Below are 69,628 nucleotides of genomic sequence, written 5' to 3' on the forward strand. Positions count from 1 at the left end.
TACTATCAGGTGTGCTGACACATGCCTGTATCTCAGCACTAGGGAGACAGAGGCAGGCAGATCAGATCTCCATGAGTTCAAGGCCAGCCTGGTCTACATAACAAGTTCTAGGCCATCCAGGGCTGCATAGAGAGACCCTGTCTCAAGAGAGAGACAGAGTGACAGAGAGAGATGGACACAGAGAATGACAGACACAAACATTTACACACAGAGAGATGGAGAAAGGGAGGAGAAGAAGAAGAAGAAGAAGAAGAAGAAGAAGAAGAAGAAGAAGAAGAAGAAGAAGAAGAAGAAGAAGAAGAAGAAGAAGAAGAAGAAGAAGAAGAAGAAGAGAGAGCATGGGACCCAGGACAGAATACATGGCCCCCTTTCTACAACCCGTCCTCCATATATTCCTGGCTCCTATAGATTCCCTGACCTGAATTAGCTTCCTGAGGTGTCAGGGGAAGGATGAAGCACATCAGGCTGACTACCCTGCTAGGCCTATCCAGGCGGAATCTGTCTTCTGTCATGTCCAGCCTCCTGATGAGGTATAATGGCTATACCTGGTTGTCAACTTGACTACATCTGGAATCAATCACAATCCAGAATTGGAGAGAACACCTGTGATCCAGATCTTGCGGCTAGAAGACACAAGGTTCTGACCTGGATATTGGCATGGAGATCTTGAGGCATAGTGGCCGTGAAAAGCTTAGGCTCAGGCAAGGTAGTGCATGCCTTTAACTCCAGGAGACTAAGGCAAAGAGATCTCTGAGTTCAAGGTCAGCCTGAGACAAAGGAAGTTTTAGATCCAGACTTGGTGGTACCTTTAATCTAGGCCATACCTGTGCTGGAGGCCTACATAAGGACACTGGAAGAAGGAAGACTCACTCTTTGCCTGCTTGCACTTACTCGCCAGCACATCTGTTGGAACCTCCTTCTACAGAAGACCAGGAACCTCCTTCTATAGAAGACCAGGAACCCACTTCTATAGAAGACTGCCTGACAACTAGCCCTGTGGGCCTGGGCAACTACAGATTCCTGTTGTGTTTTATAAAATGAGAGAACCAGGATGTGTTTCATAGTGGCGCAGTGGGCCTATGCTGAGGCATCCCTTCCCCTGAGGTACCAGCCACGCAATGGTATCGTATAGAATAGAGTTTATTTTGGTCATAGGGAGGGAAGTTGAGGGGGTAGAAGCAGAGAAAGGCAGAGAGAGAAAGGCGGGGTGGGGGAAGAGGCTGGCCAGGAACATGTGAAGAGAGAGAGGGGAGGGGAATGGGGAGAGAAGGGACAGGGAAGGTAAGAGTAGGAGAGTAGGAGGGTAGGAGAGTGAGGAGGGGATAGGCAGCATACCTAGCTGCTACCAGGTAACTGTGGGATGGAGCTGAGAAGGAACGTTAACATTCCTCCATTTTGGTTTAGTTAAAAAAGGAAGAACTAGGTAGGGGCGACGGTGAAGCAGGAATAGGTCCTTCATGGTCTTTAGCTACTTCCTGCTGAGCTTGAGGTGACGTGTCTCTGGGAAACCTGAGAAAATGGGGATGGGGATTTGGTCCAGTCTTAGGAGAGTTGGCTGTTTCCTTGCTGTCCAGGGTCTGCGGAACCATCTGTGGGTAAGAAGGAGCAGGTCCAGTAGAAGGGTCTGTGTCTGTGAGGGTAGATTGGAGCTTCTGTGGGTGGCTTCTCTGGAGCTGTCCTGGATGTAGATTTTGAGTAAATGCCTGGACCTGACAAGATGCTGAAACACACACACACACACACACATACACACACACACACACACACATTAGAGGTAGAGAATAAAGTTAAGTATGTTTGGGAGAAATTTTTTTTTCTTAGATGTACATTTGAAAGTACATTTGAAACCCTCAGGTCTTGGTGGTTGGGGTTGAGGGGAGTCCCAATCCCAGGGCACAGGAGAGGAATCCCACCCTCTGGATAAGTAGCAAGTGGGATCTTAGGCTATTGATTGGCAGGTCCACCAGAGGTAGATCTGAGTGGGTTTTCTGTAGCTTATAGGTTCACAAAGGAGATAAATTTGTCAACAGCCTGATAAGTTTTAAGGTGAGCTTAGGCATACCTGGCTGTTACAGGTAACTGTGGGCGGAGCCTAGAAGATATGGTAACTTCCCATCCACAGCTGCACACTGTGGGGTTAGTTGGACTGCAGGCTGTAACTGATCACGAGAAGTTCCCTTAATATAGAGAGACATTCCATAAGTTCTGTGACCCTAGAGAACCCTGGGGTGAGCTTCATTGAACATGTGTGAGACAGCTGATCTTGAAAAAATTCTTTCAGGAACAGGTTACTGATAGTCTAGGAATGATTTCTTCCTGGTCCCAGGCCTTTCCGGGCCTAAGCACATTAGTGCCTCTGTTCCCAGAGAACCTCTCAGCAAAAGCATTACAAAGAGAGCTCAGCTAGGCTCATGAGGGCACTGACTGTCTGTGGACCCAGCCTGAAGGTGGACAACCATAAGAGCCTCTTTTCTCTTCTCTCTGACTGCCTTCCCTTGCTTCCAGGATTCAGGAAGTATGGCAGGGGCCAAGAGATTGAGGGACCAAGAAAAGAAAGGCCCTGAGGGAACATAGGTCCTCAGCTAGGAGAGGAGGGCACATAGGACAGAGGCAGCCCTGGGCTAGGCAGTATGAGAAGATTGGGATCTCCCTAGAGATGGGTGCTGTCCCTGTCCCCAAGCCAACTGACTTTCTTGAATGCATTAATCTACTGTTCATTTAAATCATTTCCCCACAGACAACCTTTCATGGTTTCCAAAATGCCTTCCCGGATGGTGAGGCTCGGTGAATTTCCACAGCATGTGCTGAGGAGGCCCTGCTTTGGTCCCTTCCTCAGTGAGGCTATGAGGACATGACTCATCAGAGGGGTGGCCCGGCTTTGGCTGGGAAGGGAAGGTTCCTTGTTGTTGGTACGTGAACAGTTTCTATTTCTCTCATTTGACGGGCTGTTGGGTCTCTTTGCTGGGATCAGTTACCCACACTGGACTCAATGAGAAGCTACCCCTGCCCTTCAGGGTTGGGTGTGGTGAGATGTCTGGCTTTACATCAGGGCTTCCAGGCCTCTGGATACCATTTTGCTGGGTGATCCCAGGATCAACCTCTTGTATCCTTTTCTACAGTTGGAGGGGCCCATTAACCAGTAAACCCCTCCTTCCTGTACCACCTCCCACTTCTCAGGCCTCCAGGGTACTGGATGAGGAGACAGGCATTACTAAAACCAAGCCTGGTCACCCCTGTCATAATTCCTTCCATCCCACAGGAACCAAGGCCTTCTCTATTCCCTCATTCTAAGAGCTGTTGGGTCTTTTCCCTGCTAGGATCTGTTACTGGCCCTAGACTCAATATTGAGCGACTACCATTGCCCTGCAGGGTTGGCTTTTCCACAGCTCAGATGCTGATTGACTCTTGGGAGAAGGAAGGACCAGCCAAGGCCTGCAGAGAGTGTGTGTGTGGTGGGGTGGGGTGAGGGGATGCAGCTTGAGTCAGTCAGAGTGATGGGGAAAGGGGCAGCCTAAATCAATCTGCCATGGACAGCCCTTTGCTTAGGCCTCAGTAGACCATGACTCATTTCCCTCTCTGGGTCTCAGATTTCTCCCATGAAGGAGGCCTGCAGACAGTCCCTGGGGTGAGGATGGAGGAAGTTGCTGGGGAGAGGGGAGGGTGGGTAGGGACAGCAGTATGTACCCTTGCCTCAGGGGATCAAGCCTCTGAACCCCTCACAGTGCTGGGTGCTAAGCATTCAAGAGGTTGTCACTGGCAAACCAGGAGGCTTCCTGGAGAGATGGCATTGGTGCTGCACTGCAGCAAGGGAGCTTGGAGCATTCTGCCTGTATCTGGGCTCCTTGATGAAAGGATGCTGTGAGTAAAAGGGGTCTGGGGACCCAGGGAGCTGCACGGTAGTGGGAACTGTTTGGCTTTACCAGAAATCAGAAGAGAGGACAGCCCTGATTGTCTGCTGAGGGGTTTGGGTTTCCTTCAGATGTCCTTAGACAAATATTTTGACAGTAGTGTGGAAGCTTGCTGGAGCTGGGAGGCAGGAGCCCAATGCTTGGGGAGGAGGGCCATTATCATAGTCAAGTTAGGGGTGAGAGCAGTGGTGTTTGTCTGTGATTCCAGGACTTGGGAGGCTGAGACAGGGCAATGGAGAATATTGAGGCCAGTCTGGGTTATAGGATGAGAAGCTGTTGTTTGTTTTTCAATATAGTTAGGAGATGACAGGGCCTGCTTAGTTCTGAAAGGGACTGGTTGGTTTGGGAAACCTCTTTGCCATAACCTCACATTGGCCTCAGAACAGTTTGTTCTGTCACAACATGCGTGGGTGGCCAGTCTTAGATCCTTTCACACCACAGTGTTAAGTATTCTGCTGCTTTCCTGTTAATCAGCACAGGCTGGGGACGTAGCTCAGCGGGTCAAAGGCTCTGCTCTTAGCTCACGCAAAGCCCTGAGTGAAAACAGACACGCAATGTGGTTCCAGCTCTTAGGAGGCAAAGCCAAGAGGAGCAGAAGTTCATGGTCACCTGTGCTGTGCTTGGAGTTAGAGGCCAGCTCACAGCCTTGGATATGTGCACCAAACCAAACCCCCAAACCAAACCAACAATACTCGGATCCTGCATCAACAAAACAAACAAACAAACAAACAAACAAAACCAAAACAAAAAACATTACCATCAAACACACCCCACATACACACAAAGCCCCTTTCTTTGCCCTCCTTCCTATGTCCTCATTCGAAATAAGCTCTGAAGGGTCATAGACGGGGAGATGGGGAGAAGACTCAGCAGGTAAAGCTCTGCTCTCACAAGCTTAGAAGGTGGAGGAGACAAACAATTCCATGAAGTTATACCCTGATTTCCACACGCATGCTGGGGCATGACATACCCTGCTATCCCCCCCACTTTTTTGTTTAAAGAGTAAAGACAGGTTTATGGGGGTGAGAGTCCCAGAAGGTGGGATCTCGTGGCCACATGGGAAGTCACGTGTCCCAGGTCTTGGATAGACATCTGTCTCTAGTCTGCTCCCACTCGGTGGGGTGTGAGCAGGGCTGATTGCATCCCAGTTCAGAAGCTGCTGGACACAGAAGGAAGAGCTAGCAAGGCCGCACCCGTCCTTGGGAGTCCTGATCTCTTCATCTGTAGTGGGGCTGGTCTCTCAGAGGGACCGGAAGCTGAAAGCTGTCTTGTGGTAGTCTCAAAGTACTTGGGAATGTGAAAGTGTGGCCGAGTCATTCTTTTCCATATTTTCAGCTAAAGAAGATGGCACCATTGGCTTTGGGGCTGGTAGAGTAGTGCTAAAAAAACCCTCAGTGCCTGGAGCCTGGGCCATTGCAAGCAGGCTTAGTTTCTTGTCAGCGATAGTCTGGTTCCAGGATCTAGAGAGCATGATGTAGGTGGGTGGTGTATGTATGGGGAATCTTCCAGTTGGGCCCATTAGCAGTTAGTCTAGGATCCGACTCCTACAAGCATTCTGGCCTGGCAGGTGAAGGGTGGACAACGGTGCACAAAGAAGTTGCCAAAACGCTTGCTGTACTCGCCTAGAAGGAACAGTGGAGGTCTTGTTGTCTTGTTGGCCATTCCCTGCCTCAAGGAGACCTCAGTTCCCAGAGGAAAGACTCTGAAGGGTGTGTCTGTGTGTGTGTGTGTGTGTGTGTGTGTGTGTGTGTGTGTGTGTGTGTGTGTGTGTGTCTTGTGGGACAAATAACCCATGGTGAAGTTAGAGCTTGGTCTGTTCAGCCAGGATGCCCATGTCCTCCCTCAGACCCACTGATGCCAACTCTGGTTTCAAAGAGAGAGAGAGAAGAGGTGCAGAGAGAGAATCTGCTGGGTCCAGCTAGGATGGTGGAAAGTTCCATCTTCTAGTTCTTGTCTTCTTCCTGTCCCATTGCAAGGGACAGAATTTGGGGTTCAGAGAGAATGAAGTTGTGTGTGGAAGATATTTGTTTTGGTTTTTGTCTTTGATTTTTTGTTTTGTTTTGTCTTTTTTTTTTTTTTTTTGTTATTTTTTTTATTAACTTGTATTTCTTATGTACATTTGGCAAACATCCTTCCCTCCCCCCTTCCTTATGGTGTTCCCTCCCACCCTCCCCATTGCCGCCCCTCCCCGACAGTCTAGTTCACTGGGGGTTCCTCAGGACCCAGGGCTTCTCCTTCCACCTTACTAGGATATTCATTGCTACCTATGAGGTCAGAGTCCAGGGTCAGTCCTCTGGTCTTTAGGTGGTGGCTTAGTCCCTGAAGCTCCTGGTTGCCATTGTTGGGTGCCTTCCAGTTCATTCTCTGATTCTGGAGGGGTCCCGTTCTCAGTTCAGTGGTTTGCTGGCATTCGCCTCTGTATTTTGCAGATTCTGGCTGTGTCTCTCAGGTTCGATCTACATCCGGCTCCTGTCGGTCTGCACTTCTTTGCTTCATCCATCTTGTCTAATTGGGTGGCTCTATATGTATGGGCCACATGTGGGGCAGGCTCTGAATGGGTGTTCCTTCAGTCTCTGTTTTAATCTTTGCCTCTCTCTTCCCTGCCAAGGGTATTCTTGTTCCCCTTTTAAAGAAGGAGTGAAGCCTTCACATTTTGATCATCCGTCTTGAGTTTCATTTGTTTTAGGCCACTAGGGTAATTCAAGCATTTGGGCTAATAGCCACTTTTAGAGTGCATACCATGTATGTCTTTCTGTGATTAGGTTAGCTCCTCAGAATGATATTTTCCAGTAGTTGAATTTGTCGTTGTTTTTGATTAATATTCCATTTGTGATGTTTGTATCCATTCCTCTGTTGAAGGGCATCTGGGTTCTTTCCAGCTTCTGGCTATTATAAATAAGGCTGTGATGAACATAGTGGAGCATGTGTCTTTTTTATATGTTGGGGCATTTTTTGGGTATATGCCCAAGAGAGGTATAGCTGGATCCTCAGGCACTTCAATGTCCAATTTTCTGAGGAACCTCCAGACTGATTTCCAGAATGGTTGTACCAGTCTGCAATCCCACCAACAATGGAGGAGTGTTCCCCTTTCTCCACATCCTCGCCAGCATTTGCTGTCACCTGAGTTTTTGATCTTAGCCATTCTCACTGGTGTGAGGTGAAATCTCAGGGGTTGTTTTGATTTGCATTTCCTGATGACTAAGATGTTGAACATTTCTTTAGGTGTTTCTCAGGCATTCCTCAGCTGGAATTCTTTGTTTAGCTCTGAACCCCATTTTTAATAGGGTTATTTGTCTCCCCTTGGTCTAACTTTTTGAGTTCTTTGTATATTTTGGATATAAGGCCTCTATCTGTTGTAGGATTGGTAAAGATCTTTTTCCCAATCTGTTGGGCTTTTGTCTGACCACAGTGTCCTTTGCCTTACAGAAGCTTTGTAGTTTTATGAGATCCCTCCATTCTTGATCTTGGCATAAGCTCATTGGTGTTTTGTTGGGAAATTTTTCCAGTGCCCATGATGTTCCAGATGCTTCCCTAGTTTTTTTTCTTCTATTAGTTTGAGGTGTCTGGTTTGATGTGGAGGTCCTTGATCCACTTGGACTTAAGCTTTGTACAGGGTGATAAGCATGGGATCTGCATTCTTCTACATGTTGACCTCCAGTTGAACCAGCACCATTTGCTGAAAATGCTATCTTTTTTCCATTGGATGGATTTGGCTCCTTTGTCAAAAATCAAGTGACCATAGGTGTGTGGGTTCATTTCTGGGTCTTCAATTCTATTCCATTGGTCTATCTGTCTGTCTCTGTACCAATACCATGCAGTTTTTATCACAATTGCTCTGTAATACTGCTTGAGTTCAGGGATCGCGATTCCCCCAGAAGTCCTTTTATTGTTGAGCATAGTTTTAGCTATCCTGGGTTTTTTGTTATTCCAGATGAATTTGCAAATTGTTCTGTCTAACCCTTTGAAGAATTGGATTGGTATTTTGATGGGGATTGCATTGAATCTGTAGATCGCTTTTGGCAGGGCCATTTTACTATATTAATCTGCCAATCCATGAGCATGGGAGATCTTTTCCATCTTCTGAGGTCTTCTTCAATTTCTTTCTTCAGAGTCTTGAAGTTCTTGTTGTACAAATCTTTTACTTGCTTGGCCCTATTATTTGGGTCTATTATGAAGGGTGTTTCCTAATTTCTTTCCTTGTTTCTCTTTTGTGAGAGGAAGGCTACTGATTTATTTGAGTTAATTTTATACCCAGCCACTTTGCTGAAGTTGTTTATCTGGGCTTTAGTAGTTCTCTAGTGGAACTTTGGGATCACTTTAAATATACTATCATATCATCTGCAAATAGTGATATTTTTTGACTTCTCTTTTCGATCTGTATCCCTTGACCTCCTTTTGTTGTCTGATTGCTGGCTAGAACTTCAAGAACTATATTGAATAAGTTGGGAGAGAGTGGGCAGCCTTGTCTAGTCCCTGATTTTAGTGGGATTGCTTCAAGTTTCTCTCCATTTAGTTTAATGTTGGGCCACTGGTTTGCTGTATATGGCTTTTACTATGTTTAGGTATGGGCCTTGGATTCCATTCTTTTCCAGGACTTTTATCATGAAGGGGTGTTGATTTTTTGTCAAATGCTTTCTCAGCATCTAATGAAATGATCATGTGGTTTTGTTCTTTCAGTTTGTTTATATAATGGATCCGTTGATGGTTTTCCATATTAAACCATCCCTGCATGCCTGGGATGAAGCCTACTTGATCATGGTGGATGATTGTTTTTTTGATGTTGTTTTGTCTTTTTCAAGACAGGCTTTCTCTATGTAACAGCCCTGGCTATCCTGAAACTTGATTTTTGTTGACCAGGCTGCCCTTAAACTCAGAGATCCTGAGCGCTGGGGTTAAAGGCATGTGCTATCACAGGTAGCTGTGTGAGGAGTTTTTAAAGCCAGGCTTAAAGAGGGAGGGAACCAGTTCAATGCTATCCTGAGGCCTATCCTGAGGGTAGGCTCCAGTGGCTGGGCGGCAGGGGCTCACCCTTTCTGTCTGCAGAAGGAGGCTGATATGGAGGAGGACTTGAGAAGGTGTGGGAAGACTGGGTCCCTACCTCAGCAACTCCTCCCTGTGCTCTCCTGTCCTCTCTGGCTAAGGCTCAGGGTTGGGATTGGGGACTGAGGAAGGGGCAGACTAAAGAGGGTCAGGAGAGAGGGATGGAGGAGGAGGGGCAGGGCTGGCAGAGTGGAGAGAACAATGCCAGACTGAGAGAAGTGAAGGCCCTGCCCTCTGCCTCTCCCCGGCTTGGCTTGTCGGCCTGAGTGGAGGCAGCACACCGTCCCTTGTGCTGTGTCCTCTGTGCCCCCTTTGCCCTCAGCAGGGAGGCGCCTCAGCACCACCAAGGGTCTGGCCTAATGACTGTTGTCTTCGGGGCTCCACACTGAAGCCTGGGGCTTCCTCCTCCCTTCTTGAGCCATTCCTGGGAGATCTCCATCCCAACCAACCAGCCCTGTGATAGCTGACACAAGGATGTGCCTGGTTCCTGTAGGTTCCAATCCAGAAGCTCCTGCCCAGTCTAGCCTGAGAGGCCCTTCCTGGTCACTGGGAGCCACCTCTCCAAAGATTTTTTCCTCTTCATGGTGAACCTGGCTCTGCTTCTTTGCATTGGGAAGCTGAAGCCCAGTCCTTGCTTAGGCCCTAATATGGGTCAAAGTCTGGGAAGGGCCCTTGGGCCAGCAGCCTCATCCTAGAAGGAAGAAGGGGACAGAGGGTGATTTATTCTCCAGAAGGTCCTGGAAAGTACATGGCATAGCATGGTGCTACCACAGCATTGGCCGAATCACCTCATCCCAGAGCAGTGAAGGACTGCAGGCTTGCATTGCTGCAATGACAAAGCTCATCTCCATCTGGCAGTGTCCCTAGGGCACCCGGTATAGTGCCTGACACCAGAGGTATGGAGCCCTACTGCTAAATTTTCGAGTTGAAGACTGGCGAGACATCATGAACTATTTCCTTCAACCTGGAGATCTCCCAAGTTGACCTCTCTCCCAGACCAGCACTGATAAAGAAGGTGTAAGCCTTGTGAAGGGTATATGTGAGGTCTTTGGAGCTAACCAATGCAGTGTGTGTGTAATAATGTTGTAGGTGTCAGTACCTATGAGGCGATAGGGCAGTAACCGGGTCCAGAAATGGTCCCTAGCAGTCTGAGAGCTTGTTCCTTCCTGGGCAGCACAGAGGAGGTAGCACTGGCTAATGAGGGAAAGAGGACTGTCAATCCTGAGTTAACGAGAAAAGGGTTCCTGTGGGCTATGCTGGCACTTGGGAGGCCACATCATGGTGAGTGTGTCGCATGTCCATGAGACATAGAGGGTGTCTTGGTTTAACTCTATAGCACTGTGGCTTTGAGGACAGGTATGCTAGTAGGGCTGTGTAAGCATGAAGGTACATCTGTATGAGACTAGGTACATGTCTATGCGTGAGCACATGTGACCTCCGTGTCTGAGGAGACTCTGTGATGGGCTGCAATGGTGCCTGTGTGTGAGCACATGTGACCCCGGTGTCTGGGGAGACTCTGTGACGGGGTGTCTGGGGAGACTCTGTGATGAGCTGCAATGGTGACTATGTGTGAGCACATGTGACCCCGGTGTCTGGGGTGACTCTGTGATGAGCTGCAGTAGTTGGGCTTTTTCAGGAACGCCATCTGCAGGAAACACCTTCTCTAACTTGAACAGTAATCCTGTCTGATCCTCCCAGGTGCTTCCTCTCTGCTGTTAACTTGAGGCCCTGTCCCCATATCCTGCTGCGTCTGTCCATTTCCCCTCCACCCCCACCCCATATCCTCCTAGTTCTCTTGGACTGTGGCTTAGATATCTTCTTTCTTAGCCTTTGCCTCAGCTTAGAGTGAGCAAGCCCCTCGCAATCACCAAAGTCTGAGTTGCGGGATGCACACACAGCAGGATCAGCTCAGGCTCAGGAGGATGAGGATGGACCGGGAGGCTCGGGCCTCATCATGCCCTAGGAATCTGGCTACTCAGACAGTCCTCCCCACTCCTCCTCACATCTACCCCTTCCAGTGGGCTCAGAGTTCCTGCTGGAGATTTTCCTTTGCTACCCAGGCTGAAGTCCCTGACCACTGCATTAGCATCTGCCCTTACTCCATGGCCTCCTTTACTCTACTTGTTCACCTCTTACAGATAACTGCCAGTCTGATGGTTCTGCCCCATCAGAACCTTCCAAGGGTTCCTACTGGCCTTTCAATAGGGTCACATCCTTGCTGGAAGTAAAGGGCCTGCCAGCCAGTTGCTCCCTAAACCCCTCTGCTTGGCCTTCTGCTGTAGCTTTGCTCTGGGCTACCTCCTCCCAGCCGGTCCTGTCTTCTCCAAGTTGTAGCTAAAGTCCACATTCAGCAGAGCCCTCCCTGTTGTGGGTCTGCTCTCTGCCTGCCCTCTGAGTGCTTGTCACAGCTTCTGCCGCTCTGACATGACATATTCACAGTCTGGTCTCTGGCTACCATGGAAGGTCACCCCAGAGAGGACAGAAGCCTTGTCTAGCTATCTCTTTCATGGTCACATCCCTAGCACCCTGTAGATAGACTTGGTGAGCTATGAGGAGGTCTGAGGCAAGTGGTGTGCCCAGGGTCACCAAAAGTGGAAGTGACTGAGCTTGCCCTTGAACCCAGGACATTCTGCTCTTCATGGAAGTGATGATAGGAGTGTTTGCTTGATATGCCTGGAGTGTTTGCTTTCTAAAACCGTCCTCTGCTCTGAGGACCTAAGGAAACTTTTTTCCTGGAGAATGGTGAGAGGCCAATAGAGATGCCCCAATCCCCAGATCAGACCTGCGATGAAACACCATGACCAAAAGCAAGTTGGAGATAAAGGGTTAAGTTTGTTTAGGCTGATCATTTTACATCTCTGTTCCATAATTAAAGAAAGGGAATGGGGTTATGTGTCCAGGCAGGAGTGAACTCAAACAGGGCAGGAACTAATGGTTAAAACACAGGCTCTGGTCAGTATTCCCACAGGCTGGGTGGCTGTCAGGGTCACTGTTGTTGCGATGAAACACCATGACCAAAAGCAAGTTGGAGATAAAAGGTTAAGTTTGTTTAGGCTTCCACATCTCTGTTCCATAATTAAAGGAAGTTAGGGCAGGAACTCAAACAGGGCAGGAACCTGGAGGCAGGAGCTGATGCAGAGGCCATGGAGAGCTGCTTATTACCTTGCTCCCTGTGGCTTGCTGTCTGCTTTTTTATAGAACCCAGGACCACCAGCTGATGGGTGTCCCCAGCCACAGTGGGCTGTGCCCTCCACCATCCAATCACAAATTAGGAGAATGCCCAACAGGCTTGTTATGGAAGCATTTTCTTAATTGAGGGTCCCCCCACTCGGATGACAGCTGGGATGGTTTGTATATGCTTGACCTAGGGAGTGGAGCTATTAGGAAGTGTGGCCAGGTTAGAATAGATGTGTCACTGTGGGTGTGGGCTTAAGACCCTCACTCTAGCTGCCTGGCAGTCAATCTTCCACTTGCAGCCTTCAGATGAAGATGTAGAACTCTCAGCTCTGCCTGCACCGTGCCTGCCTGGATGCTGCCATGCTCTCGCTTTGATGATAATGGACTGAACCTCCGAACCTGTAAGCCAGCTCCAATTAAATGTTGTCCTTATAAGAGTTGCCCTGGTCATGGTATCTGTTCACAGTAGTAAAACCCTAACTAAGACAACAGCTCATATAAAGTTATCAGAAAACTAGAGAGCGCCAAAGTTTTCAACTTTGGTTTGTTTCAGTTTCAGTTCATTTGTGCTATAACCGAATACCTGAGGCTGCCCAATTACTAAACAAACAAACAAACAAACAACAGGGACAGAACAAGAAGGCTTTAAAGAAGGCATCAGTGGAGGGCCATCTTACTCTAGTGGTGGTGGGGACTCATTTCCACAACACAGGCACCAACCCATCAACTCTCTTGACATAGTCACCTCTCACTAGGCCCTTCTTCTAAATAAGTGTTTCTCAACCTTCTTAATGCTGTGACCCTGTTGGGGTAACCACCAACCATAAAATTATTTTCGTTGCTACCTCATAACTGTAATTTTTCTACTGCTATGAATCGTATAATATAAATATATGTGTTTTCTGAGGGTCTTAAGCAACCCCTGTGAAAGGGTCATTTGACCTACAAATGGAGAACCCGCGTTGTAAACATTGTTGCATGGACCACTGTAAGTAGCCAAGGCATACTTTTGTGGAAATGCATTGACGCCATTGCAGTTTCCCCAAGAGACAGAGATAAGTAGGGTAGGATGGACCTTACACATAGTAGCGCCTGTAAGGCTCCTAACACACGGCTAGTCACTGCTCTCTTTATCGAGGGCCCAGAAAGGTTAAAGTATTTGCCTAAAATCCACACTAATTGAGCAGCCCATTTGTGTTGCAGCCAGAGTCCCTGAGGCTGACTGATGGAGTTAGCTTAAACCTGCCTCTGCCACCTCTGCTGCCTGCCACTCCCACTGCCACTAGTCTGGCTGTTTTCAGGGGGGTATGGGAAGCCCAGCCTGGTCTCTGAACCTGGAAGTCTCTAAGTCCCCAGGACCTAGAAGTCCCTTTGTCTCTTACCACAGTGTACAGAGTCATGACAGAGACCCAGGAGTCCTCTGGTCACCCTGGAACCCAGTCTGGTCATATTTCTGGGAATGAACTGCTTGTAAAGCTATACCAATGGTGGCAGCTTTCCCTCCGTAGCCTGCTCTTCATTCCTCCACTGTGCCTAAGCCACAGATGCCTCTGGCTGCCATGGGAATGGGGTTAGTTAACTGGGGGGAGGGGGGAGTGCCGTCCAGGCTTGAGAGCTGGGGATGATGGGTGTACTAGGGGGTGTCTCCTTCAGCCATGTCCAGACACACAGGCAGGGGAATAGGTGAAACCCCAGTCCTTGAATGGACACACATGGGCCAAGGTGTAGACTCTGCCCTGACCGTGGGGGTGCTCGCCATTGTCCACTGTGGCTCCTCCTTCCCCTGTGACTCACAGCTCTTGTCTTTATGGGAAGACCATAGCTGTGGGGAGACCCAGATCCCCAGAACCACACACTGCACAAAGCTGGAAGGGGCTGTGACGGTCCCCTCCAGGGCAAGGTGTTCCCACTCCAGCGTCTCCTGCCTGCATCATCGGTTACAAAGTGTTTGGGAACTGTCTGTGACTTACTAATAGCTTTCCTAGTAGCCTTGATTTTCTTTTACAACCCTAGCATTTATTTTAAAAGGAAAAGATAACCATTCCTCTAATGGATAACTAGTGTCACCGGCCACGAATAAAACGTGGTCATCAAGGGATAATGAGGTCAGCTCCTTGAAGGTGTCGCTAGGGGTTTACTGCTAGATCCCCACCCCCAAGGCAGGCCTGGCACTCAAGTTCTCAGGACTGAGTCAGTGAATGATGTAGGGGTGAGGGACCTGAGCATTGGTGAAGAGGAGGAAAAGTGGAGGTCACAGGGGCCCCAAAGCCAGCCAGCCACAAGTGGACAGAGCCGGATCATTGAAAGGGATTTGAAAAGCGTAGGACTTTCTCACCGTGCTCTTAGGAGTTCTTCAGTACCCTATTCAGATGCTGCCTCTGCCCATCAGAGGACCACATGGCACAAAAGGGACCCAAAGCTCATGATGGCAGGGCCCCTCGCCCACATTTCAGCATGATGGCTGGTCCAGGGGAGCCTCCTTGGTAGAGCTGCCTACATCCCTCTGCCCCCATAAACTCATCTGACAGACAAGTGGAACAGGCCAGTTCCTTCTACTAAATGCCGGTCTACTTCTCACCAGCATGATCTTTGGGCCTTCTTGAGTCACCTTCCCCAGCAGGAGACTGAATGGCATGTGACCTTCTGGCAAGACTGTGATGGCAGCTGCGCTCAGGGACTGGGGTACAGGTCTTTGCCTGACAGGCGCCTATGGGGGTGGCTGCAGCATAGCTTCCGGGTGGGAGGCCTGGCACCGGAAAACTGACGTCACTCCTGACTCACTCACTCTTCAGGCAGGGACGGGGGTGGCCTGTCAGTCTTCACCACGGTCACTCTCACCTTTATGACTACCCTGGCTCAGGCTTCTCTGCCCAGTCACTCACACCTCCTTTCTACCCTGGGCCATCTGCTTGAGGCTGGGCTTGGACTGAGGAGGAAGGGGAACAGCATCAGGGTAGAGCCTGGAGTATCTGATTGTGGAAGGGAAACCCATGTTGCAAGCAGGCTGGGTGGACAAACCGGAATCCCAAAGGCAGAAGGCCAGTGACGTCTAAGCAGCCATCCAAATAAATGGTTACAGAAAAGAATAACACACAAGAGAGTCATCATTTCTTCCAAAGGAGTCCCACACAGTTTTAATAGAAGAAAGAAAAATAAATAAAACCTGAGCCCCAAACTCACTTGTTAGATCTGTTCTGTAATAGCCAGGCCACGAACAACCTTAAACAGAGACCAACTGTGTGGTCACTCACTGTCTAGCAAGGAGGCATTAGCAACTGTGCAGCCAGCCTGGCTGGGGCCCCATCTCATGTTATCCCCAGCACATGTCCAGAGCCTTGTCTCCTCTCGGCAGGCTCCCAGTGAATGGCTCTGGAGAAACAGGGTCCTGAGGAGGTAGCGAGGGGTAGCAGACATCCTACAGATGACTCATTGGTGGTGGCATCAGGGGATTTTGAGTCAGAAGAGGAGCTGGGGAGGCATGTGGGCTCTTCTACTCCAGTCTTGGGCTTTCACCAGGTATTGAAGGTGGGGTTTCCCCCTGCTTTGAGACTCCAGCAGAAGAGGAAGGCAAGCTACTCTTTTATGGTTAAGTCTGGCCTCCTTGAGTTCATCTGTGTGTGCCAGAGCTGAGAAGGTTCAGTGGCTTTGGGACGTATGTGTGACAGGTCCACACTGGCTCACATGCAAGGACCGAGGCACCGGACAAACTCTGAGCCACACTGTCACCCTGCAAGGAGACCCAGCAGCTCAGTCTAGCACCGGGGTCAAGGTGGCTGGAGTTTCCCACAGAGCTAAGCTGCAGCAGGGACCTCAGCTAGCAGGGCTTCCTCCTTCTCCAAGACTGTGGCTCCAGGCATGGCAGGTGACTCTGTTCAGCAAGACTAGACATGATGGTCCCCCTTCACGCTCTGTAATTTGTCCCTGGAATCAGCCATTAAGTCATCTGTGAGGCTGATGCCAAGGATAAGAGCCCCTATCAGCTTCAGGGATCTATGGCCCAGACTCCCTGGCTGGGCTGCCAGTTCTGCTGTATCAGCCTCCAGACTGGCTTGGTGGGAAGGGACCCAGACTGCGGCACAGCCTCATAGCCCTGGAACCAACTTGCATGATGGTGCCGCGGGGACATAAGACCATGATTCCTGGTCCAGGAGTTCTTGTAGCTCTCCCTTGCATCCCCCATAAGATCCAAGTTCCCCAAACAAAGAGCAAAGGCATAATATTCTGCTCAGCACCTATATACCTACCATACCTCGTGCTGGGGGTCCACACAGGCTCTAGTTATAGGCCTCCAAGACAGTGGAAACAGGGTCTGCAGGGAAGCTGGAAGGGTCTTACAGAAGGTACAGAGGACTAAAGATTTGGGGGGCTGGATTCTGAACACTGTCCCCACCCACTGCACCTGCTTCAGATAGAGTTCAGCCACCTACCAACATTTCTTGCCCCCAACCCAGGAGTGTCCCAGGGCCCCACTTGCAGCTGGGCCTCACCACATCCGGGAGGAGGGGGCTGGCACTTGAGTAGGGGGAGGGCGAAATGACTGTGAGTTACCCAGTTTTTCATTCTTACAGCTTGGTGTGGGGCCAGGGCCTGCCCCAAAAGAATTTGCAGCTCTTAAGGGTTCTGTGAATAGTTCTTCTTCCTCTGAAATTCCCACCAGGCCTGGCTAGGCCCTGGGAGAGCCCAGCATCGTCAGCAGAGTTCCTCTTCAGCCCTGGCCTGTGACATGGGAAGTACTTCTCTTTAGGCTCTTGGGGGGTTTCCCTGGGCCCCTGGGGAAAGAAACTGTCCCAGTCATAAGTGGAAACTCATCACAGGCCCCTGCTCCCCTTCCCCGCTAAAGCCCCCCAGACCTAGGGCTTTGGCTTCAAGGGACTACTCTAGCTGGGCTAACTTTGGGGTAAAACCCTGACATGGGGAGAAGAGGACAGCCATTTCCCTAAGTTCTCTAAAATAAGAAGGTTGGTTTCTTTCCTAATAGTGTCATAGGTAGCAACAGGTAATTCGTACAGTTTTGCTATCGAAATACCTAGAATGAAAAACCTGAAAGAAAATGGAAAAGCGAAGAAGCCTAAGACCCGAGTAACTCGAAGGCTCCACGCAGCCGGGAAGCTGAGTTCCCAACCACTTAGCGGCTTGGGGCCCGGAAAAGAGTGGGAAGCACTGGGGCGTATACACTGGGGAGACGTGGGTGGGGCCTCTAGATTCTAGGACGACCCTTGTCACGGTCTGGTTCCCAGTTTCCTCCCCCGAGTGTCCCTCCCCCTAATGCCCCACCCACCCCATCCCCCGTCCGCTCCCGGAGCCCCGGGGGCCGCCCAGCCAGGGCCCCACGTGAAGTCGCGGGGGCGGGCACCGGCGCCTTCCTGCTCTATCCTTGTATGGTGACCCGAGGGGCCAGCCCTCGAGTACTTAAGCCCGGGCGCGATGAAGAGCACCCAGAGCCGTCAGATCCTGCCACACAGACGCCGCCGCCGCCGGAGCCGAGGGAGAGGACCGCGGGAAGCAGGAGGCTTTGCGATGCCGATCGCCATGGGACTAGAGGCAGCGTGCGAGCTAGAGTGCGCGGCGCTGGGCGCGCTGCTGCGGGAGCCGCGGGAGGCCGAGCGCACACTGCTGCTCGACTGTCGCCCGTTCTTGGCCTTCTGTCGTAGCCACGTGCGCGCCGCGCGACCTGTGCCCTGGAACGCACTGCTGCGGCGCCGTGCACGCGGCACCCCCGCCGCCGCCCTCGCCTGTCTGCTGCCGGACCGCGCGCTCCGGGCGCGTCTGGGCCGCGGGGAGCTGGCCCGCGCCGTGGTGCTGGACGAAAGCAGCGCATCTGTGGCCGAACTCCCGCCGGATGGCCCGGCTCACCTGCTGCTAGCAGCACTGCAACACGAGATGCGCGCGGGACCCATGGCCGTGTGCTTCTTGCGAGGTGAGCCCGCGCCCGGTGCCCGGCACCCCGCGCCCCGCTCCCGGCTCCTGGTGCCCGACCTCTTAGCTAATCTACCCTTTCTTTCTTTCTTTTCCCCGCAGGTGGTTTTGAAAGCTTCCAGGCATACTGTCCAGATCTGTGCTCTGAAGCCCCTGCCCAGGCCCTGCCTCCTGCTGGAGCCGAAAATAACAACTCTGACCCGAGGGTTCCTATCTATGACCAGGTGAGTTGATAATTCGAATTTTTTGTCTTCCTATCTAGTTTCATTGTGCATTCTAGAGGGATGCCTCTGGAGAAAGCCAGTGGGGGAAAGCCAGGGGTGTGTTCAAGTACACATTCCCTGTGTGGAGAGTGTTTGTGTGAACCTGTGTATCCTCATACAGACTTTAAGGCATATGTGGCACACGGTAACCTCAAGGCTTCAAGTTCTGACCTTGGTCAAGAGGACTGGCCTAGAGTACCTTTTGTTTCTAGCTAGCCCAGGATGTCTTGCTCAAGCCCTCCAGGCCAAGGCTGGTGTCTCACCATTGTCCCCTTCCTCCTCCAGGGTGGTCCTGTGGAAATCTTGCCCTACCTATACTTGGGCAGCTGCAACCATTCCTCAGATCTTCAGGGGCTGCAGGCCTGCGGAATCACAGCGGTTCTCAATGTCTCTGCCAGCTGCCCCAACCACTTTGAGGGTCTTTTCCGCTACAAGAGCATTCCAGTAGAAGATAATCAGATGGTGGAGATCAGTGCCTGGTTCCAGGAGGCTATCGGCTTCATTGGTAAGGGAGCCTCATCCTGGGCGTCTGGGGGAACTGTAGGGGAGAAGGTACAGGCACCCGATTCCCCTGTCCACCTTCCTGTCTGACTCTCCGCTCCTCGTTTCTTTTCAGACTCAGTGAAGAATAGTGGGGGCCGGGTGCTGGTGCACTGCCAAGCTGGTATCTCTCGCTCAGCCACCATCTGCCTGGCATACCTGATTCAGAGCCATCGAGTACGGCTGGACGAGGCCTTTGACTTTGTTAAGCAACGTCGGGGAGTCATCTCCCCCAACTTCAGTTTCATGGGGCAGCTGCTGCAGCTTGAGACCCAGGTGCTGTGTCACTGAGGCAAGGCCCAGCCTGGCTCCACCCCACAGCTCTGGCTTTCACTGACTCCTGGGGGAAGCTGCTGTGGGCTGCTGGGCCTCCTCTCTGGTTCTTCCCTCCTCACCTTGTCGTCAAACTGGGGTGCTAGGAAATGCAGGATGACGGCTTTTCTGACATGGTGCTCTTCTGAGGGGGTTTAAGGGCTGGCCCTTATTTCTTCTCCCTCCTTCAACTTGCGGAAATTAATTGGACTCTAAACCCATGTATTGCCGTCCCACTATATTAAAGCCCTCGGCAACCCAAGGGCTCAGAAAACAAGCTGTGACAAGCAGAAACCATGTGTAGGGGTGTGCAGCCCTTGACCGAAGGCTTAAGCCTTGTGCTCCCAGGGGAGCCAGGAAGCAATGTGTGTGTCATATTACCGACATTTTACTTCTGTGTGTGAGTGTGTGGGCATCTCGCTGTAATTGGTGCTGAAAAGTTATTTGTGTTCAACTGACATTTAACACTCCCTCCCTGTCTTCCTCCCAGCCCTGTGGGCCAGGGAGGGGGCGTTGGAAACAGCACTTTATATTTATATAGAACATTGAGGGTGTGTCAATAAAAATAGTGTTTTGTTTAAAAAAAAAAAAAAAGCAATGCCACATCGTCGGTCTCAGGTGATGCCTGCCATGACTGAAGAACTGCGTGGTCTTCCCTGACCTGGCCATACAGGGTGGCTTGTGGGTGAACTGGGAGGGTTTGGAAGGCAGACGCTGGGCTCAGTCTCACAGCAGTTCAGTGCGTCCCTGATCAGACCCCACTTCCCTGGGAACCATATTTACCCAGTGCGTGTTGGCTGAGGGGCATTCAGATGGGGGACACTGGCTCCCTGGGGCTGAATGAATGGTGCATAACCTGCTCCTGGCACCCATTCTCACCCTGGGGCAAACCACTCAAGAGCTAGGGTTGTTCTGAGCCTTCCTCAGGAACTGTATCTGTTTTTTTTTTTTTTTATTTTTTATTTTTTAATTGGTTATTTGGGGATTTCACACTAAGCACCCTGGTTGTGCTTACCTCCCAGTTTTCCCATGTCTGCTCCCCTCCTCTGGGACATTCCCTCCCCACTCCCCTCCCCCCAAAAAGGAAAAAGCAAGTCCATTCTGTTTTGTCCATATATTCACTGGAGCATGGTTGAATTCTAAGTGGCCCACAGGGAGCATGAGTCTTTCTCAGCCTGCATCTGTACCAGAAGCCATCAACGGAGGAAGAGTCAGTGAGGGGCAGGGCCAGCTCTCCCACACCCATACCCACAGACACTGACGTGGTTTCAGACAGTGATAACCACAGACATCAAGTGGACCAGCCATTTCAGGGCCACTCACTCACTCACGGCCCACAGCAGTAGCACAGTCCATGGGTAGGTGCTACAATATGGCCTCAGGTGGCTACAAATGCTCTCAAATCAGGATGCTTCCCTCCCCTGTCCCCCACCGCCCTGTACCCCAGGCAGCAAAGCCCAAGGACATCATCAAGTCATCAGCCAGAGGCACAGACTGCGTTTGTCTACACTGATCTCAGGCTTCATCCATCCTGGGGCAGCAGCATGGACTATCGACGCCACTATGGCTTCCAGTGGCTTCCTGGACCATGATGGTCCTTTAAGGAGGTCTAATTCAGAAAGTAAACCTTTCTTCATCTTGGGCTTCCATGGTTGCCCAGAGCCAGTGGGATTTCAAGGCCAGGCAGAAGGTTTGGGGAGCTGAGTCTGCTCTGCTTAAATGCCAGGCTGCTGTACACCCTCCTGTGGACCTACCTGGGCAATAACAGCATGTCCATCAGCTCCCCTCTCACCCTTTACCCCATCACATCTCCAGTTTCTCCTCCATACCACACACATCACTCAGTCTTCCTATCTCCCCCAGTATTGGCCACATATCTGTTTATTGTAGTGGTGCCCGCCTGCACCAGGCCACAGAGCAGGCAACCATACCAATTTCTATTGGGACCTACCTGTGAACTTGATGTTCAGCTCTGGGTGGACACCTGTGCCGAGTCATTAACATTTCATCACTGTCTTATGTATAGCTGGCTGGTTGCTGGCGGTCCCACTACACCTCATTCCTTGCCCTTCTGTTTCTAACATCTTAACCTCTAGCAAATGGCCTTCTTCCTTCTTTTCTTTTCTTGTCTGTTTTTAGACAGTCTTATTATGTGGCCTTGACTTGTCTGGAACTGGATATTTAGACCAAATTGACCTCAAACTCACAAGAGACCCACTTGCCTTTGCCTCCCAAGTACACGATCAAAGGTGCGTGCCACCACAAATGACATTTTATACTTTCTTCTTCAAATTTAATTGTGTGTGTGTGTGTGTGTGTGTGTGTGTGTGTGTGTGTGTGTGTGTGTGTGTGAAGCCATAAGAAATTTTACTGGGGTTGGGGATTTAGCTCAGTGGTAGAGCACTTGCCTAGCAAGCGCAAGGCTCTGGGTTCGGTCCCCAGCTCCGAAAAAAAAGAAAAGAAAAGAAAAAAAAAAAAAAGAAATTTTTACCAACTTTACCATTCTAAGTGTTCTGTAGTGTTAGGTAATAGTCACAGTAATTGTCTCTAGAACTTTCCATCTTGAAAAATGGCAACACATTATAAGTTGACACCGACTCTCAAATCGTCCTCCAGATGACCTCTGTCTTCTGCTGAATTGGTGACTTTGGGGACCTCAATGTGGGGGCCAGACAACATTTGCCTCCTTTAAAAACACATACTTTTTATTCTTTGAGAATTCCCCTTACATGTATACACGTGTGTGCTCATACTCGCCCCTCCCTCCACCAGATCCCCCTCAGCACATCTCCCTCCCTCCTTCATGTCCTCTTCTTATTTCCTAACCCCACCAGTCTGATTAGTGCTTCCCAAGTGCTCATGGGGGAAGTGTCATCCAGTGGACTGTGGGCACACCCCCAAAGAGAAATGGCCACTCCAACAATCACCAATTGCCAATAGCTGCTTAGCTAGAGGCCTTGAGAGCCCCTCCCTATCCCTGCTGGAACCTGACTTGATCTTGCAAAAACAACCCCCAATTGCTACAAGTTGGAATGCCACAGCCCTGCCATGCCCGGAAGACAGCATTTCTTTTTTTTTTTTTTTTTTTTTTCCGGAGCTGGGGACCTAACCCAGGGCCTTGCGCTTACTAGGCAAGCGCTCTACCACTGAGCTAAATCCCCAACCCTAAGACAGCATTTCATATCTCCCCCCTCCCCAGTCTGCTTCCTCTTACACTCTTTCTGCCCCTCCGTCTGAGATGAGGCATTCTCTGTGCCTTGGCGAGGACCGGGTGGTGATACAGATGTGCCATTTAAGGACGAGTGCTCACAACCACGTATTCACAGCACACTGACCGGTTAGGAGTCTCTGTATTAACCACTGCTAACTGCAAACAAGTTCCCCTGGCCAAGGCAGAGAGCAGCCCTAACTTATGGAATGAATCGCTGGCATGGCTGCACTGAGTCCAAGTGCAAAGTTCTCAGATTCCTCCAGCGCGAGCAGGTTTGTGTTGCACTCAAGATGGAACCTTGAGACTCACGCTTAGCAATATTGTCTTCTTGTAACTGGCTACCCCAACTTAGTTCTCCACATTCTTGTTCAAAGAAAAAACGGTGTTTCTGACCAAGTATGAGCTTTTCCACTAATGGGTTGATGATAGTAATTTTGCTAAGCACATTATTGTAGTTAGGTCTCATATATATATATATATATATATATATATGTGTGTGTGTGTGTGTGTATGTATATATGAGAGACAGAGAGAGAGAGAGACAGAGAGACAGAGAGATGGGCCCTCACTATGTAGCCCAGGCTAGTTTCAATCAACTTCTATGGGATTATAGGTGTGAACCACCATGACAACTCATTTATTTATTTATGTATTTATTTATTTATATGAGTACACTGTAGCTGTCTTCAGACACACCAGAAGAGGGCATCAGATTCCATTATAGATGGTTGCAAGTCACCATGTTGTTGCTGGGAACTAAGCTCAGGACCTCTGAAAGAGCAGTCAGTGCTCTCAACCACTGAGCCATCTCTCCGGCTCCCTCATGTCTTCTTTTTTTATGGCAAAACGTTGAGTGTTTAAGGTGCCCGACAAGCTTTGACATACATAAGCAGTGCGCATGAATGATTCTTTCAGGCGAGCTAATGGGCATCTTTATCGGATGCGTGGAAACCAGCCCACACTCTGCTCAGGCACCAGCAGCCCCTCCGTGTGGCTCTGACTTCTATTTCTTGGGAAATGCTAGCCCCAGGCTCAGCAGGAATGCCAACAGGCCCTTGTGGAGAACAACCAGTAGTGCCCTTGGCTCTGGCTTCCCTTCACTGAACATGGGGTGGACTTGGTGTGTTCCAGGCTGTGGGTCCAGGTGGGGTCTCCGGATGGCAGGATGCAAAGGACAGGAAGAAAGTTCAGGAGCTTTGCATTTTTAATTAGTGAAGTGGGAAGAGGCCGATCATGCCAGTGGGCCGTGGCATTGGAAGGAACACAGCCACATGAGAGTCTGAGAGTTCAAAAGTGTCCCCTCTGCTGTGGGAGGTGTCTCTGGGTGCCAGTACTGCTGGTGTTCAGTGTGAAGTTTCGCAGAGTCCTGCAACCTGTGTCTGTGTAACGGTGTACTTCCCTATATGGCTTCTGAAATAAAAGCTTAGAATTGGTCATAAGTGGCACACGCCTTTAATCCCAGCACACAGGAGGCAGAGACAGACAGCAGACAGATCTCCCTGAGTTTGAGGCTAGCCTGGTCTATATAGTGAGTTCCAGGACAACCAAAGCTACATAATGAGACCTTCTCTCAAAGAAATTGAGAGAGGGAGAGAAAGGAAGAAAGGAGAGGAGAGGAGAGGAGAGGAGAGGAGAGGAGAGAGGAGAGGAGAGAGAGGAGAGGAGAGGAGAGAGATATCTAGTGACCACCTTGGGAGAGGTGTCTTGAGTTTTCCAGCAGATTTTCCGTATCTGAGCCCTATGATAGTGGGTGGGGCAGGAAAAGACCCCTTTTAGTGCTGGGATCTCAATCCAGCGCATGAACTCCATGAAGCTGCAATGCTTCTCTGCCCTCTGGTGGCAGGAGCAGGAATCTCAGGGAAGCTACGCTGCTAAAGGATATCTATCCTAAGGATTTGTTTTGCATCCCCTGCCCAATTTTACCCACTTCAGTCAAGATGGGTGGGACTACGGTCTAGAAGGCTCAGGCCTGGCGACAGGTAGGGTCCTCAGGTAAAACTGGGCAGGCCTTCAGGTGGTAGCTGTTGGGAGGAACGGCAGGTGGAGGTGCTTGGGAGGCTGCAGGTGTGGGCTGGAGAAGCCCCTATTAAAGGGGGTGGGCAGCAGAGCACTTGCGCTAAGGAGGCCCTTCCCTGCCGCAGTTCTGTGCTTACTGAGAAGGCAGTGAGGACCCACCATGGGTGGCGCGGGAAGCCTGTGGCCTTGGATGTTAACTTTGCTCTCCTTGCCAGGTAAGCTGGCTCCAGGCTCTGGGCCATTGGGAAGAGGCCAGAGGCTCTTAATGATCTTAACTGAGCTTCACAGCCCCAACATGGAGCTGCAGGGGTGTGCCTAAAAGTGAGCTCCTGAGGACCCTGTGAGCGGGAGGCCTCCTGATGCTTGTAGGAGCAGAGAGGACCCATCTACCAGATTGCCAAGTGCCATACTGTATAAGGCACTTATACAGTTTGTTTTAAGGTAGAGGCTCTGTTCTAGCCTGACTAGGGCAGCAGGCACTCAGGCTGAGCCTGAGTTGAGAAAAAGTTCAAGAGGAGAGTCAGGCTAGCCCTGAATCTGGTGTCACCCCAAGATTTAAAGTCCCCTGTGCCTCTTTTCTGCCTCATATTGGCTGCCCTAGCCTTTTGGAGCCAGTGCTAGCCCCTTAAAGGGACCTCCTTCACTGAAGGTGTCTAGACCTTGTCACTAGGTATGACTGAGTGAGATGGCCAGGCAGGCTTCAGGGATGCATGCTGGGAGGCCTCTCCTGGAGGGGGCTGGGTTTTCCTGCCCAAATTCCTCAGCTTCCCCATGTCCTGCTGCCCTGTCTCACAATGGAACCCTGAGGACGTCTGTGTGTCTGCCCTTGTCTGCCTGGGCCAGGTTTGATCCCAGGAGCACCCTCAGCATCCAGATGTTCAGGAGTCTGCAGTACCAGTGTCCCAGAAGGCTTCACTCCTGAGGGAAGCCGGGTATCTCAGGACAAGGACATCCCCGCAATTAACCAAGGTAAGAGCACCAGGCCATGCTCCAAAAAGCCATGCTGAATGTGGACATGCAGGAAAGATTGAGAGGAAATATTCCCACTTATGCAGGGACTTCTAAATAAATGCAACTTTCATGAGGAAATGCTTAAGTTTGTTTTTCTGTATTCTTTTGCTGATTAATTATTTCTATATCAGATACTGTAAACTTCTTTAGAATGATCCGATAAGAGAACACTGGTGTTCTCTCAGCCTGGGACTTGAGCAAAATCGTTAGTAGATATTTGAGAACAAGTCAGTCACTCTGTGTGCTGGTGTGACCTAGCCAGATGGGATTAGTTATTAAGGAATGAAGAAGTCTGGCTCAGGGCATCTCTGTCTGGGGATCTCAAACATGAGGAAGACAGACACACTGGTCTGAAGTTGGTGGCAATGAAAACGAATTCAGATATTGGCGCTGTCGCGGATTGAAATGTTGGCAGAACAGAGGTAACCTTGCCTTAGGGTAGGTGGTGACCACTGCTCCCTTCTTTCTCTGTGAGCTGGTTAGAAGCTCAGATAGGCATCAATCCTCGGTCAGTGATAATGGCTTCTGGAGGGAGCCAGAAACAAGAGTCTTCCTGGCACTCACTCTCAATGTCAAAGAACAGACGTTCCCATGCTAGGGATCACAGTAGTTGCTAATAGCTGCTGCCCCTGCCTAGCTGACCTCTTGCTCAGAAACACTACTATCTACAGCTGCTGGGAATGATGGCTCTGAGGGCTGAGACCACACAACTGTATCAGATCCTGGAGAGTGGCCTTTTCAATTTCAGAATGCAGCCTTGATCAAATGATCTCGAGGAGACTTCTACCTAAGAGGACTCACAGAGGGGTGGGTCTAATTTGTGTTGCCATCCGTAGTCAGAAGTTATGATGGGATCAGGTAGTAGTGCTCCTGTATTCCTCTCTAGCTTTCTGTGGCTTCCTTCACTGCCTCATGGGTCCTTCTCAGGTTTCTCTTCCCAGCAGTCAGCTGCAGAAGGCTCCCTGATAGGAGGAAGATGAGAAGCCAAAGCAAACTGAGAAAGAAGTATTCTCAACTCCCTCTGTGGCTGTGACTTTGTAATTTCAGCTCCTAGCTACTTCAAGGGTTCAGAACACAGCATAGATAATAGAACTAGGTGGTGGGTGAGGGCAAGGTAAGGCAAGAGAGACCAGGACATGTTCTGGGGACTGTGGCTTGGGCTGGAGTGAGTCTGGATGGAAGAAGAGGCTGCATCCTGAGAGCAGGAGGCCTGGAGTTGGGATTGGATCACACATGCTGAGGGAGCCATGGACTACATTTAACCAGGGGAAGGATGCAAGCAGGCTGAGGACCTCACACACATTTGCAGGCTGGGACCCAGCAGGGGCTGTTGCACTTCCCCAAAGAAGCACAGCTTTTGGTGCTCATGAAAGTTTGGTCCCAAAGTAGAAAATATAGACACTGGCATTGCTGGGTCCATCCCAGCCTGTGTTCTGGAAGTCAAGGCTCACACACATCCCTTCCCCTCCCAGGGCTCATCTCAGAGGAGACTCCAGAAAGCAGCTTCCTGGTAGAAGGGGACATCATTCGGCCAGTAAGTATGCGCATGGTGTAGGAGTATCTTTAAAGCTATGAGAGCTCTTGGAACCCTCTTCTAGGTGTCATGAGTGCTTGACAGTTGGGGCCTATCTTTGGTTTGTGTGGCTGGTTGGGTGCTACTTTCCAGGTCATTATGAATATAATGGTGACAGCTGAAATGACAACTTAGTCTGCCTAAGAGGGGCTCCTGGACGAGGGGATTCAAACTCCAACTCCACTTGACACCCTGCCCAGAGGGAGTGCTTAGAAGGCACAAAGTTAGAGACATGAACCTAGGTCTGGCGGTGGTGGTGCAGGCCTTTAATCCCAGCACTTGGGAGGCAGATCTCTGACTTTGAGGCCTCCTGGTCTACATGGTGAGTTCCAGGACAGTCAGGGAGACACAGGGAAACCATGTCTTGGAAAACAAAAACAGAGCCATGAGCCCAGATTGACTTGTGCATGTGTGAGACCTGGGTGTGTCAAGATCCCCCTTAGGGAAAGCAGAACAAGGAATAACATGGAGAGACCATCTTGCCTGGGGATGGGGGCGCTGAGTCTCGGAAGGGAGGAGGCTGATGGGAATGGAAATGACTTATTTCAGAGAGAGGACACATTGTTCAGGAGAGGCAGTGCCATTGTAGGTGGCAGAGGACTGATGAATATGTCAGTGAGCAGGGGAAAGCAAGACTATCCTGCTTGTTCAGGGGTGACCGATTGATGGCTACCGAGGCTGTGCCGGAGTCCAGAGGCGGGAGAGCTTAGGTTATCCATTTGAGATGTGTACACATGTGCCTGCCACTTGAAACCTGTAGAGTGGCATCAAATGCTGATGGCTTGAGGTGCAGGGCTTTCGGGTAGCCATGAAGCCTACACTGTAGAGTTCTGGTCAGTGGAAGATGGGAGAGAAGCATTGTGAGGCCATCACTCTGCGTAGGGCCCTTCCCATTCTTCTCATGTTTGGAGAAGCTTTGATGTATTCCTGCTCCATGGAGGTGCATGGGAAGGGCTGAGTCCTCCTGAGCCAGGCCTCCTGGGGTACCAACCTTAGGTACTTTTATCTGCGTGATAGAACATGTTGTGACCTCTGTTATCTAAGTTCTCACAGCTGGCCCATTGATTTCCCATGCTTTCATCTCCCTTCTAATGGTTTCCTCACTCCCAAGTCCTCCATGTCCTGCCTCTCACATCTTTAGAGTCCTGGCGGACTTAGGCATGGCACCCTGGAGAATTAGGAAGCTTAGGTGGCCTGTGTCCTCCATTTAACTCTGAGCTGCCCTCTCTCCTCAGAGCCCCTTCCGATTGTTGTCAGTGACCAATAATAAATGGCCCAAGGGTGTTGATGGCATTGTGGAGATCCCCTTTCTGCTCTCCAGCAAGTACGGTGAGTGAGAGCTGAGGTGGGCCTTCCCACCCTCCTTCCCTATGCATCAGGACTCCTGCACCATCTATACATCACACGTCTCCTTCTGCGGAATCACAGCCCCTGTCTTACACCGACAGTGCTGTGCAGAGCTCCTACACCGGGGCATCCTGAGCTATGGTGGGGAGGGGTACTGAAATCCTGGGGACGCTGATGGAGCTCTCTAGTCCCCTCTGAGCCATGTAGTCACACAGCTAGGGCCTTTCTGCAGCTCAGGCTTCCTCTCTTCAACATTGTCCTCTCTGAACACTGTTGGAAGGTGAGCTTAATGTCCCGGTCTCAGCGCCATGTGGACTTCAAAGGCCCTCGAGAGCTATGGGGCTTCTGTAGGGGGTCAGCCATGGTGTGTCTTTCCCAGATGAACCCAGCCGCCAGGTCATTATGGAGGCCTTTGCCGAGTTTGAACGTTTCACGTGCATCCGGTTTGTTGCCTACCGTGGCCAGAGAGATTTTGTTTCTATCCTTCCTATGGCAGGGTAAGTGCTCCTGGTGGATGGGGGTGAGTGTGTCTGTGTGTCTGTGTGTCTGTGTGTCTGTGTGTCTGTGTGTCTGTGTGTCTGTGTGTCTGTGTGTCTGTGTCTGTGCAAGCACATGTGTGTATACTCTGTTTATCCCTTAGTGTGCACAAATCTAAGGCTATTTCTGGGCCTATTTTCTTGGATTCAACCTCCGCCTACCCTGAATGGTTCATTCATGACCTGGACCTTCTGGGCCAAAGTTAAGGGATGGTCATTGGGCCCAGGACCCTCCTCTACAAAGCCCTCACCTCTGGAGGTCCTGTATGAATCTGAGCAAATGTTGGGTCCTAGTTCTGCCATTCATGTGCCACTTGAGTCTAGATGAGTCCCCTAATTTAACCTCTCTGCCTTCTTTCTGAGGTAAGGGTAGTGGTAATACCTACCTACATCCTACCTTCTTCGGGGTCTGACATGATGCTGACGAAAGCTGTGTGTCAAGCTTACGGCATAGGTCTGCTCATGTGATGACCTGCTTCTATTGCGCATGTCAGGCGCCACCTTTTGGCAGCTCGGGGTAGTGCTGCGGCTTCTAAACAGACCAAGCAGTCAACGGACCTGGGAGATGGGACAGAAAGTCTGGGACTAGAGTTTAGGATGGGGACGGGTAGTCTGTACTGGTCCAGCTCAGCTCCTAGAGCACAAGTGGTGTCTGTCCTGCTGACCGTTTCTATGCTGGTGGCCAGCTAGCTCACCTCCACGCCAGCTCATTCTCAGGATCTTGCAGGTGCTTCTCTGGTGTGGGACGCAGTGGAGGGATGCAGGTGGTATCCCTGGCACCCACTTGTCTCCAGAAGGGCCGGGGCATTGTCCTACATGAACTCATGCACGTGCTCGGCTTCTGGCATGAGCATTCTCGGGCAGATCGGGACCGCTACATCCGAGTGAACTGGAACGAGATCCTCCCAGGTAAGTCAGCTGCCTAGGGTGAGTCCAGAAGACCCTGAGGGACACAGGCCTCAGGCCAGGGCTGGAGTTGAGGAATTGCTCACCTCCCCTGGAAGAGTTCATCCCCCACACTGTCTGTCCCTTTCTCATGAGGTAAGTGGGATTCATGCCCCTCTGGTATTTGAGAGTGGTCATCTGTGGCTATTGCTCTGTACCTCCACAGTTGTATCCAAGAAAGGGCATCAGCCATTTGCTTTGTGTCTCTCTTCTCTATGCCAATGTCAGTCATCCGAATGTGAGGTTGGCAGTGTCCTTTGACCCTCGGCTCACTGACTCCGCTGTCCCCCACATTGCAGATGCTATTGGATCAGGAGTTGTGTGTCAGGTGGGAACATGGGGCAGATCAAATGCAAGGGTCAGAGAAAAGACAATGCTGAAAGGCCAAGGTGCACAAGGTGGGCATCAGTGGACATGTGGCTCAGAGAATACCCTGGAAGTGGCAGAGCAAAGGCAGACAGGAGGAGCCCTGGTGCCAAGGGGAAGCATGTGCTCTGGGCATGTGCAGGGATCAGATTGCAGTGAAAGCCTGTATGTGGAGCTCAGAGCTCAGTGGTAAGAATGACAACTGCCTTGGGCAGGAGGGCTGCTTGTGAAGGGACAGAATCCACTGTGTTAGGGAGTACAGAGGAGTCGGAGGCCTCCTGCCAGTGGAGGAGCCTCTTCTGATGCTCTGGGGTTTGCCAAATGAAAAGTATGAAACTTACCCTAGAGACAGTGCTTTGAGGCACTAGATAGCACACGACAAAAGAATAGGATTGGTTCAGGGCTGGGGGTGCCCAAGATATTTTCAAGCGCTCCTGGGTAAGAAGCACTCATCCACTCCTCTCACTGACAGGCTGTGAGAAACTAGATTTGACAAAACAAGTGCTAATTCCCTGATCATGACAGAGCAGAAGCCAATGACCAACCAACCCCCAAACTGCTCTTGCATGGAAGTGAAGAGTCAAATCGGAGGTTAAAGGAATTACAGGGGCTTTCTTTCTTTCTTTCTTTCTTTCTTTCTTTCTTTCTTCCTTCCTTCCTTCCTTCCTTCCTTCCTTTCTTTCTTTTTCTAAATTTATTTATATGTAAGTACACTGTAGCTGTCTTCAGATACCAGAACAGGGCATCAGATCTCATTACAGATGGTTGTGAGCCACCATGTGGTTGCTGGGATTTGAACTCATGGCCTCTGGAAGAGCAGTCAGTGCTCTTAACCACTGAGCCATCTCTCCAGCCCAGGGGTTTTCAAAAGAAGAGAAAGGAAGAGAAAACTATGTGGTCTCAGCACTCTGGAGGCTGAGGTAGAGGATCCTGAGTGTGAGGCCTAGGATACATAGACTCTGTCTTTAAATAATTGTAAAACACTATTTTAAAACCAATGGTCAGGGGCTGGAGAGCACTGACTGCTCTTCCAGAGGTCCTGAGTTCAATTCCCAGCAACCACATGGTGGTTCACAACCATCTGTAATGAGATCTGAGGCCCTCTTCTTGTCTGTCTTAAGGCAATGACAGTGTACAGTGTACTTACATAAAACAAATACACCTTTAAAAAAAACAATGCTCTCTGGATAAGGGTAGGTTCAGGGGAAGTGTAGAGGCTGTCTATACTTGTATCCATAAAAGCAAAGAGAATGAATAGATTAAACATGCCCATTTAAGTTAAAGGGCGCAATTAATTAAGGTAAAAGCATAAATAAGGGTTGAACATCTCTTAAGTTAATTAGTGTTTTCTTTCTTTCTTTCTTTCTTTCTTTCTTTCTTTCTTTCTTTCTTTCTTTCTTTTTTCTTTTGGTTCTTTTTTTTTTCGGAGCTGGGGACCGAACCCAGGGCCTTGCGCTTCCTAGACAAGCGCTCTACCACTGAGCTAAATCCCCAACCCCTAATTAGTGTTTTCTAACAACAAAATTGGCTCAAAAACACTCTACCCACCTAGGACTAGGGATGGAGCCAAAGGTCCAGCACTTGTCTGGTTTGTAACTGGATTTCCATCCTAGTGCCAACCAAAAAGCTCAGCTATCCTAATAGGGGAAGTATGAAAAGTGAGATCCTTTGGCACTAATGTGCATAAATTCTGCCAAGGCATAAACCTAATCACAATAGTTCTGTAAGGATTGAGAGGTAGGGATTCAGAGGAATCAGGTGGTGTAGGAGTCTTACTACTATCTTTAATATTTGTGTATGTTATCTTTAATATATGTGTATTCTATTTCCGTGGTACTGGGGGTTGAGCTCAGGGCATTGCGCACACTAGATGCTTGGAATGTGTTTTGTTTTACTTCGTTTTCCTGAGACAAGGTCTCACTATGTAGCAGTAGATGTCCTGGATCTCACTCTGCAGACCAAGCAGGCCTTGAACTCGGAGATCTTCCTGCTTCTGTCTCCCAAGTGCTGAGATTAAAGTGTGAAGTACTATGCTCAGTTAAATAACTCAGTTTTTGAGTTAGGGGGAATACATCGCCTATCCAAAATTATGTTTAATAATGAAGAAGGGTCTTTGAAGAGAAAATTGTTACTCTGTGGGGCTCCAACTAAAGAGGCCGCTGATGACTTTGGGGAAGAATAGTGTGGACACGGCCTGCTGGGTCTGGTTGGGGGAGGGGCTTGGCAACAAACATGTAAGGAACAGCAGCCCTGAGCAGGCAGCAGCCTTCCCTCCCTCACTGGCCTGGAGGGGAAAAGTGGGCATTCTGGACAACTAGGATGAATGGACTGCTGGGATTCACACATGCAGATTCGTGTCTAAGATGGGAAGATGAAGGTGGTCAGGCACCAGAACCCTGGGTGGAGAGGACAGCACATCTTTGAAGCTAGCTCACAGAGTAGAGTAGACAGGGTACCAGTGTCTAAGGCACAGCAGCCACAGCTTTGGGGATGCTGCAAGTTTGCAAAGACTAGTGCCATGCAACATGAATCAGGAAGGAGGAAGAGCTGGAACGAACTTGTAGGAGGTTATGGTTGCATGGTCATGAGGTACCCCTGATACAGGTCTGGATTACTTCCAGGGTCAAGTAGAATGGGGTAGCAAATGTGTGCAGAAAACGGGGCCAGCTTAAAGGTTCAGCCAAGGGAGCCAGACTCTTCCACTTGTAGGTTGTAGATTCTCAGAAGTCACCCCACCTTCCCTTCCTTGTCTGCTTTTCCCTGCCTGTCTTCTTGTTACATATCTTACAAAAGCATGTGTGTGTGTCTGCTTTAAGGCTTTGAGATCAACTTCATCAAGTCTCAAAATAGCAATATGTTAGCTCCCTATGACTACTCGTCAGTGATGCATTATGGGAGGTGAGCACACTCCTTCCCCTGTGTCCCCCTTCCCTGTGCCCTCTGCCTCCTGCCTCCCCTCTCTGCCTTCCCCTCTCTGCCTTCCCCTCTCTGCCCTCCCCTCTCTGCCCTCCCCTCTCTGCCCTCCATTCTCTGCCCTCTCCACCCTTCTTCCTGCTCCTTGGCCCTCTATCCCCCCTGCCTCCCATCCCCATCCCCTTTTACTACCCTCCTAGCCAGCCCCCTACTGTGATCTAACACAGGTCCCACCCCTGGGTTTCAGGTTTGCCTTCAGCTGGCGTGGGCAGCCCACCATCATACCACTCTGGACTTCCAGTGTTCACATTGGCCAGCGATGGAACCTGAGCACCTCAGATATCACCCGGGTCTGCCGGCTGTACAACTGCAGCCCAAGTGTCCCTGACTCCCATGGGAGAGGTAAGTGACTTAATCTAAGGGATGGTGCTGAAGTGCAAGGTTAAAGATGTAAGGGATGGTGAAGAGGCAAGGAGAGGTGGGCTGGGTCACAAGGACTCTCCTCATGATTGAATTTGGAAACATACTTGAAAAGGCTTAATACTCACTAAAGGACTAAAACCTCTTAGTGAAGAGAAACAACCCAGATAGTGGACATCTACCAAAACTTAGAATAGAAATAACTTTTAATTGACAAAATATTAAATCTTATGACCAAGGTAAGTTTTCCCACTATTATCCATCCACTCAGTGTTGAAACAGAGGTCTTAGCTGCGAAAGTACCTTTCATTCACCTGATTCACCTGATGGATGTAATTGTCGTCTCCAAGCTTACTGCCTCAGTCTGCTAACCTAGTCCCTAGTCCTGGAAGCTTTAGCTTCAGAACAATCTAAACGAGGCCTAGAATGTTTTCAGCCTCCGAGACTTGCTGCAGAATAAGCTCACCCTTTCTAACTCTGAACTGGGGCTGGCTGGTTCAACTCAGCTGTGCTGGCTCAAACTCCTCTCCAAGCTGACTGATCCAACCTGGCTCCTCTCTTGGCCTCTGACTAAATTGCAGTTTGGCCGCACACTAGCCTTCGCAATCTGTTCTAATCTTCAGGCTCCTTCTTATTCTCTGGTTTGTTCTGTCTTTACCTGTGTCTACCTTGTTCTCTCTTCAACCTAAAACATTCTCCCAGTAAAACTGCCTCCTGCCTCCCCAACTCTCCCTCCCTCTCCCTCTTCTAAGTGCACTTCTCTTCTAAGTGGTTTCCCTTTCTTCCCTTTTCTCATTAGAGTTAGGCATATCCTATTCTGTCATATCTTTCTCTGATTTGTCACTTTGCCACTTATTTAGATATCACTTTCAAGCATGGGTGCTTCCTTCTACAAATTTACTAAGAGCATGTCTGTTCCAGCCAGAGGAATCAAAGGTGTGTGCTAAGGGCGAGACACACCACAGTAGATGACACAGTCTTAGGATTCACCGTGTGATCTAATATCCTGCAACATTTAACCATTGCCATTGTAAGGCAGGAAAAGACACAAAGTTCTGGGGTTAAGAAAGGAAGCAAAACTCTGCCCAGGGTGGTGACATATGCCTTTAATCCCAGCATTTGGGAGGCAGATGCAGATGGGTCTGAGTTTGAGGTCAGCCTGGTCTGTGGAGTGAGTACCAGGACAGCCATGCTTACACAGAGAAAACCCTACATCAGAAAACAACCAAAAACAAAAGAAGCAACTGTGACTAATCATAGATTGATATTGAAACAGGCAAAATCAGAGACTAGGATAATTTAAAAATAAGAATTATATTTCTGCAAACCTTCAAAGTAACTTTAAAACAAGAGCACGAAGAACAAGAGATAGAAGCTATGTAAAAACTCTCCAGGGGGAAATATTTAAAAAATTGCCAAGTGTGATAGGCAGCTATGATCCTAGCACTTGGAAGTGAGGGGAGGGCCAGGCCCAGGTTTGAGGCCAGCATAGTGACAAGCTGTATCAGAATCACTTAAATAACTACACGTTCTAGCTACAGATAGGAAGGCAGTGTTTAAAAGCCTAAAACTTCCCAGTTTGATCTATAGAGCCAATGAATTCACACTCGAGGGGCTGGAAAGACGGCTCAGTGGTGAAGGGGGAGCTTTACTGAATTTGGTTCCCAGCACCCATGTTAGGCAGTTCACTGCCTGTGACTCCTGCCCCAGGGCCTCCAGCAGGCGTCTGCACTCACCTGCACCCACCCCCCTTCACATATTTAAAAACAAAATAAATCTTTAAAAGTTCACACTAAAAACCATAACAAATTTGATGCTATTGGCAGAGCAACTTATCCGAGATGAAAGGCAGCGGCCTGGACACTTCTGATGTAACGAAGTGGTGGGGCTGAGTGGGGCTGCACTGACCTGTGATCCAAGGCAAGGGCATATTAATTCAAGGCTAACCTAGGCTACATTAATTCAAGGTTAGCCTTGGCTATATCGTAGTGACTCTGTCTTCAAAACCAGCAACAACACAGAAGGCATGGAAAGACTAACCTAGTCAGTTATGAGTTTACAAAATGTGTGTGTGTGTGTGTGTGTGTGTATTACACAAATATATAAAAATCTGTCTGCATTCTGAATATTGGGCTTTATTAAGTGCAGGGGATGAGTGTAGAGATACATAAGTGCCTGTGGGAACAGAGTGGAAAGTTTTGAAATGGATTCTATTCGAATGAAAACCAAGTGGGTACGGTGGTGCACAGTTCTAATGCAGACCAGCACTGGGGAGGCAGAGGCAGGTGGATCTCTGTAAGCTGGAGGCAAGTCTGGTCTACAGAGTGAGGTCCAGGATAGCCAGAGTTACGTAATGAGATCCTGTGTCAAAAAAAAAAATGTGAAAACTCCAGGGGTGGGAGCTTGATTAAGAAAGAGAGTAGCGGGTTGGGATTTAGCCCAGTGGTAGAGCACTTGCCTAGCAAGCGCAAGGCCCTGGGTTGGGTCCCAGCTCAGAAAAGAAAAGGAAAAAAAAAAGAAAGAAAGAGTAGCTTAGTGGTTCTCAACCTGTGGGTTTCAACCCCTTTGGGCATCCAACAACCCTTTTACAGGAATCTCATATCAGATATCTACATTATAATTTACAACATTAGCGAAATTTAGTTACAAAGTAGCAATAAAAAATAATTCATGGTTGGAGGTCAGCACATGAGGAACCGATTAAAGGGTAGCAGCATTAGGAAGAGTGAGAGCCACTGCTCTAGATGGTTCTGAGACAACTAGGTACTGTCGCACAGCGTCACATCCCATACTGCATAAAGGACTCGTACGTGCGTGGAGAAACTGTAAAAAGTTTAGCAAGAAACTGGCGAGTTGTCTTTAATATTGGGATGGGGAAGAATTTCTCACAAATAACCCTAACAACTAGAAAGAATAATAAATCCAACAGTAACCATAAGAAGAGCTGTTAAGAGACACTACAAGTAAATCTAAAATCCAAGTATAAAGTTAGAGATGCTTCTGAACTGAATGTAACTAGTAGTATATTATGAGAGTGCTGTAAATAGAAAGTCAAAATGCAAATAGAAAAGTGCATGAGGGGTTAATGAGCGCCTTGGAAGAAATCAAACGAGGCACAATCACAACCCCACCCACTCTCCCTGAATTAGAAGTCCACTATCTCCATGATGGTAACATCAAATCCTCATAAAGGGTACAGGGCAAAGGGTGTCTGTATCCCACCGACGGGGCCATAAATGGCTGCAACCCTTCTGGAATACAGTGTGACACCCAGTGAAGCTGCTGTGTGTGCCTGTGACCCAGATCTCATTTCTAGGTCATCTACACCTGAGCCCCACCCCCCTTTCTCTACCAGCCCTAGATAATCAGTGATCTACCTTCTGCCTCTATGGATTTGCCTTGTCTAGACGTTTCACATAAATGGAGCCACATGCCTTTTGTGTCTGGCTCCCTGCCCTCCACAGACCTTCGCTGTTCATCTCTTACTGTACCTATGAGCACGTCATTCCTTTTCTGCCGAATGACACTCACACTTCTTCACCGCCTGATGAACATTTGAGTTATTTCTGCTTTGGGACCATTATGAATATACTATGTTGGTATCTGTCCCAGGCATAAAACTTCTGGGGCCCCATGGTGACTCTGTACTTGGCTGTCCTCCAAAGCAGTTGATCCACTTAAAACCTCCATTACCTGTGGAGGTGGCTACCGGCCTTTCTGCACAAGTGCTGAGGTTCTTAGGCCACGCTTTCGGTTGCGAGCCTCGCCAGGGGGAATAGAAGTATCTAGCACTCTGGTTTGCATTTCATGCCTAGCCACGTCCAGCCTCTTTGAGATGGCAGGTCCTCTGTGTACCTTTTAGACAAATGTCTACACAGATTCTTTGACTCATTCTCAGTTGGATTGGGTTTTCCTTGCTGAGTTATAAGAGTTTTAAAAAAATATTCTTGGGGTTGGGGATTTAGCTCAGTGGTTAGAGCGCTTGCCTAGGAAGCGCAAGGCCCTGGGTTCGGTCCCCAGCTCCGAAAAAAAGAATTAAAAAAAAAATATTCTTAATGGTGTCTCTTCGTTCCCTATGTCATTTGGAAATATTTCCTCACGTTCTGCGTGACTGATTTTTTTGCTTCCTAGATAATATTCTTTGAACAGCAACCCCCTTCCCTTTTATTCTGAGACAGGGTCTCACTATGTAGTGGTGACTGTCCTGGAACGCAACATATAGACTAGACTGGCCTTTGACTTGGAGGTCAGCCCACCTTTTCCAGTGCACGTGCCGCCACACCTGGTTTAAGTATCACTCTTAATATCACTTTCCCTGATTTATATATTAAAATATTTAACTAATCAAATATTACATAGTTTTTTGTTAAAACTAGAGAATGAGATGTGAGAGCATTGCAGGTCAGCCTGGAGCTCTGACGATCACCGAGAGCAGAGAACTGGGATTAGGACGAACTGGTTCAGGGGAGGGCTGCCACAGTGGTGGACAAACTGGCAGGTTTGGGTGTTGAAATGATGACACAGTGGAGAAGGGGGGGAAGGTCCTGGAGGAAAAGGAAGGTCAGTCAGAAAGGCAGGAGAGGAGGGTCAGATATGGCAGTAATGGGAAGGAAGACAACAGGAGTGGACCTGGGTCCACGGGCAGATCTGGAGATCACTCATGGCCGCTGCTCCACATACCAAGGGGAAGTTGCTGACAGAGCAGTGGGAGGGGCGTGGCCTGCAAAGTACCTAAATGTGGTAGAGATGACAAGATATACGATGGTTCTGGGGACTGGGGTGTGGTGGGAACTTGGGACAGAAGGTGGCTAGAGACGTGGTCCCTGTGGATGGATGATGGCAGCTGAGGTGGACAGCAAACCTGGTAGAGGTTAGAGGCACTGCTGCTTGGTGATGAATTGCAAGAAATGGAGGCTTCAACTCCTGGGGTTTCTGGCGCTGATGTAGTTCAGAGAGGGGGTGTGGCTATGAGACCAGCAGAATCAGGCAGGAGGAGGGCCACTGGTTAAAGGAGACAGCATGGATGGGTCACCGAACACTGATGATCAAGGTATGTGAGTAGAATGGCGGGACCATGAGGCAGAAGTGGGGTCGTACAAAGTAGTGCCAGTCAAGGTCTGGGTGTGGCACAAAGAGAAAGCAGAGCAGAAAGGTCCTTCCCCTCCCGGCAGTGCACAGACCAGAGAGCACTCAGGAGTTTCTGATGGCTTCTCTTGGCTTGAACAGAAATGGTTCCAGAAGATCAAATGTGTGGGTGGGAGGTGTGTGCTGGGTGGTTGAGGATGGATGTGGTAGGAGAAGGCTATGTGGTTGGTTGGGTTCACAGAACCCAACTGGGCTGCTGGGGTGTGGGTAGGAAGGCAGGCAGGATCTTTTTGTGGTGACCAGAGGGGCCAAACAAGGAAGGAATAACACACCTGGTTGTCTGGGCTGTTCTTATTTGTCTTCAAGACACGATCTCTGTGTAACCTAGGCTGACCACAAACACAGTTCTCCAGCTTCAACCTCTCAAGCACAGTAGGCACGGACTGATGGTTGTACTAGGCTGGAGTAGGAATGTAGTAGTTTGTGCCTTAGCAGAGACCTTGTGGGCTATTGGAGACCTCTGCAAGTCTGCCTCCATAGCCCCTTAAGTAAAGCCAAAGACCAGCGTTAATTCTTGCAGCCATGTTCTATGCTTTCTCTTGCAGTTCTGAGACCTGACTTCTGTTCTCTCCTGCTCTAGGGTTCGAGGCCCCCAGTGATGGGAGAAGACCCACTCCTGCCTCTATATCACATCTACAAAGACTTCTGGAGGCACTGTCAGAAGAATCTAGAAGCTCTGCCCCCAGTGACTCTGGGACTGGAGGCCAGGGTATTATTGCTGGGCTTGTAGACAGCCAGCAAGGATGGGAACACCCTGCTCAGAGCACATTCAGTGTGGGAGCCTTGGCAAGACCACCTCAAATGCTGGCCGCTGCTTCAAAATCGAGGCCTGGAGCAGGTGCAGACAGCATTTCTCTAGAGCAGTTCCAGCCAGCCCAGGCACCCGCTGTACCTCCTGTTTCATTTCCAGATGCCAGAGACAAGCCAACACCTATCCAAGATGCCTTTGAGAGGCTAGCTCTGCGTCCAGGAGGCTGTGCACCTGGAAGTCACATCAGAGAGGTGCCCAGAGACTGAGCCTGTAAACTTCTGTCCCCAAGCGGAGAGGTATTCTGCCCAAAGCAGCTAGGTCTTCTAGTCCTTGGCCCCTCTCGGTATCACCCCTGTCTTCTGTCCCCTGCACTGGCTACTCTTGGAGGTCCAGGTCACTCCATTGGTCTCTTCTGCACAATATACCCCCTTCTCTGCAGAGTTCCTAGGTATAGAAAGGCCCTAGGGGCTTTTCCTGACTTGAGTCTCCTAGCCTTGGAGGATGGAAGATGGAAGATGGTTGGCATGGAGACAGGATCCTGAGGGTGGCCATCAAGACCCAGGTTTCAGCCTTGAAGACTTCTGGACTTGAGGACTAGCTCCCGGCATGGACTTGAGTGCTGGTTTGGGCCTGGACCTCAGTGGGAAGCTCTGTGGCTGGGACCCTGAATATCCTGCTGTCCATGATGCCTGGCTCTAAAGATGGCCTAAAGCCCTGGGATTAAGCCCTGTTCTCCAGGATGCAGAGAGCCCACCTTGTTCTCCTACTAAGCTGGACTAGCAAGAGGTGGCTCCTGACCAGCTTTGCATGGTGGAGGCCTTGGCAAGACCAAGGCCTTGGACAGCAGCCTTGAACCTTAGTCCCACATCAGATCACTGTTTTGCCCACTTGAAGTCATCGAGGGGCAGATGTCCAGATGTCACACTACTTGTTGTCCTTCAGCCATGCCACATTCTTTCTTGATCTTCCATGAGGTTTCTTCTAAGAACAAAGCATGTAGGTGCGAGGGTCAGGCCAGGAGCCCTTCATTCTCCAGGAGCCTGTTGGGAGGCCAGGGGAGCCCTGCTTGGGCTAAGAGGGGAACAAGGACCTTGACCTAGTGAGGAAGGGTGCTTCATTCTATATGGGAAAGGGCAGAAATAAAGTTGGGTTTGCTTCATGCAATGCGCTGTGCTGACTGTGTTCAAGTGCCCATGCAGGCTCCTGGCAAGTTATACCCTACTCTCCAGAGGGCCGGGCTTCTGGACCCATGTAGATGTGTTCAAATTGGCAGAGTAGGAAGCAGACAGAGGAGTTTGGTGCCTTAAGGCTGTGAGAATTTAGGCCTTGCCATTTTCTGAAGAGGTCACACGCTCAGATTGCTTCAGGGGCCATGAGGACTCAGCAGCCTCTGTCCTGAGTCTAGCTTGAGCTTCAGAACAGAGTCTGATTCCTGAGATCGAATCAGGATGGGGACAGTTCTGGGTATCAGTCTCGGCAGAGGATCATGCCCAGTGATGCTGTTCCTTTCCTTGCTCTTAGATATAGGAAGAGATGGTGTCTAGCTGTGATGTTATTAAAGTGGGATTCTGGAAGTGTTTCTCAGAGGGGTAGCTGTCCAGTAGGAGAGACCAGACAAAATGTGGTTGCCTTGTGACATCTTTGTCCAAACTAGGCATCTGGCACTGCACTGGGGTTTCCAGGGGTTCTGCTCGATCAGAGGATGGGATCTACTCTAGGCTCTAGAACCCCATTCCCCCAAGGCTATCATGAGACTAAGATGTAGCTCTTGATCTTCAAATTCAGTTTCAGAAGAATGGGTTGATCAAATCTGGCGGCTGCTCTGTTTGGGGGTAGCCAGGGATAATGTCTTCCTGTCACCCCTGCCCCAGGGAATCTATGTGTCCTGTGGAAGCCTGGTCTCCACGGCAGCTCTGGGTACTGGGATGTTTAATAAGCTACATTCTGCAGAATATCTGGTGGTCCAGGTCTTGAAGTTTATCAGCCTGGAGGCTGATCGGAGTGGCTTAGGCCCCTCCCCAAACTCCCCAACCACACCTATGTGGTATTTGTTGCTCACTGCTGGATTTATTTATTCAACAGGACTTCTGAATGCCCATTAATCACCAGGTATAACATGAACGAGTTAGGGAAAGGGATAGATAACTGTAACAAGGTGGGTATCATGAACTAATAAGTGGCAGGAAACGGGGAGCCACTTGCAGGCTTTTGGGTAGGAAGGGGCCCTGTAAGAATTGCATGCACAGGCCTGTGATTACCGTGAAAATGCTAAGGTTGGAGCCACCAGTGCAAATGTCTTGGGGCAGGAAGGAGAAAGTTTCTGACCAGTATATTCGGGTGAGGCAGGCAGGAATAGATCAGGGGGAGAGTTCTCTAAGAACAGCCTAGAGTAGCAAAGGCTTAAGACATTTTCTCTAGTGTGGTGCACACCTTTAATCCTGGCACTTGGAAGGCAGAAACAGGTGGATCTCTGAATTTGACCCGGCTTGGTCTACAGAGTGAGTTCCAGAACAGCCACGGTGGTACAAAGAAACCCTGTCTTAAGACAAAACAAAACACCCCCCCACAAAAAAACAACCCCAAAACAAAAATAAAAAACCCTCCCCCCAGACCACAAAGACGTTGTAGAAATTCATGGGAAATAGATTAGAAACGGAGATATGATCATGAAAGTGAGTGAAGGGGGGTTTGTAGAGATTGACAAAAGCTGTTTTCTTGGGCATGTTTTGGGGTTTGAGGCAGCATGACTGGGGGAAAGCAGGTGAACAGCAATCATGAAAGGTGAACCTGGGGAGAGGTAGGTATGGAGGATGTGGAAATGTTAGGTATGCGTCAGCTGTAAGGTATCACATGGGTGGATCAATGGAAGGTAAGCACAAAGGCCCTGGCACTCAGGACAGCAGATATGCCCTAGCATTAGGGGGGTGCCATCACTGGGTGGAAACTCCTGCAGGATTTAGATGTAGGAAAGCAGGACTCTAGGACCAGACGGTGCGTTGTGTCTGTGTTCTAGATCTCAACACCATCAGCCCATTTTACAGCCCTTCACTATGGTGATTCACCTGTGCATGCTAGATGCCAGTAGCAGCCTCACTGCTATGTCTGTCAAAGGTGCCTCAAGGCATTGCCTTGTGGGGTGAATAGGACCACATTCACCGAGATCCTCTGAGTTAGACTTTGAGAGAATAGGATGAGTAGGAGGAATGGCACCTTAAAGTATTGCCAAGTTGGGGGTAGTCCACACTCCTAGCTCACTGAGGAAGAGGACACAGACAGGGACCTTGGTGAATCATGGTGTAGACTCAGGGTGCAGTCTGCAGATGCATTCCTAACCCCACAGTGATTAAGGAGAGCGTGTGGGGGACCAGAGGACTGAATATAGCCTGAGGGTAGTGGGGGCAGTGTCTGTGTTTGGGGAGCAGTCTCTGTGTGGGAGGGGAAGTGTTTGTGTGGGAGTGAAGCAGTGGGTGTGTGTGTGTGTGTGTGTGTGTGTGTGTGTGTGTGTGTGTATGTGTGTGTGTAGCTGGAGGAATGGAGATGAGGTAGGTTGGCCACATAGAGCAGTGGTTCTCAACCTGTGGGTTGTAACTCCTTTGCTGGGGTATGAGTGAGGTGGAACAGCTGTTTCACAGGGGTGGCATATCAGACATCCTGCATAATATTTATATTATGATTCCTAACAGAAGCAATATTGCAGTTATGAAGTAGCAAAGAAAATAATTTTATGGTTGTGGGTCACCACACCCTGAGGAGCTAGCTATGTTGAAGGCTCATGGCATTAGGAAGGTTGAGAACCATGACATAGTGTTCTAGAAATAAGGGACCCTTGGAAGGAGAATATGTAGCTTATAAATAAGGGGGTGGGATCAGTTCCAGAGGGATCTTAAGGTCAGGGAGAGCAGTGCTAAAAGCTCCTTAGTCCCCGGCAGGACCCTAGGTGTCACTATAGATGTTATACAGTGATAGGCTTCCACCTCTAATCAACCAACAACCATGGCAGTTCTTGGCAATTAGGTGTTGTTCTAATGGAGGTGGGGGTGTAATTCAACAAATGCTTGGACCACACCTGAGTATCAAAGGGCATAGGGAGCTTGAAGCGTGAGCTGAGCCTACTAAGGAAGAGTCTGGCCAAACAAAGCCCTGGGAAGGACTAACGCAGACCGGGACCCTCCCTGCTTCTGGGACAGCTCCCACCGCCCTCTTAGTGGCAGGCTAGGAGAGCATCTCTCCTGAGTAGTGGCCATCATGGGCTGATGCCTGACTGGTGAGTAGGTGCCCAGCATGGCCTGACACTTGGTAGACGTAGGGACCCCTTCAGGGAAGAACAAGGTGAATGCTCTTCAGTGGGGCTGAGAGTAAGGTGGGATCCTGCTGTTTCTGCAGGATCCTGGAGACCTGGCCCTTTAAGAAGAATGGGCCATAAAATATCCCATCTGATTTGATAGTCTGGGAAGCCTTCTCTCGGTTTGAGACAGGCAGGAACCTACTTCAGCGGCTACTTCTCAAGCTCCCGTGGCCACCCTTGGCCCTTTCTCAGTAAATGGGGCTACCAGGACTTCTTCGTCACCTGTGGCTGTGGGCTCAAGCCCTGCCCAACGTGATGGTCTGTAAGACCTGTGTCAAGACTGCAGCCTCGGGGGGCAGGTGGATCTGGCGGTCCTTTTGAGCCTGGTCTACATGGTACCACTCTCTCTGGTTGAGGCAGTCCCACCTAACTAGAGAGCTCGTTGCAGTACAGCCTGAGGTGAGGCGGCATTGCTCAAAGTGCTGCTGTGTGGCTAGGCATGGTGGTCTGGAGGCTGCCTGTTTGAGCCTGAGTTGGGGAAAGACCGGTCTGCGAGGACCCAAAAGTCACATTCGAGCTTCCACAGTGGCAGCCATGAGGAGTAAAGGTCCAATAGACTCACTGCCTTGAAGTGAAGTTTGGGAGTGGACTCCATTTTCAGGGATATATATTTATACAGTGCCCTTCAGGACTCGGAGCAGTAAGTGCCAAGCCTGGTTCTTCCCACACAAGCTGTGGAGAATCCTCCTTGAGGCTGGGTTGGAGCAGGGCCCCAGACAAAACAGAAGGTGTGTGTGTGTGTGTGTGTGTGTTTAATACTAGCTTTTTTTAAATATCGTTTTGTTTTTTATTTTTTTTAAGGATTTATTTATCTATTTTATGTATAGAGTACACTGTAGCTGTCTTCAGACACACCAGAAGAGGGCATCAGATTCCATTACAGATGGTTATGAGCCACCATGGGGTTGCTGGGAATCAAACTCAGGACCTCTGGAAGAGCAGTCAGTGCTCTAAACCACTGAGTCATCTCTCCAGCCCTGTTTTTTGTGTGTTTTGTTTTGTTTAAGGTTTATCATTTTATGTGTATGAGTGTTTTTGTCTGTATGTAGTTATATGTATCCCCTGTGTGCCTGGTGCCTTTGGAGTCAGATGAGGTTGTCAGATATCCTGGGATTAGAATTACCTTTGGTTGTGAGCTGACAGGTGGGTGCTTGGAAGACAAGTGCTCTTAAACTGCTGAGTCATCGCTCAGCCGTCGAAGTTTCTTCTTACTCTAGTGCATCAGGTAGGCTGCATGAGCATCTGGGGCAGTCAAGGCCAATGCTTCCTGTACCCTAGCCACCAACATCGGCTTTTTCTGAGCTACGGAGACGTCTCCTCACACTGCTCTGGAGGAAGGACCTCTTTTTCTGTTGGTCGAGAGGTTCCTCTCCAAACCTTTGCTTTGGGTCCAAGCGGTTTCCCTTTTTAAGATTTGTTTTAAAGTATGGGTCTCTGTGTGGCTATGTGGAGGGGAGTGTGGTGCCAAGGGAGGCCAGAGGCATGTCATCCCTGGAACTGGTGTTACAGTTTTGAGCTGCCTGTTGTGGCTGCCGAGAACCGAACTCAGGTTCTCTCCAAGAGGCACTCTTAACCGCGGATCCATCTCTCCAGTTTCCCCTTTCCACGTTAACTTTATTTTGCCCTTAATGGGGAAAGTGGAGGCAGCAACAGGGTGGTTGAAGCCCACTAGTCGCTTCCCACCAGGAGTGAGTAGTCAGTGAGCTTTTTTCGTGTCTCTGGAACCTGCGAGGAAGTCGGTCCCCAGTCTCTGGCACTCAGATGGCAGCAGAGGGCGCTCGCAGCACAGAGACGCATTCTTTGCATCTCGCAAGTCGGACCGAATGGAGTTTGGGTAGGGAAGCATTAGGGAAGGGGTTCGGAACTCTCTCCCAACTGTGGCCCGGCCCTTACGGTTCTCTCGGTTGCTGGGGTGCCGGATGGAGGTGTGGCTTATCATGCTTAAGCGCCCAATTCTCTTCTGCAAGTTTTCTGGAGCTGTCGGGCTGCTGCAGGCTACTTGAGCTCTGGCTTACCGCCCTAGATCTGGGTGCTCTGTGCCAGACTCGCAGAGAGAAGGCAAGTGGACCCTCGGGATAAACCAGCGCCGGGTCTCGGCGCGCACCGGTTCTCTTCGGTATGTATTCTTCCCAGAACGCCGATGATTCCAGACTCCCTGCTCTCCAGACTCGGCCGCGAGGCGGTGGGAAAGAGAAAGGCGTTGGGGCCCGGGGCAAGTAAAGGATGCGCGTCGCAGGTCCAAGTCCGGCACAGCTCACCTTCCACCTACCCCAGTCGGATCGCCCGCCCCGCCTCCTTCCCTCCTCCAGCTCCCGCCCCTAGTCTCCTCCCTCCTCCTGGCGAGCGAGCTCTGCTCCTCACGCCCCTGCGCGGCGGGTTGACTGCAGGCGCGGCTCCGGGAGAGAGAGAGCGCCTTTTTGGAGCGCGGGCTGCGCTTCCCCAGTCAGTTCTGTGCGTCCTGCAGCTGTGCGGTGCGACGGCGTGACTTCCCTCTGGTCCCGGGACAGCAGTGGGACAACTTGGAAAACTTCTCTGGGACAGACTGTAGGGACGCTGAGCACCGGTGGAAGAGGATATAAGAGAGCGATGGCTGGTCCTGGGTGTCCCCGGACCTCCTAGGCCGCTTTCCGTCAGGCTACGGTGCTCCAGAGCCGTCTGCACCTCCTGGGGGACGACCCCCAACAGTAGCGGAGCCAGAGTGGCGCTATCTCCTGCGAACCGTGAGTTTGGCCAGCATCGTTCCCTCTGGACATGTCCGGCCCCACCATGGACCATCAGGAGCCCTACTCGGTGCAGGCCACCGCCGCCATCGCGTCGGCCATCACCTTTCTCATCCTTTTCACCATTTTCGGCAATGCGCTGGTCATTCTGGCTGTGTTGACCAGCCGCTCACTCCGTGCACCACAAAACCTGTTCCTGGTGTCACTGGCAGCAGCCGACATCCTAGTGGCTACTCTCATCATCCCTTTCTCTCTGGCCAACGAGCTGCTGGGCTACTGGTACTTCTGGCGTGCGTGGTGCGAGGTCTACCTGGCGCTAGACGTGCTCTTCTGTACCTCCTCCATCGTGCACCTGTGTGCCATCAGCCTGGACAGGTACTGGGCAGTGAGCCGAGCATTGGAGTACAACTCCAAGCGCACTCCGCGCCGCATCAAGTGCATCATCCTCACTGTGTGGCTCATTGCAGCTGTCATTTCTCTACCGCCCCTCATCTACAAGGGCGACCAACGCCCCGAGCCCCACGGGCTCCCCCAGTGTGAGCTCAACCAGGAGGCCTGGTACATCTTGGCTTCCAGCATCGGATCTTTTTTTGCTCCCTGCCTCATCATGATCCTCGTCTACCTGCGAATCTACGTGATTGCCAAACGCAGCCACTGCAGAGGTCTTGGAGCCAAGAGGGGCTCTGGGGAGGGTGAGTCCAAGAAGCCCCAGCCGGTTGCTGGGGGAGTGCCAACCTCAGCTAAGGTGCCCACCCTGGTCTCTCCTCTATCTTCTGTTGGAGAGGCCAATGGACACCCCAAGCCTCCAAGAGAGAAGGAGGAGGGGGAGACCCCTGAAGATCCTGAGGCCAGGGCTTTGCCCCCAACTTGGTCTGCCCTTCCCAGATCAGGCCAAGGCCAGAAGAAGGGGACTAGTGGGGCGACTGCAGAGGAGGGAGATGAAGAGGATGAGGAAGAGGTGGAAGAATGTGAACCCCAAACACTGCCAGCATCTCCTGCCTCGGTATGCAACCCACCCTTGCAGCAGCCTCAGACTTCTCGGGTACTGGCCACGCTTCGTGGCCAGGTGCTTCTGGGCAAGAACGTGGGAGTTGCCAGTGGGCAGTGGTGGCGCAGACGGACACAGCTGAGCCGGGAGAAGAGGTTCACCTTCGTGCTGGCCGTGGTCATTGGAGTTTTCGTGGTCTGCTGGTTTCCTTTCTTCTTCAGCTACAGCCTGGGGGCCATCTGCCCACAGCACTGCAAGGTACCGCATGGCCTCTTCCAGTTCTTCTTCTGGATCGGCTACTGCAACAGCTCTTTGAACCCTGTCATCTACACCGTCTTCAACCAGGACTTCCGCCGTGCCTTTCGAAGGATCCTTTGCCGGCCGTGGACCCAGACTGGCTGGTGAGGCTGCCTGTTCGCTGCCTATGCCAGGGTTGGTGCCAGGACCACCCGGTGGTAGTGCCCCACCTCCACAGTCTCTATGGCCATTTCTCTGGGGCCCACTTGCAGACCTCATCCTCAGACTCCCCTGAAGGGGAAAGGACAAAAATGCTGTTCCTAGGGCCCGTTTGAAACCTTCCCTTGCTGGCTGTACTGTGGGATGGCTCTTCCCTTCTCTCTCCCTGGCAAGGGGACCTTCTCGAATATGGCCAAAGCCAGACTGGATTAGAATACCTCCCTCCCAGCCACCTGTAAGCCAACAGGCAGGCTACCCTCTCCTGGAGACCCCCTGTGCCTTGGCAGGCCACTTGTGGTGTTTTTGGTTTTCTTCTTCTTCTTTTTGTTTTTTTATTTTGTTCATTTTTATTTTATTTTTATTTTTTATTTTTTGAGACAGGGTCTCAGGTAGCCCAGACCAGCCTCAGACTTGCTGTGCAGCCTGAGGATGCTCTTAAGATTCTGATCATCCTGCCTTCACCTCTCCAGCACTAGAGTTAACAACAATCACCACCATACCTGGTTTACCTGATGCTGGGGAATGAATTCAGGGCTTCAAGCATGCTAGGGTAGTCAACCGAGTTATATCCCTAGCCTTGATCTTCCTCTTGCCTCTCAAAGAGCCGGAAGCCCAACATCGACATTTCCCAGGAGGACCTGATGCTGAGAAAGAGGACGGAAAGGAAGAGGATTCAGCCATGCCGAGCACCTGTGCTTCTCATTGGCTATTGGGAAGGCTGGTTATGGGCTAATATTGTGGTTTTTTGTTTGTTTGTTTGTTTGTTTGGGTTTTTTTTTTTAAGCTTCCTAGCTCCTTTAAGCTCCAGAAGCACGGGTTGGTTTTTCTTACTCAGCATCCCCCTGGGAGGCAAGTGGACACATGGATGCCTCAGTGGAGAGGTCTGGAATCCTGGCCTCAGCCCACCATGGGCTCCTGATCACTGGCATTCACCCTTGTAAAGAGCGGGGCGACAATTGCCTGCCGCCTACTTGCGGCAGGGAGATGAAAGGCTTTGCAGAGAGCTTTGAGCTCCGTGGGGGGAACGAGCTAGAGAGCCAGCAAATGTGATTATCTGGTGATATAAAAATCCCTTTCCTATGTGTTTACCACTGTGAGCCTTCCTGTAGACCTTTGTTCTGGGCTTGGGGTGTGTGAATGCCTACCCCAAACTGGAAGTGGGTTGAGGTGTGCCGGAGCCACTCTTTCAAATTCCAGAATTTCTTTGAGAATGCATTCTTGTGCATTCTCAAAGGTTTTGAGTTATTGTGCTGTTGTCAGCTCCCCCATCTGTTACCTGTAACACAGACAGAGTTTTCAGTGGCTTGGCCCCAACCCCATTAGAGGATAAGTTCTTTGTCATTGAGCAGGCAAATCGGTTTCCTAAGCTAAAAATACTCACATCAAGGAAGCAGTCTGAGACGAGATCCTCAGGTGGGGTGCTGGGGCTAGAGCAGGCAGCCTGTGGACTCCTGGGAGAGCCACCCTCTGCGATGGCCCAGACAATTCTCTGAACCCCCAAGCGACACCTTTGGAGACATAACCAGTTCCACCCCAGCTCAGAAGGACGTCTCATTTGCCGCCAAGAACCCTCACAGTGATATGGCTGCGCACTAGGGTGTCTCTACCTCCTGGTTGTCTTCCCAACTTGGGAATTGCTCCCCAGAGTGACTGGGGATGTGTCTAGGCCTTCCCCACAAGCAGCCTGACTTCAACTTTGGGCAATAAACCTCAACCTCAGGGAAGGTGTAGTTTGAGCCATGGAGGCTACAAGCGACACAGGCTATTAGCTTAGGGTGGATTTATCAGATTTTGAAGGTGCTAAGGGAGTTTTCTCAGGTAGAGACAGTGATGGTTCCTAAATAGAATTCCTCCTGGAGAGGATGAGTGTCCAGCTTGGTTCTCGGTTGGTTGGCGGCAGTCGTAAGGCTAGGACATTGATTTGGAGTGTGGCTGAGGGGCTGATTTGATTTTCTGCTTTTGTTTTGTTTGTTTTGAGACAGGGTTTCCCTGTGTCACCCTGACTGTTCTGGAACTCACACTCCATAGACTAGGCCGCCCTAGAACTCACAGAGATCTGCCTGCCTCTGCCTCCTGAGTGCTGGGATTAAAGGCGTACACCACCACCGCCTGGCAGAGGGGCAGATTCATAACCATCTGCCAGCTGAGACTGTGTGTGCTCCGTGGGACCCAAGCCCCCTGTTGTGACATATAGGTGTTTCTAAGACTCTGAGCTATTTTATCAATAAAGGCTATTTTGTAATAAGCAAGCCGAGTCCTGTGTCTAAAGGTTGCCTGGAGAAGTTAGGTAATTCCTGACATTCCGGGAGTGTCAGTTAGCCTAATGGGCCGGGGCTCCCTCCCAAGGCTGGCTGTCCTCCTGGCCCCACCTGTCTGCCATTTTCATCCCCACAAGCAGCATTCTTACTCAACTCAGGCCACTAGGACCTGTGGACCTGCAAGGGAGAGACAAGAAGACTTCCCTGAGGAGGCGGCATTTGGGCTGGGTCGGATCTTGGAGCAGTAATACACCAAGAGGCAAGAAAGAAAGTGGGGCAGAGCTTCCATGTAGAGGGGCCACGTAGAGTTGAGGAAATCTGGGCGACAGCTTTGAACTCCCCTGCTGCGTGGTCATGGGTGGGTGGGGGAGGTGCTGCAGGAGGCAGGCAGGAGGCAGGCCACTGTGGAGTGGTGGATACACAGCAGCTGTGTTTGGCTAGGACCAGGGGAGTGGATGAGAATGCTTTGCTTCAACTAACCCAAACCAACATTCAGCCCTCCAAGCTGGGAGGCCTGTGAGCCCCAAGTCTCCTATGAGTGAGTAAAGGGACTGACTAGTCATGCTCGGATGCCACAGAGAGAACAGAAGAGGCAGCCTCTGGGGCTCCAGGCTGGGCTGACCTGGTTCCATGAGCAAGGGTAGAGCCATGAGGCTGGAGGCAGGGGGTCAGCATCAGGGTCAAGGCCCCTGGCAGATCCCAGGTTGGAAAGGACCGAGGGAGAAGCAGTGAGTGATCGAGGGTACAGGGATGCTCTGCTCCCACATCCTCAGAGCCTGTACTTTTGTCATTTTTCAATTACTTTCTTTAGGCCCATGCGTCTGCTAGGGACAATCACCAAAAATGTTAGTGTGTCCACTGCCATCGGTGGACTTGGAATCTGTTGCCAATCTAACAAGAAAGCCCCGCCCCTCAACCAGCTCTGAGGACTCTAGAGCCTCATACAGGTTCTTGCCTACCTCATCTTCAGGGAAATAAAACTCAGGAAGATGCAGTGACCACAGGTCAAACCCCTGCTTTCTCTGTTGGATCACTTATCTTTCTGTAGGGTAAGGGGCTACAAGGGCCTGGGAGTAGATGCCCACTGATCTCTGGGAATGGAGGTAGGTGGTCAGCCTGCTGAAGTAGGACTTAAACAGTTCTAGTGCAAGCCAATTTAGATCCTACTATGTCATTTCACCCACATACTCTTTCTATATGAGGTCATTTTACAAGAGAGGAAACTGAGACACAGGGTCGCCCAACCGAAACAAGGGAACACACAACCAGGCTGAAGGATTTGCTCTCTCTCAGATGACAGCCTTTCTTCAGTAGTGTTGACAGTAGGGAGGCTGGGAGCCAATTGGATTCAGAAGGCAGCAGTGCTGGGATTGATTATTCATGTCTGCCACTGACACGGAAGACCTAAGAGGTAGTAATTTTGCCTCAGACTTTCCACTTCTGGCAACTCTGTTGAGGGCCCAGTTCTGAGGACCCAGAAAGGGAAGATCGCTTGCCTCAGGAGGCATCATATAGACACACATGGTGGCAAGGGCTGGATCTAGCATCCAGGTAGCCCAGCATACTAAACTTTTTTTAAAAAGAGAATAGTGTATGGGCGTCTTGCCTATACGTGTGTCTGTGCACCACATACATGCCTGGGGCCCATGGAGGTCAGAAGAGCACATTGCATACCCCGGAACTGGAATTACAGATTTGTTGTTGTTGCTGCTGTGTGGTACAAGGACTCAAACCTGGGTTCTCTGCAAGAACGTGTGTACCGAAACTTCTTACTGAAGGAATGCTGTACATGCCGAGTCAAGGAGTGATAGTTCTGTGTTTAGGAGGGGTCTGCTGGCAGCCTTCCGTCTGCCAGGTCCTGGGCTAGGCAGACCTCTTTTTGCTCCCTTGGTTCTCTGGCCTCACCCAGGCCTACACAGCTAATGGAGGGAGTGGGTGGCTGGTGCCAGTTTCATCCCTGTTCTCCAACTCTCTTCCCATTCCTTTATACCCCAGTCCTGTATCCACCATTCCTGATATCTCTGAGCCCGACTGTGGACCACTAGGATGGTAAGAAGTGCAGATATGAGGGAGAAACTTTTGCAAATAAAGTGGAGGCATGGGTGCCAACAAGGGGCCTCTGCGGTTTGCATGGTAGAAGAAAGCTGAGAACAAGGACCTTCAGAAGATCCCTTTCTATGACAGAGGGGTAGCCCCACTCCAGAAGACAGTTAGAGAAGCAAGTCCCCTGGCCCCCCCCAGCTGCTCCTGCTTTGTGAGAACGTACTCCTAGGACACACACGTTAATTCCCTTGGGGGAGGGCTTCAGTCAGTCTTGAGCTCTTGAGAATTCCTATTTAGGGCATCCTGGACCACCTGCTCAGAACAGGAGGCTCTGGAAACAAGGGAAGTCTTGTGGGCAATCAGGCCCAAGCCTCTTCCCAAGCCCTGTGTGGCCTCCATGGGGCATATGCATGCAAGGAAAGTCACCTGAGGACCAGCCTGTAAGTGGGGCAGCTGCTGGCTGAGAGGAGCCTCTGCCCAGCTAGAGCTGATACAGGACAACCTTTGACTTCCCTACTGAGGCCAGGAAATCTGCTCACGGGACCTGGTCACTGTGGGTGGCAGGGCTGGTGTGGGGCTTGTGTTTCCATGAAATCTCAGTGGGGAGGTGGGTTGCCCAGGGTTTGTATTCTGCCTCTGCTAGCTCTGAGCTTCTTTGAGAAAGGCTTCATCCTTCTCTGGGCCTCTGTGTCTTTGCCTGCCCATGGAGGATTGATTGCCCCAGTGGCCCCACAGTTCTCTTGCCTGTGGCTTCCTCTCTGCCCTCCTCCTTCCAACTCCCTGGACTCCCTCCCCAGTCATGGGGATTCTTCAAATTAATCGACTGTGTTAGTCAGTTGTTCTCGAGGCTTGAATCCTGGCAGGATCGGACTGTTTGCCTCGCTTTTGTACCTCAGAGAACTGAGCACCAAGTCTGGAGTGACAGATCTGTTTGCAGTCCTCTGAAGTATGCAGGAGCGAGAGAAATGGAGACAGCTCCGAGCTGTCGGGGTCCAGGGCTTAACACGATTTGCCCGAGATGGTGTTATTATTATCCCTGTGTCATAGGTGAGGGACTGAGGTAGATGGAGAACTTGCTGATGTCCACCAGACTCACATAACCTATGACCCCAGCCTCAGCAGCCCCAGAGCCTGTCCCTGGGTGAGCCGTTGGGTCGTTCTGGCCGTGTCACCTTTGTGGTTTGTGGGTAGCCCCTGCCTGTGGCACCCCCATTAAAGCAGGAGCCCAGGCGGGGGTGCAGACCCCCACCCTCCAGTCCCTGCTCACTGTCAGCAGGGGAGGTGGGGCGCACGAGGCTAAAATTAGCTTCTGGGATTCTTTGTGCTCTGCATCCGTCCCTCTTCCATCGTCTGGGGAAGGATGCTGTCAGGAGGCCAGCACTAGAAGGAGCTGGTGTCAGCGTGCAGCCTCCACAGCTTGTAGGCTCTGATCTTCTCACACCCTGCCCAGGCTCTGGGCCAAAGGCTCCTGCCCTTGGCTTGGCCTTGTGGCCACCTATTGATTAGCAGTGATTTCCAAGGGAGAGACCCATCACCATCCTCCCTCTGGCCCTGGGATCCCAGCTCCAGTGCCCCCTCCCCATCCCTTCTCTTCCTTCTTTCCCTGACCCTATCTTTGAAGACCACACCCCTCACTTAGCCTTCCTGCCTCCTCTGACCCTCTGGCTTCTCCCTTACCCAGAGGGATGGTCCTGGACCTTCATGGGCTCTGCAGGCTCCAAGGACCTGTGGTGGCTGTGAGGGAACCGGAACAGTGTAGAGACCAAAAGAGTGCTACTCTCCCTGGAAAGTTGGGGCTATTTCTGTCCTTTCTGCCTCCCTCTGGGGCTCTAGGCTCTAGGACAAGCTGGTGGGGGAGGGGTGGGGCCAGGCCTGTGTGTGTGTGTGTGTGTGTGTGTGTGTGTGTGTGTGTGTGTGTGTGTGTGTGTTTGGTTTCCTTGATAAGGGGACAGGCCCACTTTGGAGCTAAGGAGGGGTGGGCCTCTCCAATCTCAAAGCTGCAGGTCTCCATAGAATGACGCACACATCACGTCCACCCCACCCCACCCCACCCCACCCCTGCTCCCATGGGGACCTGGGGCCACTTCAGGAGGGAAAAGTGCTGGTCTGTGACTAAGGGGACCCAGGTGTCCCTGTGTCCCTTTCCCAGCCCATCCCAGCTGCAGCTGTGAGGGAGGGAGCGTGAGAGGCTGGCTGGGCTTGTCACTTGGATTCCCTGGACAATTGGGGGGAGGGGAAGGCAAGGGTTAAACCCAGCCTTCCTCCCAGCACAGGGGTGGAGGGTGGCCCAACATGGTCATAGGTTGCAGGCTCCACTGGGTCCCTCCCAGAGTGCTCTCTGTCAGGTGCCTCTGACACAGCTGTTCCAGCTGGAGCCCTTCTTTCTCTGGCTGGCTCAGGGACGCCCATCTACTGGCTTTTTCCCCCCTGAGACAAAGTTTCTCTGTGTAGCCTTGGCTGCCCTGGAATTTACTCTGTAGACCAGGCTAGCCTTGAATTCAAAGGTCCACCTGCCTCTGCCTCCTACACTAGAATTAAAGGCATTCCACAGCCGCCCAGCTTTTGTCTTAGAAGCCCTAGTGGAGTCCAGAGGCATCAACACCATAAAAAGAGTTGGGTGACTTGGGGTAAATGTCTTCACTCCTCTGGGCTTCTTTTCTGACTGATGAAGGGCCAGGACTAGAACAAACTTCAGATACCATGCTGGGCTGCCTCACAAGCCAAGGGAAGGGCGAGAGGAAGGGGGAACTGAGGGCAGGGATCTGGCTACCTGTGTGGACTTGACACTCTGTGTAAAGTATGGCCAAAGGAGAGCCTGTGTGTGGTAGTGGGGGAGGGGTAAGTTAGTGGGAACTGCACTTCTGTAGGTCATATCTTAGACTGACCAGGTCAGGCTGTATCTCCTAAACATGGGCTTGGCTCACCCATGCTTCGGCAACAGAGGGGCCCACAGAATGAGGCTGTGTGGATAACCTAGCCATAGGGCTCTAGCCCCGCCCCCTCAGCCCCAGGGTAGATATTTAGTGAGGAGTTAGGGGACCTGGGAATGGTCCAGCAAGCGGGAGCCATCTTGGCATTAGTTATCCAGATGCTGGGGACTCTGGACTCTGGGGATGTGTCTTGGATGTAGAGTTTGTCCTCTGTTCTCTGTTTTGGTTTGTGTTCTCTACAGTTTCCTTGGGAGATTCTTCTGGGAGATCCATCTGGTTGTGGCTGGGGTAGAGGCATAAGAACTGTCCTTACAGAGTTTGAGCTGGATCAGGGCAAGGACCAGCCACAGAGAGTCAAGGTGTATACCAGCTGGACCGAGAGGAGACTAGAACATGGGACATGGTTGAGGTTATTCTGGTGGCAACATGGAACAAACATAGGCTTTAGCCACAAACCTGGCTTACTGTCTGTGTGGCCTCAGACAAACAACTAAACCCCTCTGAGTCTCAAGTCCCTCATTTAAAGTGAGTTGGCTCTGGATACCTTCAGATGGGGAGCTAAGAGATGGCAAAGAGGTACAGGATGATGGCCTTATAGGGTGTGAAGTGCAAATGGCAGAGTCACAGTGTCACTCTGGAACCTCAGATCCTCTGCAAGGTGAGCTGAGACAGCATCTTTTGCTCAGCAACCCGATGAAAGGGGGGTAGATTCTGTGTCCTGGGAGACGACCCTTCCAGAATATCCCATCTGGAATTCCATCCATTTGTGCCATCTGTCCCCCCCTCACCACTGATTCTGTGACTCCAAAGCCTCCCCCACCCACAATTCCAGCACATTCTCTCCAATATGAAGGATCAGAAGGTTCTCAGGGAAAGATGTAATGTGCAACATCAGTGTGTTCGTCCTCCCCACTCCCACCCCACACCAGGCCCATAATAGACATCAGTAATAGATCATCAAACTTTCTATGCAAACACAGACAAAACTTCATTAAGATCCAGGCAGACCTCTTGCAAATGATTGGTGGAGTGAAAGATAAAACTGGTTTGTCCCTGAGTTCTGTGGGGGAACCCCAGCCTCATCTCATGGGTGTTGGAGAAAGGGACGTACATCCATTGTGGTATGAACAAGCCAGTTGGGGCAGTGAGGTGAATTGACCCTAGAACTTTTGAGATCTTTATGTTGCTGCAGCAGCAAGGGTCTACCAGATATCCCCAAGATCATGAGGAAGCCATTAGAGGAAGCAGAGCAGAGGTCTAAGGCAGAAGCCCAGAGTGGAGCAGGCAGGCAGCCCAGGAAAAGGCAGACAGCATGGTGGGCACTAATGAAGGTGCAACTCTTAGGTCTGCAACCCTAGACCTGGGCTAGAGTTAAAAAGGGAAACCTTTGGTGGTCTCATCCTCTCAGGAAGCTAGACACAAGGTAAGAATGGCTGCATAGGCACCAGACCTCATGCATGATCAGTCTCTGACGGTCTGACTTTGATGAGCTTTGATTCCCTTCAAGTGGGGAATCCTAACCCTAGCCATGGGCCATTCCTGAGATCCTCATCCTCAAAATCCAGTATCCCTATCAATGTGCTCTGATGACATTTGTACAATGTTTGCTGTGTGACTCGTGAGGGATGGTCCTGATACCATCTTTTGGTGTGCCGAAATATCCCTGGAAGGGTGGTGAGAGGGAGGAAGCCATATCTGGTTTTTTATTTATTTACATCCCAAGCAGTGCCCCTCTCCTGGTTCCCCCTTCGATGAGGCACTCCCCACCCTTCTTCTCTGAGAGGGTGGGGCCTCCCTGGGTATTCCTCCAACATCCGGCACATCAAGTCTGCCAGATTAGGCACACTCTGTCCCACTGAGGCCAGACAAGGCAGCCCTGTTGGGGAACAGATACCACAGTCATGCTAGATCATTAGGGAGAGCCTCTGCTGCAGTCGTCCCCCATGGAGACTGAGCTGCGTGCCTGTTGCATATGTGCTGGGGGCTCCATTCCAGCCCGTGTGTGTTCTTTGGTTGGCGGCTCGGTTTCTGGGAGCTCCTAGTGATCTAGGTCAGTTGACTCTGGTGGTCCTCCTGTGGGTTCCCATCCCCTTCAGGGCCTTCAGTCCTTCTCGCAACTTCCATAAGAGTCGCTGAGAAGAAGCCGTATTTGTGAGAATTCCTCCAAGGGATGGGGAACAGTTGAAGCCTCCATGAGCAAGAAGCAAACGTCATGTGTGCTGAGTGGGTCACGCAGAGGGCGAGCACCCAAGTCCTTGCTTCACGCTGCCATGGTGCACCACGCAACTGGGACTGGTAGTGGCTTGCTGAAGACCTGTGTCCCCCAGCTCTCCTCCTGCCTGTAGTTACATCATGGACAGCTGGCTCAGACGCTACTTAATTAGTCAGGAATTGTACCTACATGGACACCTGGATTCCTTTGTGCCTGAGGGCCCCAGTGTACTCAGCTTGACACTGGCCTAATGGGCCATGGAGGGAACCAACATTCCCTTGTGCCCCAACAGTGAAGGCATGGGGTATCAGCAGTGGCAAGGCTTTGGAGCTCTGCCTCAGTGGGCACACTTGGAGGAGGGCAGGGCCCGGTGGGTACCTGTAGGATGTGAGCTTTGGGGGGGGGGGAGTGGCAGGAAGATGGTGTTGGAGGTAGGAGAGTCTGGGGCTGGAGCTGGGGACATGCTAGCCAGGCTGTTAGAGTGGGCTTGCTCACATCATGAACTGCCTCCTAGGAGCAGGAGACAGGGCAGGGTGAGTCTCCTCAGCTCGGCTCCAGAGGCAGCTGACTACAAGTATGTTGGGATGTCAGGGGCTCTTGGATCCAGGAAGTGGGGAAGAATGTGTTGGGAGGGGGCTCTTGGATGGGATGGACGACGGAGGCAGACAGGAAGAGGAGACGGGGAGGAGAGTGTCTCTGCAAAGGCGGCCAGCAGGCTTGTTTGTTTATCTTCTTTCCTGACCCCCATATCCCTCAGTCTGTGGTTCTGTGGTTTAGTGCAAGGCATTGAGTTTTGTGGGACCTTTGGTGTTCTCAGTCTCCCTACAGGTACAGTCCCTGGGGGGCTCTCCGAGGTATATCCTACACACACAGACACACACACACACACACACACACACACATGCACACACACATATACATACATATATATATACACATACATATATGGAGAGGAGAATTCTTCAGGGAAGGCAAGAGGGATCCGGTTCTCAAGACCTTACTTTGGTCTTTTGGCCCCTTTCTGGAAATGCCCAGAGTATAGGGGGTTAGTATTCAAGGGCTTGGTTCAGGCCATGGCTCCCATGTTTAGCTTCCATCTCTATGTGCTTGATCCTGTTAGTGGCAGTGTCTCTGTCCTCACACCTTGGAGGAGTGGTCAGGCAGCTGGTTAGCTGCAATTGGTACAGACCTGTGGACACGCAGCCGACTATCATCATAGTGTGCAGAGTTCTTACCTCCCTTAGCTGCCTGGCTCCGTGGCATAGCTCCTCCTGTCTCATGCACTTGCCAGTTCCTACTGTCTTAGGTCCTCTGACTGCAGCTGGTCTGGAGATGTGAGAGAACCTTTCGAGTGATCAGGGTTCCTCCTTGTCATCTACAGCTGCAGGGAGCACGAGGGGAACAGGACTGAAGGAAACAAGCTGACAGGCCTATTGCCAGCTCTCTATGGTCTCTCCTTTTCCCCTTCATGTTTAAGAGCATCTGTTGATGAACTCTCGAAGCCTCGTATTTCCTCATCCCTGCCTTCCTAAATATAGTGTTAGCTTAGTAATCTCAATCTCTGTCTCTCTCCTGTCGCTGTCTCTGCCTGTGTCTCTGTCTCTCTCCTGTCTCTGTCTCTGTCTCCCTCTGTCTCTGTATCTCTCTCTGTATCTCTGTGTCTCTGTCTCTGTACCTCTCTGTCTCTGTCTCTCTCTGTCTCTGTATCTCTGTGTCTCTGTATCTCTCTCTGTATCTCTGTGTCTCTGTCTGCCTCTGTCTCTCTCTCCCTCTCTCTCATGTTTAGAAGCCCCCACTTAGGCTCTTTCCTCTTTCCCCTGGGCACCGCCCCACCCTTGGCAACTTTCCCAGGTACTGCAGATAATTTTAGGGAGTCACAGGGGTCTGAGCCCCATCCTTAAGGAAGCTCCCTAGGGATGAGCCTCCGGGTGTGAAGAGTTTCCCTTGGCCGTCACCCTGACGCCAGTCAGGCAGAGCTCTGGGCTCTAGGCATGGGATTCCGGCCTGTGGCCTGGAGCACCTCATCCTTCTAGAGATGGGGATCCACTCACAGACATGGCCTCCCGCAGAGGCTGTGTCTGGTTCCTGCTGCTTTCAGCCCGCCCTGCTGGCCTCGGCACTTCTTGGAGTCGGACATCTCACTGCTCTTTGACCTGGCCACCCCGATGCCAGTGTACTTGAGGCTATTTGTGTGGGAGACCAATAACCCAGAGGACAGAGGAGAAAAGAACATCTTTGGATTCCACAGCTTAGTCCTGGAATTACCCAAGCTGAAAGGCAGCTAGGACCTCCAGGGTCCCAAACTCACAGACCCCAGTAATCTGAGCTTTGGTCCCATAGTTACTCTGCATGTACATGTAGTGAGAATATGTCTGTTTCAATCTCAGGTGGGTTATGGGGCCGCTTCAGACTGTCCTCAGCAGCTGACTGTGATTTGTCTCATGCTATGGCAGAGGCGTGATTCGGCCAAGCTGAGGATAGTTTATGTTTGGAATTCTGGGGACTCTTCAGACGGTATAAAATGACAGCACCTGGAGAGGCAGGGAGGCTGCTGCCGATTGTTGCTGCTTGCTTGCTGGGTGGGGGATATTCTGACAAAGATCAAACTTGCCCCAAGGAACTCAAAGCCCCTAATCAGCAGGAAGTAGTCTAACGATATTGATGCTCCCTTTCCCTCTAACCTTTTTCTCCTACCTAGTTGGGGGTTGGAAGGGCACAGGAGTGGTGTAGGGAGGTAGGAAAAAGGACCTAACAAACAGCCAAAAGTCCAGCTACATCTATGCTCCTGATTCAGTGAGGTGCAATAGAAGTAAGGGTCTCAAAGGGCAGAATGGTATTGTGGCTGTGGGTAGCCAGTGCGTGAAACATTCTTAGCTTTTCTTTCACTGGCAAGTTTGATCCCTAACTCTTTGCCACTGGTGCTTGAGTTCAAGGCCAGTCTGTCTCTAGTCTTTCCTGGGAGGAGCCTTAGCTCCGGAAACCACTGGTTTGGAGCTGTGCTCATTTCTTAGCTGGCTCTGTGACCTCAGAGGAGTTAACCTGACTCTTGTGCTGGTATTTAAGACATGAGGTAGTTGCTATACCTTTACCCTGAGGGTCACCACAAGGGATACATTGAGGTGCTTGGGTTAGAGATGTCTGGACTCTGTACCTGGCTCGTTGCCATCCCCAGACAGGATGTGGAGGAGACAGCAAAGCCTGAGGCTGTGGCTCAAAAGGGTCGAAAGTTGGGTAGGGGATGTCCTGACTAAGTGGAGGCTGCATCTGAAATGGGACAGGGTGGGAAGCCAGCTGTCTCCAGGCCCCACCCCTGAGCTCTGCTTATCTCCAGTCTTGCCACCTCTTCCCTGTATTATTCACCAGTCATTACCTTACATGTGACAGCTGTTGTCATGACGACACATTACCCATCCTCAGATAAGAGCCCTGCTTGCAGGGGAATCAGGCTGCCTCTGGCTCCCCAGACTCCATCACTGGACCTGAACCGCCCCAGGGATCCCTAGCAGACCCTTCTCCCTATTCGGGTCTCTTGAACAGGTCATTCCCTTCTTCCTCCTTTCTCAGGGAAGCTTAGTCACCTCCATGTTTTCTCACTGTGTCCTGAACCCTCCCTTCCTCCACCTTCCTCTTTCCCCTCTCTCTGGATTCTGAGCCAGATTCTCTTTGCTCTGTTGCCTCTGTTTCCCATTCCTGGGCACAGCAGGGTAACAGGAAGGTGGGTGGTGGGAATGAGAGGGCTTCCAACCATTATGGGATGCATACACTTGTGTGTGTACACGTGCGTATGCACATACATATACACATCCGTATGTGACTGGGAAGACGGAAAGGCTTGAAGAAATGTGGCCCAAGGAGCTGCCCTTCCAGCAGCTGAAGCGTCAGTACAATCCTGTGTAGTCTCAGCTCTGATGATCCCGACAGGCCTTGCACACTTCCCTGGTGCTGACTCTGTTCCTTAAGGGCACTGACTGAGGAACCCTGCCAAGGCTCCAGGAGGTGAATGGCAAAATTCCATTTTTGCAGGCTAGGAAATTAGGGATCAGAAAGGTCAAACAACTCACTCAAAGCCACACAGCTGGCCAATAGAGGAGGCAGGATTTGAAATTCCATCCCATCGCTGATCTCCATAACCATGGTGCTGTCATCATAACAACACTGTTTACTGAGCTCTCACCCGGCATCAGACAGCATTGCAGCAGCATGTGGAGCTATCTAGCCTGCTGGGCCCTGAACACCTATCTGTTCCATCAGTGTAGGAGTTGGGGCACAGGAAGGTTAAGTCACTTCCTCAAGATCACACTGGAGCCAGGGCACTGCTAGGATTTGAAACCAGCCCCTCTCTGCCTCTTAACCTTCACTGCTTCTTCTCTTCAGAGGTCTGAGAGACCCTCTGTAAAGTCCCTGTGGTTATAGTTCAGGCTAGTTTGGGGGACACGGAGAGGAGGCCATGTGTCTTCTTTCTTAGGTTCCAGGTCACTAGGAACATCCTACAAACCCTACGGTAGCACTGCCCCCTGGTAGCCCCAGGAACTCGGGGCTCCTGCCACTGGCATAGCACCCAGGAAGAAAAGAAAGAGGATAGAGGTGTGGCTGGGAAGCCTGGTGGAGCCTGCCGTCTGCTGACTGTCCCTAGCTCTTCTTGCCTGTTACACAGTCCCTAGAGAACAGACTGGGCCTTGGAACACATTGTCCCAGAAGTGCTGCTGTCGGGATGATGAAGGGGACAGTTATTTTTAACAGCCAAGACTCATGGACAGAAGCCTCTTCCAAGCCCGGGACACTAGGGAGGGTAGGGACCACAGACTGCAGGTCCTTCTACTCTTGGCTCTCTCTCCCCCTCTCCTTGCTACTGGGAACAAACTTGGGTGGGTGATATCCTGGGCAGGGTGGGACTGCTACCTGGCTGTCAATCCTTCTCAGGGCCTAGGGTAATGGTGGCCTCAGGCATGAGTCCTAGCCCTCTCTAGTGGCTGCAGGTGTGAAAGATGATCAGGGACAATGGCTAAGCTAGGAAGTCAAGGGACAGAGACCTGGCCTTCTCTGGCTAACCATGGCCCCTTGCTTTTGTAGGCCTTTCTGCCCTCTCTGAAGAAGGTAGCTGGCTGTCCAGTACGGTATCTCAGGTGATGGGGGTATACACACCAGGAAGTCAGGTTCTTCCCACACCCCTGGACTTTGTTGGTTTTAACGCCCCAGAGCTTGTGATCTGGCAAGCCGGGCGCTACACTGAGCACTCGGCTTCCTTCCTATGTCCTCGAAGGTGACTGGCCTTACGCATCCATGTGGCGTCAGAGGGACCCTCTCCTGTCTTTCTGGGTCCCACTAAGACCTTAAAGAGACACAGCATCCCCATATTAGTTACTTTCACGCAGCAGTGCCCACATTTTGACAGAAGTAACTTAAGGAAGGGAAGTTTATGTTGATTTATGGTTTCTGGGATTCAGTCTGTCATGGTTAGGAGGACAGGGTAGAACGGAATAACAAGTTATGGCAAATCAGGAACCAGAGAGGAGAATGCTGGGTTGGATCACCATTTTGCCTCTCTCTCTCTCTCTCTCTCTCTCTCTCTCTCTCTCTCTCTCTCTCATCTTCCTTCTTTCCTCCTCTTCCTCTTTCCCTCTTCCCCCTTCCTCCTCCCTTCTTTGAAACAGGGTCTCTCTTCCTCCTCCTCCTCCCCACTCCTCCTCCCCCACTCCTCCTCCCCCCTCCTCCTCCTTCTTTGAGACCTCCTCCTCCTCCTCCTCCTCCTCCTCCTCCTCCTCCTTTTCCTCCTCCTCCTCCTCCTCCTCCTCCTCCTCCTCCTCCTCCTCCTCCTCCCTCCTCCTCCCTCCTCCTCTATAGAGTCTCTCTATAGTCCTGGCTGGTTATGGCTGTGGTCAGGTTGACAATATAAAGATGAACCATTGTATTTGGTACTTTTGTTTTACTGTGACAAAATAACCAGACAGAAACAACTTCAAGTGAGAGAAGCCGGGCAGAGGCTTGCTCATGTGCTGTGGACCAGGAAGCAGAGACGAACTAGGCCAGAACCAAGGGCCTCCCCCTAGTGACTTCTGCCAGCTAGGACTCACTTGCTGAGAACACTGTAGTCTTAAAAGAGTGCCGCAAGCTGAGACCCAAGTGTTCACAACAAAAGCCTGTGGAGGACACCAGATTGAAAGCATAAACAGCAGAGCTACTTCTTAGCAAAGGATGTTCTGAGAACGGGCGCTGCTGGGGGTGAGCTCTGAGCCTAGGTCTCTTCATCAGGGACAGAGCAGTGGCGGCAGGGGTTGGGGGTGCTCCTCAAAAGCCCTTCTTGCCTGAGGCTGGCTCTATTCTTGGGGTTCAGACTGACCAACCAAGTCTGTCAGATAGGGGATGCTTGCTGGATGAATGTGCTAGTTTGAATACTTAACTCTCATCTGGCTGAAATCCCACAAGTCCTTTTCTACCCTGTACTCAGAGGAACCACCCAAGCAATCACGAGGTTTGTACAGGCTCACACTCAGGGTCGTTCACCTGTGTGACCACCACTCAAAGCCAGGTGACCCTTAGGTAAGGGTGTCCTAGCCCAGAAAGCCCCTAATTTCCCTTCTCAGTCAATATCCCACTGTGGTGGTATGAATGAGACATGTCCCCCTCAGGTGCATGTGTCTGAACTTGTGGTCACCTATTGGTGGTGTTCTATGGAGAGGTTCTGGAACTTTCAGAGCGTGGGGCCTTGCTAGAGGAAGAGTGTCCACGATGCTGGGCTTTGAGAATGTATAGCTTCAGTCTTAGTTTGCTCTTCCTGCTCCTACCTCTGTGCCTTCCCTACCCTCCTGGACGTCTAGCCCCCTGGAACCTCAAGGCAAATTCTCAAGTTACTTTGGGTCATGGTATTTTATCACAGAATATGGTTGAATATAGTTTCCTTTCTTTCGATATCCTAACTGGATGAGTTACCCATATTGTACCAGTATTAATTAATTGTTGTTCACTGCTGAATAGTATTTCATTGTATAGACATAGCATATTTTATCCACCCTCTGTTGACAGATGTTTGTATTGCTTCCGGAAGTAATATTTATGCCTGTTTTATTAAGTCAATATTTATGCCTGTTCATATGTCTTCTAGAGTCGCAGATATTTAGTTCTTTTGGGTAAATGCAAAGAAGTGAAATTACTCAGTCACATAACAGGCAGATGTTTACTTTTAGTTGATATTTCTGGTTTTCCAAAATTATTTAACTTATTAACACTTCCCTGGGAGGGTGTGAGTTTTAGTAACTCCTCAACCTTGCCCATGGTTAGCTGTACTGCTCTTTTGTCCTTACCTAGTTTTGAGGTATGTTTAATATCTTTCAGGGCAGGGGAGATATTTTTCATTGTTTTCATTGTAAAATAACATTATCTTAACTATTTCTGTGGGTGTGTATGTACTCACATGCACATGTATGTCTGTGTTCGTTTGCACATGTGTGTGTTCATATATAGAGAGAGGCCGGTGGTCTATGTTATGCATGGTTTTCCATCCTTGAGACCTGATCTCCCACTGAACCCAGAGCTAACGGCATGACTAGACTAGCTAGTCTAAGATGAAGAATCAGTCTCTATCCATCTCCAGGTTACAAATTCCTCTATCTTAAAATGTTTAAATAATCGACGATATTAAACACACTAATGTAACATCCTTTTCTGTGGATTTTGTTTTGATTCTCAGGATGAGTGCTGTGTAGCCCTGGCTGTCCTGGAACTTGCTCTGTAGATCAGACTTGAGGCCTCACACTCAAGAGATCTGCTCCCGGATGCTGGGATTAAAGGTGCGTGCCACCGCTGCCTGGCAAGGTATCGCCTTATAATAACGTCCATCTTCTGACCCCTTTTCTATTTGCAAACTGAAATATTAGCCACCATACTCTGGCCCCCTCCCCTCTCACCTCCACCATAGAGTCATCCAGCATTTGTTTCCTCGAAACCAGCTTATTTCACTGGGTGGATCATCTGTGCTATGGCCGTGCTGCCTTTTTAATGGCTGAATAACGTTCTCTTGCATATCGTGTTCCCCTGCTCATTAGCCCACTGACTTAGAACTGATTCTACCTTCTGACTTGAACCATGCTGCTGTGAAGGTGGTGAGGCAGGATAGAAAGAGAGAATGATGGGGCTGTGAGAAAGAGCCCCGTCTTTGTTCTGACTGAAGCCTCTCACCAGCTGAGAGGCTCTCAGTTCACAGCATTGGCTAACATCGAGACCGGATTCCATTTGTATAGAGGTATTTCAAATAAGCACATTACAAACAGCATGAATCACACATGAGGTCTAAGTGCACGTGGTCTTTATCTGTTCCTTGCTGAAAGCCTATCGTTTTATAGCAATCCCACAGACACAGCATTTACAGTACGAGGCTAAGTCCTAACCCCTCACATAACCCTGGCGGCCCCTGCTTTTACATGGCCAGAATGTAATTCTATCCCAGGCACCTTCAGAGTCACTTTACAGTGTCATTTATCAAAATGGAAGGAGAGCTGTAGAGATGGCTCAGCACATAATGCTTTTGCAGAGGACCCACATTCAGTCCTCAGCGCCCACATGGAGGCTCACAGCCGCTAGCTTCAGGGGATCTGGCATGCTCTTCTGGCCTCCATGGGCCCCAACACATGTACATAATTAATTTTTTTTCTGAGATGGCTCTCTGTGTAGCTTTGGCTGTCCTAGAATTCCCTCTGTAGACCAGGCTGGACTTAAACTCAGAGATCCACCTGCCTCTGCCTCCTGAGCGCTGGGATCAAAGGTGGGTGCCGTGATTGCCTGGCTAAAAATATATATTTTTTTAAAGGAGAGAAAGAGGAACAAATTTCTTAGCAACTCTTCAGATGGAACCTGAAAGCCAGCAAATACGTTAACTGCTAGGATGCTTCCTATCTCTCCCAAGAAGCCCACATCTGGCTATTTGCTCTTTCCCTAATTCCTTAAGTACCTTTCACTGTCCTCCCCCCAAATTCAGTTTTATGGGCAAATATCAAAAAGTGAAATTGATGATTCATATTTTGCTTCAATTTTTTCTATTTTAAATTTTATTTATTTAGACAGGATTTCATATAGCCCAGGCTGACCTTGATTGAACTCACAGTGTAACTGAGGATGGGCTTGGATTCCAAATCCTTCTGCCCCCACCTCCCTAATGTGCTTACAGGTGTGTACCACCACTCCTGGCTTTATTTCTAATTTTTAAGTATCCACCACCACCATTTCCTGCACTAATGGTACTTTTTATTGTTTTTTTTAACTTATTCAGTTTTAAGAGATTTTATTTTGTTTTCAATTATGTGTTCATCTCAGTCAGTGACTCTTACGAAAGAGAACATTTAACTGGGGCCGACTTACAGTTTTAAAGGTTTAGCCCATTACTGTCATGGCAGGAAGCATGGGAGAATACAGACATGCTGTCAGAGACATAGCTGAGAGTTCTACAGCTGGGTGCACAGCAGCAGGAAGAGCGTGAGACACTGGGCTTGGGTCGAACCCTTGAAACCTCCAACTCCACCCCGAGAGATACACTTCCTCCACTAAGGCCACATCTCCTAAGCCTTTCAAATAGTGCACTCCTTCAGCATGTAAATATATGATCCATGGGGGCCATTCTTACTCAGACCTCCACAGTATATACGTACACACTTACGTGTGGCTAGGTATGTGTAAGTGCAGGTGCCTATGGAGGCCAGAGGCATCTGTCCCCTTCCCTGCCAACTGGAGCTCTAGATGGTTGTGAGCCTCTCAGTATGGGTGCTGGGAAACAAAACTCAGGTCCTCTGCAAGAGCAGTATGCGCTCGCGACCACTGGGCCATCTCTCCAGCCCTCTGTTGTGTTTTTGAGACACAGCCACGCTGCAGAGTCTCGGCTGGCTTCTGATTGTGGCAGTCCTCCTGCATTAGCTTCCACAGTGCTAGGACTACAGATGTGGGCCACAAGGCTGAGCAGCTGTGCTAACACCACATTCTCTCCAGCAGTGAGCAGCTGTAGCAAGCCATTCTCTGTTTATTTTTAAAAACAAGAACCCTCCAGTGAGTTTTAATTTGCACTTTCCTGGGCTAGGACACGGCCAAGTCTTTAACCCATTTTAAGAATTGTGCTCTCACATTATTGATTTGTGACAGTTTACTATCCTGACTATTGTGAGCTCTTGGTAAGGAAGTGTATCTTCTACTGGCATAAATTAACATAACATGAAAATTAACCATTTAAAATATATACTCCGCACTGGGGAGATAATTCAGTGGGGAAAGTGCTTGCTGTGTAAGGACCTGACTTCGGATCCCAAGCACCCACATAAAAGCCTGGTGTGGCTGAGAGTGTCTGGGATGCAGCTCTGGTTGGGTGCAGTCCAGTAGACCCTGGGAGGCCAGCCAGCCTCGTTGAAACTGTGAGCTCCACGTTCTCTGGAAGAGACCTTGTTTGAAACAGTAAGGTAGAGAGACCAGGAGAGGAGCATACCCAATGGTGTTTACAAGTTGACCCCTGGTGTTTACAAGTACTGGTACAGGTGTGAACACATGAACATCTCTGTCTGTCTCTGTCTCTCTCTCTCTCTCATGCACACACATACACACACACACACACACACACACACACACGCGCGCGCGCGCACACACACTCACACATGCACATGTACAACCAGTGCACGGTGCTGTCACAGTTGTTCAACCTCCACCACTGACTCACTCTGAAATGTTTGCATCACCAGAAGATGCTCTTGTGAAGCTTCTACACTTTCCTTTCCTCCTCTATCTCCAGTCCTGAATCCACTTTCTGCCTCTGCATTTACCTCACAGGAAGATTTAGCGGAGGTGGCCATTTGGGTCTGGTTTCCCTCTTAGCGTTGTTGTTCTCCAGGTTCATCCTCCTTGTAGGAGCTGCGACTTCGCCTCCTTCTGTAGTCATCTGATCACATGGCAGCCGTCATGTGCTGGCCTGCTTTTAATTCTTCCAGTTATGATCCAGCGGTGGGATGCATCTGTACGGTGCTAGTACACTGAGTCTTGTGAGGACATATCAGGCTGCTTTTTGGGGGTGGTGGGAATGCTAGGGATTGATTAGAGGGGCCTGGGGCGTGTGCGTGCTAAGGACATGTTCTACTGCTGACACCCTCGCTCATCCTCCCCATTTGCATTCTTTTTTTTTTCTTTTTTTTTTTTTTTCGGAGCCGGGGACTGAACCCAGGGCCTTTCGCTTGCTTGGCACGCGCTCTCCCACTGAGCTAAATCCCCAACCCCTCCATTTGCATTCTTAATTTATGAGAACTCCAATGGCATAGACGTGACTCCAAAAACAACACATGAACTCCGGGATCTGGATTCTCCAGTTTCTGGGTGTGTGCCTGGTCTAGGAAGCTGACAGTCTCCCAGTCTCCCAAATGGCTCTGTTAATGTCCTTACTGGGTCTCAGTCTAAGGGGCCCTTCCTTGAGGAGACTGCTGGGTGATGGCTGCTGGGCAATGGCTTCGATGTAGGGCACACTTCCTGAGCTAATTGTTCCTGCGGGGCCTCAGTGATGTCCTCTGTGCCTACCATGAGCAAATGGTATTATCGGTCCTCTGTCCCAGTGGCTTCCAGACACGGGCAATTGAATTACAGTGGTCCACCTGCCCCCTGGGCTGGTGGCTCCTTCAGCTGTTCCCTGAGTCGGCTGAGGGCCTTGCTAGCGCCCCTGCAAGGAAGGTGAGGGTGGAGCTCTTGGGATGGGCAGGGTGGAGGAGGATGAACTCTGGAGCAGGCTGGAGGGACTCAGTGTGGAGTCAAAGGGACAGCCTGGGGGGAGGGGGGGTCCTACCTTTCCAATGTCCTCCTCTGCAACCTTATCTCCTTGCAGCCCAGCCTTGCCCCGGGCACTTCCCTGATTACAGCCTGTTTTCGACTCCTTACTGCCCACATGATGAAGCCCAGGCACAAGCCTAGTAGTCCTGCCCAGTCCTCCTATGTGGACCAGCAGTAGCTTCAAGCTCAAGTCCTGGCTCTGGGGGGTCCCTTCCTGTGTTGTCTTCATCGAGGGATGAATTGGCTGGTAAAGAGGGACTGGCAAGACGCATGCCCCTCTATCTGACAGATAAAGGTCTCCCACACACAGTCCCCCTCATTTCCCTTGCTCTGGGTCCTTAAAGGCCACAGGCTAAAAAACGATAGCATCAGAGAAGTGGATCCTGGGTTCCTTCGTAATTTCTTGGACCCAGTCTGGACTGCAAGGGAATATGGACTCTCCTGTGCTTGCTTGCAGAGGCTTGGGGAGTCTTACAGTAATTAGGGTACCCCAGCTTACCCAGTCTAAGGT

At 50.5% G+C, this 69,628-nt stretch overlaps 3 protein-coding genes across 3 annotated transcripts; all 3 read left to right on the forward strand.

Moving 5' to 3' along the window:
- Positions 1–17,429: 17,429 nt before the first annotated feature.
- On the forward strand, positions 17,430–19,750 carry Dusp2 (dual specificity phosphatase 2). The gene is made up of 4 exons (XM_032902336.1): positions 17,430–18,042; positions 18,144–18,265; positions 18,590–18,809; positions 18,921–19,750. The coding sequence occupies exons 1-4, from the start codon at positions 17,550–17,552 to the stop codon at positions 19,133–19,135; spliced, it is 1,050 nt and encodes a 349-aa protein (XP_032758227.1). The 5' UTR covers positions 17,430–17,549; the 3' UTR covers positions 19,136–19,750.
- A 4,747-nt stretch (positions 19,751–24,497) lies between these two features.
- Astl (astacin like metalloendopeptidase) lies at positions 24,498–40,550 on the forward strand. The gene is made up of 9 exons (XM_032902337.1): positions 24,498–24,598; positions 25,227–25,352; positions 26,867–26,928; positions 28,203–28,296; positions 28,694–28,811; positions 29,578–29,759; positions 32,978–33,059; positions 33,322–33,476; positions 39,220–40,550. Exons 1-9 carry the CDS (start codon positions 24,544–24,546, stop codon positions 39,654–39,656), a joined length of 1,311 nt encoding a protein of 436 aa, XP_032758228.1. The 5' UTR covers positions 24,498–24,543; the 3' UTR covers positions 39,657–40,550.
- A 5,572-nt stretch (positions 40,551–46,122) lies between these two features.
- Positions 46,123–50,148, forward strand: Adra2b (adrenoceptor alpha 2B). Its single transcript, XM_032902338.1, has one exon. It carries the CDS (start codon positions 46,487–46,489, stop codon positions 47,846–47,848), a length of 1,362 nt encoding a protein of 453 aa, XP_032758229.1. The 5' UTR covers positions 46,123–46,486; the 3' UTR covers positions 47,849–50,148.
- The last annotated feature ends 19,480 nt before the right edge of the window (positions 50,149–69,628 follow it).

The sequence above is a fragment of the Rattus rattus genome, chromosome 5, assembly GCF_011064425.1.
Source record: "Rattus rattus isolate New Zealand chromosome 5, Rrattus_CSIRO_v1, whole genome shotgun sequence".
Lineage (NCBI taxonomy): Eukaryota > Metazoa > Chordata > Mammalia > Rodentia > Muridae > Rattus > Rattus rattus.

Excerpts from the sequence above, each read along its gene's own strand:
- Astl (XM_032902337.1), top strand. The coding sequence starts at position 24,544 with ATGGGTGGCGCGGGAAGCCTGTGGCCTTGGATGTTAACTTTGCTCTCC. Across the intron at positions 29,760-32,977 it reads CTGGAACGAGATCCTCCCAG|GCTTTGAGATCAACTTCATC; the intron begins GTAAGTCAGCTG and ends GTCTGCTTTAAG. Across the intron at positions 33,060-33,321 it reads TCAGTGATGCATTATGGGAG|GTTTGCCTTCAGCTGGCGTG; the intron begins GTGAGCACACTC and ends CCTGGGTTTCAG.
- Adra2b (XM_032902338.1), top strand. The coding sequence starts at position 46,487 with ATGTCCGGCCCCACCATGGACCATCAGGAGCCCTACTCGGTGCAGGCC.
- Dusp2 (XM_032902336.1), top strand. The coding sequence starts at position 17,550 with ATGAAGAGCACCCAGAGCCGTCAGATCCTGCCACACAGACGCCGCCGC. Across the intron at positions 18,043-18,143 it reads GGCCGTGTGCTTCTTGCGAG|GTGGTTTTGAAAGCTTCCAG; the intron begins GTGAGCCCGCGC and ends TTTTCCCCGCAG. Across the intron at positions 18,810-18,920 it reads GGAGGCTATCGGCTTCATTG|ACTCAGTGAAGAATAGTGGG; the intron begins GTAAGGGAGCCT and ends GTTTCTTTTCAG.